This window comes from Buteo buteo, chromosome 5 (genome assembly GCF_964188355.1).
Source record: "Buteo buteo chromosome 5, bButBut1.hap1.1, whole genome shotgun sequence".
NCBI lineage: Eukaryota > Metazoa > Chordata > Aves > Accipitriformes > Accipitridae > Buteo > Buteo buteo.
In genome coordinates this window covers 37,134,584-37,206,672 of record NC_134175.1, presented here as the reverse complement: position 1 = coordinate 37,206,672, position 72,089 = coordinate 37,134,584, and the positions used below count along the sequence as shown (strand labels likewise).

Genomic DNA, 72,089 nt, shown 5'->3' with positions numbered 1-72,089 from the left:
GGAGGTTTACTTGGTCTTCCTTCTCATCTAAAAGCTGCTGCCTCTCAGCTGTGGTCCAGGAATGTCACCAGCTGATTTGGCCAAAAACTCCTACTCTCGCTCCCTAGGATTTTGGTGAAGGGTTGCCTGATTGTCTGCTCACACTTTGCTCCAGCTGCACTGAGCCACTACCTGCAGTGGGGATGCAGAGATCCCAAGTGGCTGGTGTCTCTGGAAGGAACGTGGAGAAAGTGAGCCAAGAGTGGCCACCAACTCTGCTAGCTAGCCCACCGCAGGAGGCGCTTTGGAAGGCCCAAAGGTACCTTCATGGTGGCACGTCAAAAACTGGAAGGTGAGTTGGCTCTGTACAGGATAGGCACACAAGGAAGTAAAAGATGTAACATGAGCAACAGTCACTTGTTCTCTCCCTACAAAGAAAAGGCCACCCACAGAGAAACAGAAGTCATCATTTTCATTAACCAGAGGGCTAGTTTAGTCTCTGCTGTTCAAATTGGATGACAATTTCTTCTGCATCCTAAATTACGGAGAGGATGTAACTTCTAGAGTAACTGCATTTTGATGTCCCCACCCTATTGCTCACCCCTTCCCTCCAGGCAAGGATGACAGCAACAAGCACCACCCAACTTCTGCATTAAGGGTTATCCGATACAAGCGACGTCCGTGGCTGTGTGAACGTGGTTTCTCTGGCATGAGAGAAGAGGCCCATTTAGATTCAAGCCAGAGTCAACATGACTCATTGGCTAATACGTCCTTCACTGCAGGGCTCAGGAGGTCACTGTAGGTTCAAGTCTCACACTGGGACTTGGACTGGTGCTTCACGCTGTGGGGAAGGGAGGGGAGATGCTGAGCTCCTGGAGGTGCTTCCTATTGGACAAGAGAGATTTTAATCTGAGATCCCTGCTGGCAACTCTTCCAAGAGGGAATTAATTACACCAGGGCAAATTCGTCCCTGGTAGGGACTCCCTTAGCTTCAATGGGGCTGTCATGGGGCTGATTCTGTTGTTATTTTGGAGGAGGGTTGTGTGCTATTTCTTTCTTTTTGTTGTTGGTTTTGGGTTCTTTTTTATTTTTTGGTTTTTTTGGGTGACCTGGTCTTCTGGCTCATGTCGCCTCTGGCAGCCAAACAGGTTCCAGCAGCCAAAGGTGTGTGTGTTTGTATGAGCCCTTGCAGACTTGCTGCACAAGCTTCTGGCCTGGCTAAATCACTACTTTGTTGCTTTGTAGACCTCTTTCTTTCAGCTTTCTGCTAGGACTGGGGGAGTGGGGAAAGGTGTATACAGTCCATCTCTCTCTCCATTTCCCAGCCATGCAAAGCCCTAACACAGAAGAAGTGATGGGAGAGCCGCATCTGTCCCCCCTTCCCTGCGCATCTAGCTCTTTGCTGCTTTTCCATCAGCCGCTCTGATTTTAACACTGCTCTCTCTTTGCAGAGAAATGCATGAAGCTGCGGGGGGAACTGTTCACCAACAGCTACAGGCTCAGCAGGGGACAGACCCTTCCCTCCTGTCATTTCAAAGGTCTTGTTGGAGTTTGCTTAGGTGGTCTTTTGCAGAGCAATGACAGCTGGGGAACACACAGAAAAGACAGAGTTCTTCCACAGCCAGCTTCTGATGGCTTAAGCTCCTTTTTCTTGATGAAGCAGAAGGGAGTATTCATCCCTCTGGATCAGCTCAGTTGGCAGTGAAATGTAGCCAGCTCTGGGTGAGACCCAGGACTGTGTACAAGGAAGGGAGGAGAGTCGTCATTTCTAAGCAAAAGGGGTGACAAATTTAAGGGAAGGTGGATGTCAGTGTTGTCTGAGCACAGCTGGGATACCTCTGCTCTGGGAAAGGGGCCTCTGTGGAGTTCTTTAATTCCAAAAGGTTTGCAGCACCTGGTCTTAGAGCATCATCTAAAAATGAGGGAAAAGTGGAAGCTGTCAGAATCTCTCTTTGTAGAAATATGCTGAAGTATGAAACAGTCTTCCTTACAGATGCAACATCTGGGTGTAGAGTAACCAGTAAAAAGTATCCAGCCCTCAGCTCCTGCTGCTTCTCCCTCCCAAGTGGCCCCTTTTATCTATCCCCTGTAAATGATTCCAGTGAGCTGCTTCCATGATCACTTTAAATTTTCTCCCTTAGTCTTTTCAAGCAAACAGGAATTACCATTCACTCTGTCAGTCACCCACTAATAACCTTGAATCTGTCCGCTGATCAAAATTGACAGAGAGTGAAAAGAAGTATTGTGTTCCTACTATTATTGTGAAAATAGGCAACTAGGGTAGAGGGAAGAGCAACCCTCCAAAGGGAAAAGTTACAGCAGGGAAAACACTATTTTAAAACACCAGAAAATCCAGCCAAATAACATTATGCCACAGACTCCACACTCAGTCAGTTCTGCTCTTCACAGGACTGATCATTTCTGAAGCAGGTGCACAGCAGATTTGACTGGTTGCTGCCTGACTGTCTCATTCCTCATTTTTCCTCTTAAAAAATCACTGTTGCAGAACCATGGGAACAGAAATAGTTCAAGAGAGCAATTCAAGGGACTACCACTTTGGGAGACACCTTGTGCTAACCTGGATGCCATTTCACTTAAAAGGACAATGAAGTGGATCAAAGTCATAGAATCATAGAATGGTTTGGGTTGGAAGGGACCTTAAAGATCATCTAGTTCCAACCCCCTGCCATGGGCAGGGACACCTTCCACTAGACCAGGTTACTCAAAGCCCCATCCAACCTGGCCTTGAACACTTCCACTTCCACTTCCAACCTCTCTGGGCAACCTCTTCCAGTGCCTCACCACCCTCGCAGTGAAGAATTTCTAATCTAAATCTACCCTCTTTCAGTTTAAAGCCATTACCCCTTGTCCTTTCACTACATGACCTTGTAAAAAGTCCCTCACTTGTAGGCCCCCTTTATGGGGAGAAGTAAAGATGGGTCAAGTCATTTGTTTGCATTAAGTTTGTCAGCACTCACAGATGATGCTGACTAGACATTTTAAAAGTCTCCCTTCTACATCATCAGAACTGAGGCTGGATGTGAAACCTGGTGGTGTTAGTGCAACAAGATGCATTGGCAGCTTTGGCTAGCACTGCTGTCCTGTCTGATTCGCCACAGAATGGATAAAGGAGGATCTTCAGTGAGTCTTGCTCTGAAAGAGTTAATGTATTCTACAAGGAAAGCTGCCATCCCTCAAGGTCATTTTATCTCTTAGTTACATGAACTCTAGGAAAGCAAAGATTCCTTCCAAGTAAGTTGCTGGTTTATCCAAGTGATGCTGTTACAGAAATTGTTGTATAAGATCCAGGTTTTTCCAGGGTATAGCGAGTGTGTGTGGTGTTTAGATTTAGGCTGTGTGCTGCCAAGCTACTGACTCCCTTTTTTCTTCCCTTTTTCCTCCTCCCACCCTCTCTCCCCCAAATCACAAGCCTAAGAATAATTAGTAAGAATAATAAATAAACAGATAAAAGTGGAAACCTTCCCAAAACCTGTTATCACACAAGCAGTTTCAGTCCAGACCATGCTAGTTTCACATCGAGCCTTGGAATTGTCAATTCTCATTAATTCCTAGTGTTGAGTGCGGGAGGAGAGAATTTCGATCTCCGTTTTCCAGAATCAAACCCTCTGTTTAATGCGGTGGGGAAAGTTGAGATGAAATATAGGTCTCAGGGGACTTTCCCTGTGTGAAAGCTTATTACAGCTGTAACAAAACCTTCTAATCGGAACGGATTCTGTTACATGCATGATATTCTGGTCTTGGGCGGGGCAGGGGGGAATGAGAAAAAGACAACAAAAAGCTTTAAAAGCAATTAAATGAGAACCGCATTCATTCCCCACCTCCTCCTCCTCACTGCTTGCATTTGCTGTTTACACAGAACGTTCTCTCTTCTGCATTTCGCCAGGGGTCTTGTGAGATCTGTAGGAGTTTTGCTGGGTCAGGTTGTTGAATGACATTGTGCAGCAAAGCAAAATTTACAAACTTGGATTCACCCACAGGAATGGAGAACTGTTTAGTGGTGTTTGAAATACAGAATCCATATTACCATAGTAAGAGAGCCTAATGGGCTATCTAAATGCAATATTCAGTTACAGATGAAGACAGGGAACCACTTAAAATGTGTCGTGGTGTCCAATGCAATAATAAAGTCGCAGACAGAATAAATCCAAAAGTACAGTCTCTGCCCAAATCAAAGTGTCTTTGGGCCTACGCTAGTGATGTAAATGGCTTCACTAAAGCAACTGAAAAAAAAATTAGTGCCAGCCTCTAATGTAGACACGTACAAGTTGTTTTCCTGTGGTTTAGCTTCAATGATTTATATTGGCTATAAAAGAGACACAGAGAAAATGTGAGGGGAGAAATAGAAAGGTATAAAAAGATGAAGTACGTTGCTCAGGTTCAGGGATTAAGTCACTATTCTGTGCTATGTCCACTGCACTGCACTACCTCAGTTTCTTGTTCCTTGTAATGTTCTAACAGGACGTGTCCACCTGACTGATTCCTTTGGGCGTCTTACCATGCTATGGGTGCCCTGCAGCAGGGTGGTCCACAGATCACAAATACCATCTCTTCAGTTCGGAGAGCATGGAAAGGGACTTGTTTTAAGATTTGGAGAAAATACCCACGAGACAGACCTTTGGGTTCTGTATACCTCCCTCCCAATGATTTGCTGGATCAGGCTGGGAGTACTTTTGCTTGCTAGTGGTGAAGTAACTACCCAGTGGTCACAACCCAAGATACTGGGAGTTCTGAACACCATGGGGGTACTGGGTGAATAGGGCTAGATTACAAATGTGCTTTTCAAATTCTGTTTTTACTGTGCCAATGGCTCAATGAGCCGTTTCGGCTGGTGACAAAGACATCTGAGAGAAAGATGCCTTAGTATATGAGCCAGTGTTTTATTTCCACAAACCAGTCAGTTTGTGTCCTCAAGAGAAGCTTGTCAGCATGGGATAAAGGCTGGCATAGAGTTTGTCACTGCCCTTTCGGGAGGGGGTGGCACTCAATTCTTGTACCCAAACCTTAGCAAATAGGAAACAAGCTATCAGGCTTAATACCCCTGGAGTAACAGGTTACTTGTCTTAATGTGATCTTCTTCTGAACCTCCTAGGTGATTCACCAGAGCTTTTCTGGGGCAGTTCCACCTCCTTACTCTTTCTTTGTTTAGACATTCACTTGGGAAAGAACATACTGCAATATGCAATACCAGTGATGTTAAACCCTGCTGGACTGTAGGTACATGAAGAGCAATGAAAAGATGCTTCCTGCCTCTTAAGATTTGGATTCCCACCTGACCCTACTCTTGTCTATTGTAAGCTCTTCTGGATATGGATCATGTCTTGTTTCACATAAGTCTATTGGTTGGCATGAATTTGGGGAAAGATTAGGAAGTTCCCTCTCCAAGGGCTACTGTGACACTACTAAAATAAAAGCAGCAAGTGCCCTGGTGTTCAGAAGCAATCCTGCAACGATGGTCATCCAGGGAAGAGATCAAAAGTCATCTGGTCCTCCCTGTTATTCATGTGAAACACTGTCTGCATATGGGGGTTGAAGGAAGCAATCTCTTTTTCCTTCAGCTCTCCCATGGATAGCTCTCCCTTTTCTCTCCTCTCCTTCCTCCTAAGAAATACAGGATAAGGGCAGTAAAATTATAAAGCTGCCTTTTAAAGCTGCTCCATGCTGTGAAATGAAACTCAGATAATGAACATTTCTAGCCCAGGCAGAGCACTCTCCAAGGTGTATTTTTATCTCCACAGTGCCAGAGATTAACTGTACATTTATCTTAATGGTATCACCCTTTAGTGTTAATGGAAGCTATGTGTGTAAATCCATGACCATCCAAATGAGAATACACTTTGAATGATCACAATAAATCAAAGTAAATGGAAGACCCCTGCAGGCCAAATCCATCCCCAGAGCAACTCCTGAGGCTTTTAGGAAGCTTATGCGAAGCAGGCACAGCAAGAACAAATACAGTAAATCATGTCACCTGTTTTATGATTTCAAAGTAGTCATGATGATGATACTTCCAACTGTAACAAGGTAATTTGCTCTTAAAAATTACTTGCAAAGGAAAAACATCGGGCTTGGTCATTTTGGGATCTCTACAGTACCTGGAGAAATGGACTCAGTTGTTTCTTTTTATAAAAAGGTGTATTTATTGATATGATTGTAATTTATAAATGCATGTTCTTTCTGTCTACTTTCCTCTCTAAAATGGAAATCTGGCAAGATTAGGACAATGAAGGTATCAAAAAAATGATGCCTACTGGAGAAGGGAAAATACATTTATTTTCAGCTGCTTAGATCTCTTTGGAACGATGAAATTTTGTGAAAATGTATCCATTTTAAACACAAAACCTATTAAATTCTCAGCAACAACTCCAATTCCCTTTTCCAAGAAATACAGGCAAGAGAGACATAAAAGAATGAAGAGACATAGTGTTCCTGAGTCTGTAAAGTAGAAACAAATATCATACAGTATAATATATTATATAAAGTCTTTTGTGGTTCATTTAGGCACTATGGAAGTAAAAGACAGACAAACCATTGTCTTTTTCTCACTTACAGATTTATTTATTTTTTAGGTGAGGGACAGTGTAACTTAAAGGACACTGATGAAAACAGGGATAAGTATAAGACAAGAAAGGAGTTTCTTCTTCCAAAGGAGTCTGCAACTATCCATATGTAGAAATGACCTAGAATTATATTTCAGACTTCATCAGCAACTCTGCGTTTCTTGAAAAATACATGAATTCCTATTGCCCACAGTTCCCAAGGAGAACTGCTTGAGCAGAAAAATGAGAACTGGGAAGTTAAATATTTTTGCTGGTTTTCATTGTGAAATAGAACAAAATGTAGAAGGGAAGACAGAGATCATTGTTAGCTAAAAAGTGAAAATATCAGCGGTTAGGTAGTTTGATGGGGACACAGAAAATGTCCCCTTTTGAAAAAATGGTTCTGAAGTCCTTCTTTAATCTGGCTGGTGCAGTGATCTCTCTCTCTTCCTATATCACCTGGCTTTAAGGATTGCTGTGTCTTCTAGGTGACAAAGTCAAAGCTTATCATCAGCTTCCCCCTGCTGTGCTGGATGTATCCAGCTTGGTGGCAGCATCCTTAAATAATTCCTCATTACAGCTTTTCAAGGGAGAAAGAGAAAAAGCCAGCTCTAGATGTCTCCATCCGAGGTCTTTTGGATCTCATAGATCAGATATAGAGCAGGCTAATAGGGGGTTAGGAAATCACCAGCCAAGTACCCAGTCATCTCTGACCATTTTAATGAACCCAGTGTTTCTACACTGGATAAGTCTCAGCTGGAATAATGCATTAGAAAATGAGAAGTATGTGGAAGGCAACAAAGAAAATTCAGGCTATTTTCAGTTGGCATAACCTGCTGTACAGATTTGGTTTTCCCCTCTGGATATTGATTAGAGATTTGCAGGCTGATGAAGGTGAAACCCCCCCCAGAAACATTCACATTTCTTGTAGGCATGCTCTCTTTCAAAGCCTTTTCTTTTGAGGGATGGGAAGAGGGCTTGGAAATAAATTTTCTAGTTTCAAATCTAGTTTTCTGTTCAGCTGTCCTCCAATCTAACTCTAAAATTAATTATTGTGCTACTGACTGGTCTTCAGAAAGATCGTGGCCATTTTGTACCCCTGGAGCTTCCCCATTCCTGTTTCTTCGAGAACATATATGAGCTTTGTGCCATTAAATCTCTCCTGTTTTTTTAGAATCCTTTTATGCATTTCCTTATTTACCTAGGCAACCCTGGGCCACCAAGCAGTCCACAACAACCTGATCCCAGGAGGAATGTGAAGTTGCTGTCAAGAGCAAGAGGAAATTCTTTTGCACTTTCGAACAATACTCCCTGAGTTACATCACTGCAGAAATGGAACAAGCCATTGAGTTAAGATCTACATCTAAAACACACCCACACTGCAAACTGTTCAAAACTGGCTTACTACTCTGAGTGAAATAGAAGTCCCTCCCTCCAATATCTATTTCTGGAACTCAAAACATTAGTTTGTAGTTGTTTCCGTCCTCTTTCTCCACTTCCTGAGTGCAACCAAGACTGAAAGCCCAAGAGCCAAGAGCCAAAAAGGGCAGTTCTTGGCCCAAGTGACAATCAGGAAGCACTGGATTTGTTGTGAGACTAATTAAATTTGCAACCTGTTTCTGCAGTGGTGAGAGGATCACAGAAGTCAGCTGGGAATTCGATGGGGACCTGCATCCAAACAGAAAGAGGCTGTGCTGGAAATTAAGCTAGGCAAGTGCTGTTGCTGTCCCTCCATTGACTCCAGTGGTACTGAACTTAAAAAAATGGACTTATACAAAACTCTTTTCTGAAAAAACCAAGACCCTGGGGACAAAGCTGGGGGAGTGAACAAATGGGGGTTTTTCATCCCCTCCAAGGAAGAGGGCATGCAGCTAAAGAGCAGCTCTTCCATCCTACCCTCCCTCTTTGAGCTGGCAGCCCCACCTGTTATGAGCCAGGAGTAATCAGAGAGACAAATGGCACAAGCGGTATTTTTACAGGATGAACCCACCGGGTCAGCTGGAGGCCTGCTGTAACCCAATATCGAGTTGTGACTGCAGACAGACACGATGCAAGGCTTGGTGGAGGAGGGTGGTGAAGGATGGGTGGAGGGAAAGCAGGGCAGTCCCAAAGGAGGCAGAACTTTGCTTAAGAGACTTCTGTTTCCCTTTGGTGCCCCTGAAAAAAATGAATAGTGGGGATTGTTGATGAAATGTGTGAGCCAGGGTTTGTTTAAGGGGGAGGATAAGGGAAAGCGGTGGGGCAGGGACAGGGGCAATGGGAACACCACTCGCAGGAACAAAGAGCACATGTGTACACAGGCACTGTGTGCCCAGTCCACAGGGGAAGGGGGTCACACAGAGGTATCTGTTTCATTCATTCACCTGCTTCTCTCTCCTTTTGTGCATAGTAACCAGAGACCCATACCACTTCAGAATTCCCCCTCCCCACCCCTCCTGGTCCAGCACCAGCACTGGACCAGCCTGTTTCTTCCAGGGAAGCCTATTGTCTGACCATGACAGAGTCCCCCCTATGCCTCCCATACAGACTCAGAGACTTAGTGCTGGAGGGGCTGCCTAGGGAAGAAACACCTGCAAGGAGCCACAGCTGTGGTGCAAGCTGCTCTCCTAATGCTCTGTTTAGGATTACAGCACTCCAGAGCATCACATTACCCCAGTGGCTGCACTGAAACCTGGTATTAATTCACGTCAGCAAGGATCAGATTTAGCACGTTGGGAGGGGGAGAACTGTTATTATTGTTTCTAAAACTGCTGGAGCAAACTCCTAGGACTGTTCTTTCATTAATCCTGGCAACAGCCAGAGGAGCTGCTTTGTTCCTCCACACCACTGGCCGCTCACCCTGTCTCCTCTTGCATGAATGCCCCTAAACACAGGCACTTGTTTTCATGATGGGGTTACTTGCTTATTTTTATTTTTGATATGCCTAAGTCAGTAACTTTCAAAGCAAATTTCTGGATATTGTGGAATTGCTTTGGATTGCACTGCAACAGAACAGGGTCTTCCAATACTGAGAGGACAGCTACAGTGCCATGGGGGATCACCTCTTGTCCTTGCCCATGATGGATTATCCCAAGAGCAGAAAAAGGGAAAGAGGGTCTAAGCAGTAAGAACAGTGGAACTCTGGGACAGATTTGCACAAGGAGGGTGTGGAGTCCTCATTGCCAGGTAACTTTAAGAATATCTGTTGGGTAGATCTGATTTTGTCTTTGGGCAGGGACATTCCACATGCCCTTCAAGGTCCCTTTCAGCCTGTTTTTTGATGCAGCCATTATAAGGGTGAGGTGGAGCTACTTTTCTCACCTGAAATTTCTGGTAGGGTACTTTTCTTCCCTTTCCCTACCCACCCCACCTCTTCTTTACTCAGAGGTGCTGAGGCTGTTTCTATCTGAGGAGTATATGCATTCCCCAGCCTTATGGGCTGCACCTAGAGTGGTGTGTTTAGTTGTCCCTGAAGGCCCTCATGATACCACCCTGGTGTTTTTCCAAGCAAAGGGCCATTCCACATATGTATAATTGACCCCTGATTTCAGGTGGTGCTTTTTGAATCCAAGGAAACATAACCGTCAGTACAACCACCACTGCTCAGTACACCTAGTGTTAAATATCACCTGAATGCCCTTGTAGAGCTTTGGGATGGATATGGAAAAGGAATTGAAAAAAAGTATTTGAACTGAAGCCTTCAGAGGCTGCAAGTCCCAACAATGTTTGTTAATTTTACTTACAGTTTCAGCATTACCCTGAAATGTCATTAATATCAACTGTGCTACAAAATTCGGAAACTTACCAATACTTAGCTAGAGAGGGGTGGACTAGAACAATAGGGACAGAGATGAGACATGAGGTCTCGTGCTGTATGTGGTGCCAGGGGTGAAGAATGAGGACTAGCATATCATCTACTGACTCCTGCATGACATTTTTTTGTGTAGCGGAGAGGAGAGAATACTTCTGCCATGTGTTAGAATGTCAACCTTGTGCGTAGAAATCTTCTACAGATCATCCAGATTTGTAAAGCCAGAAGAGAACATCTGAATATTAGGTTTCACCTTCTGTACCAACACAGGCCATCAAATTTCAGCTTATTACTTCTCTACTGAGCCTGAATATTTTGTTCCGGAAAAGCATCCAGGAGATGGGAAATCAAGTGCTTTGTGTGGTGCTTTATTCCACTTAAGCTGGTGAACACTGAGTCCCTTCCCCTGCCACACTAGTGTGGTCCCATGCCGTCCTGATGGGAACCGTATGCACTGCAAAGGATAGTCAATCTTCAGAGGTATTATTGGCATCTAAAGATCAAAGTACTGTAAGATTGACCATCCATCTTATCTCATACATGCCACGCTGCTGCTCTCAGCTGGCAAACATTGCAGGCAGCTTTGTCATCAGTCAGTTTGGGATCATATATAGTGAGTTACAGTGATAGACTGTCAGAGCCTGGCTCCCTCTGGAATCAGTGGAGAAAAGTAGCTGCAGCCTGTATGTCAGAGCACCTATTGTGGCCATTCTGGGTATAGCTCTCAATTTTTATTCCTCTGGTAGGTCTCCTGAGCCATAGGTAGATCTCCTGCTGATGCTGTGTTTTTAGCATTATTGCTTTCTCTTCCTTTCTGTGCTCTGACACCAAAATTTATTGATGTTCATTTTAATCCTCCTGAAAGGAAAAAAAACAAAAAAGAAAATCCTGCCTTCAATATACAGATGTGTTTTTTCTGAGGGCTCCCGGGATTACACTGTTGTGTGTGCAACCTGAAGGCAAGGCTCTGCCAAACTGATTTATCTCTTCAGTGTGTTATCACTCTCTGGACAACATGACTTCATACAGGGCAGAATTAATGGGGTCCTGATAGAGTCACAATGCAGTTTCTCAAAAGCCACTCTGTCTGGGAAACTCCAGATATCTCTGAGAAACCCTGGAAGTAATTAGGTGACTCCAGGAAAATCCAGGAAGAGAACTCTGTTGGGGTTGTCCAGGCATGTTCCTCTAACCCGGGTTTGGATATATCAAAAAATTCATATCTGCCTCTCTTCACTGCAGATCTAGGGGTTTGAGTACAATAAGTAAGTGTTTGGAGGGCAAGGAAGGACCAACAGAAGAGGCTTGGTCAATAGCGGGGACTACTTTTCTCTCGGACAACATCAGACACAAGAGGGTATTAAGCTGTCCTGCCTGTGCATCTGGATGTGTTTGCGAGAACACACACAGAAGGGGAGGTTCAGCAGAGAGCACTGAGGGAGCCTTTCTGACGAGACATAACTGCAGCTCCAGTTGCTCTTGATCATTTAAGATCACCTAGCATTTTCTGCAAGAAGAGTAGATGACCAGTGTCTGGGCAGGATTCTTGTTAGATTAGTTACTTTGCTTCTGCCATCACCATCAGCTGCAGGCACATGCCTTCTCTCCTTCGTTTCCTGAGCTTTTGTAAACATTGTGCTGTGAAACAGCTACTTCCACTCCTCTCTATATTTCATCAGGAAGCAAATATCTCCCCAATATGCCTCTTGGCTGGATTTGCTCAGAATAAAAGGTGTTGATGCACTGTCTCATACCAAGCAATACTAACAAACCAAACAAAAAGGAACTTCTCTAAAGACAGTAAGAAAATAAACAGCTGTAGAAATAGTGAGCATCATCTAAAAATGAAAACCATTCAAAATAAAGTCAATTTGTTCTTTTCATTGGGACATAGACAATCAAGTAAGTTGCCTGACTCTGTCATTACAGCATAGAAAATCCAACATCTGTATAAGTGATGAAATTTCATAACCTCCCCTGTATAACCTTGCTTGATTTTGACACTTGTGACTTATGATAGGTTTAGAGGTCAACCCTGAAGCGTGAGTATTGTTTCAATCATGCTGCTCCCTCTCATGAATTACGTTAGCAAGGGCTTGGTCACAGTTATCTGTGTAACAAAGAAATATTGTAGTAGAAGTCGTAGCAGCATGGTAGGATAGTTACTGTGGTGATGTAGTTAAAATGCCTGGGAGAGAGATTTTCATTGTTGAAAAGTCTACATAATAAAGTTTAATGTAGTCCATGGGACACATTTTTTTCTTAGGATTTACGAGTGGAGCTTGGTGAGTGATACATATTTTGGTCTGGTCACCAAAATGGAAAATCAGAAGGGAAAAAAAAGGCTCAACCGACATGATCATCTTTTGACTTTTTGGATGAAAAATAAAGGTTGATTTTGGATCTGAATGAGATGTTTCATTGGACTGAAATTGAAAGACTTTTTACACTTACTAATTACTTAGACCATTTAGAAAGTTGGGGTTTTTTTCTTTTGTTGCTTTTAAATGCAATGCCTATTCTTAATTGTGAAGTACCATTTCAAAACCTCTCTAAAAGTTTTGTTTTGAAAATGCCTGAGAGATTTTGAAAGGTGTCAACACTGATATGTTCCTTGGCCAAAAATATTCACCACACTCTGCTCAGTTTGGTGATCTCTTTAGTCCTATCATAACACCAGCTTTTGGCACATTAACTATTATTATTATTATTAATAATAATAATAACCATAATATCATCACCCAGCTGTGCTTAGAAGGCCTGGGCACCAGTCCCAGATCTGCTATGACAAATCTTTTCAACTCTCTGGGCTTCTGTTTCACCTCCCACTCTTTGGCTCTCTTATCTAGTCAGATTTAAAGTCATAGGGTCAGGAACTCTCATATACTGAGCCTCTTGTGTACACATGGATGCTTGGATTTCTGCTTCTGCTGCAGTAACATGAATGGTGGATTTCCTGCTCCATCCTCTCCTATTTACCAGCCCATTAGAGAGAATCTGGAAGTGTCTCAGCCTCCTAAGACAGGTAGTGCCACAATAGAAGGGAAAATGAGGGAGCAAAATGGAATAGCAAGTGGGTTTTGTTTGCATTCTACATGCAGAGATTGAGTTGTCGGTTTGGGGAATGGGTGAAACCAAACTGTGACTATAAGCACTGCAGCCAATCTTTGCTCAGGTGTGATTAACTTCTGTGTGAAACAATGTAGTATACACACAAAATACTGTTTGCATGGAAGACCAGCAAGGATCTGAAGAGGCTGAATGTAAAATATGAAATAAAACTGAGAGAAGGGGAATGAAAATGGGGCTTTTTTTTTTTTTTTTAACCAGGATGCCTGTTTTGAGAGGCCTTATTACATGACAGCCTACTACTGGGTAGAGGGTGGGATGACCTGCACTTTTTTTCCCTGCATCTATCACTATGTTCCTGGCTAGGGAGTAGGTTGGGGAGTCAGATATATGGGAGAGGGAACCAACAGTAAACAAGGCACAGAGCACTAAAGCCAGTTTGAAAGCCAGCACTTGCAGCCTGCAGAGGTGCTGGTAGAGAACCAACACACTTTGGAGGCAAAATGCTGTGGAGAAAGTCTCAGAAAGGACTCAAAGAACCTATCTCTCATTGTTTAATTTTCTTCTGCATCTGGGCCACCAGGACTTTATGTATGTCCTTAGTAAAGTCATTAGGATAGCATCAAAGACACCTGACTGCCTTATTTCCTCCTTCCATAGTATTTGACTACTTGGCAACATGTTTGTGGGAGGGGTTTGGACCTGCTGCGTAACACGTTCTGGAGCACGATGCCTTAGCAAGAACTTGCAAGAAGGTCACGCAGAGCAGGAAAGTCTGGGTTTGACAGCAGGCAGCAGGGCTGACCTGCCCTGTGTTTCAGGTCTTACTTTCCTGGCTGTGCTTCCCAGAAAACAGGATTAAAAAGATGTTTTTCTGATGCCAAACCACATGGAGGGTCCATTTCGATGGGTTCTGTGACTTATCCCAGCCGTCTGGAGTGACAGCTTCTCAATCCCGCTTCGCACACTGTCTCTGCAGCGCTGGACTTTTTAAATGAACAGAGCTCGTTTATGGATCTTCAGCGCTGGCTTTGCAGGGGAAGAGGGAGGGGGGCTGCCTCTCCAGAGACGGCGCTGTCCAAGAGGCTGGGAACAGAAGCAGGTTCACCATGGTGTGAACAAAAGCCTCCAGGCACACCAGCGAGCATCTGCTCGCCAGCTGATGGTCATGCACCTGCTGAACAAGTGCAGCCGTGCTGCTCCCCTCCCTACCCTGCTTTCTGCAGACCCAAGACCTGGTTATCCACGCTTCCCCGGGTGACGTTGCTGCATGCCAGTCCCAGCACACTGGAGAAACACCTTGCAGGAGGAGGAGCGGCTGCCGGGGGCTCTGCTGGCAGTGATGTGGAAACTGAGTCAGAAGCCGGTTCTAGCGTAGGGCTACATTGTCAGCTTTCAGATGTTGGCCCTGACGAAGAGGTTTTAACTGAGCCTTGGTTAAAGCTTCCACATCCGTACTGAAGCCCAGACCTAAATCCTACCATGTCAGAGGGCGACTGTTTCTTAATTGTTGCAATATTTCTTCTGGGGCTGGTCACCAGGCCTGGCATCAAAAGGGTGATTTTGAGTTGTAGAAAACTCTTTTGCGGGTTTTGTGCTAAGAGTGGCTGAAACTTGCTACCGGTTCATTTCAACTACATCCACCGAACCGTAACTCACTACTGCATACAAGTTCAGCAGGAACATTCCCAAAACCCCCGTAGAAGAAATTTACGGTTGCTCAACGCTCTGTTACTGGCGGCCACAACTGTGTGCGCTCCACATGTCTTTGTAATCACTTAATGACTCATTTCCTTAATCTCTCATTTCCTATAGCCTTATTACAAGCAATTCATAAACCCAGATCCATAGCCGTTCTCTGGCTGTAGTCAGGAAGCACTGAACTGACTCTGCATCTGGTTGGTTGGCTGAAGTACCCCTCTCTATTCGGCTCTGAAACTTTCCACTGGACCCTGTCTTTTGCTGCAGTGACACCTACTGATGAGGTAAGAGTGTATTAACTACACGTTCCCTTGTTGCCAAACCCAGCCAGCAACCACTTCCTGGCTCTAACCAGATGTTTCTGCTCTTTCACAAATTTCACACTACACCGGGAGAAGTTTTGCACGGTCTTGACTGTAATGTGTCGGTGGCCAGCAGACCTGAACAGAGATCATTGCAGAGGGAGGAAATGGCTCTTCATGTCCAGGCTTCTCATTCAGCCATCAACCAACTAATGGCCTTGGGAAAGCAAACCTTGCAAGGCAGTGTTTCCTGGCATGCTGTGTGGCATTGACTTGGGAAGCAGCTGAACAGCCAGCATGCCTTTGCTTTCCTCTGCAGGTTCTTTTTTTCTAAAGAAATTACTGCCATGAAGTCGTACCCTTGATATCTCCTCATAACACCCCATGGTGACTGGGAGATGGGGAGTGACAGCCTGAGCCCCCCTTGCTAGGTGCAGCCAGGCCAAGGATCTCTCTTTTAGTGAAGCATTTTCCTTTCAAACCCCAGTCTTTTCCCTAAGCAATTGTTTGGAAAATTTCAGCTGCAGTTAAAACACTACAAGAAATGACCTGCAGCACCTCAACAAGAGATGGGATGGGGTCAGTGCTCCAGCAGGGCAAGAGGAGAGGCAAAGAAAGGAGGAAGGAAATAAGGACACTTTCTCACTGCAGACCTTGGTTTTAACCCACTTCACCATTAAGGTTATCTGTTCTCCAATACATCTAAACATTGATTCACAAGGGAGAGAGCATGATAAAGGAATAAGAATAGGATAGGATAGGATAGGATAGGATAGGATAGGATAGGATAGGATAGGATAGGATAGGTTAAGAATTGTCAATACATTCCCCAGTTTACCCCCTGCTTTGCAATCCTATCTGACTTTCACTACAGGTTAACATCTTAAAACTGACCAGTGAGCCAGGGCCAATGGATAAGCGTTGTGAAACAGTGCTGTAAATCCATGATCTCTGAGCCTGTCTGTGAAGGAAATTGCTACAATAATCGTATAGAGGCTTTGGGATGTAACAGGTCTGTGCAAAAGAAAAGGTACTGGAGAGGATCTATTTCATACTAGAAAACCTGTCTACATTTTAGCCATTTCTTTGTAGGATCTGATGCCTGAACATTAATTCCCCTTGTCACTTTGATGCAGAAGCAGTGCATATTCACCATCCATCTTCCACCTCACCATCACCACAGCACAAATGGGGCAAATACACTAAGAAGCTAAATGACTTACCCAATGTATCAAGGACAAGCTTGCTGAGATGCAGCAAAGTAAAGCAGAATCCGCCTACAGCCCATAGTAAGGCTTTCGCCAGCAGGTCCTCTTATTAGAGAGGACCTCCGTTACTTATTATTAGCTGCTGGCTGCAGTATGTCAGGTACTGTATGTAGCACCACCTCCTTCAGGATGGATTCTGCACCTCTGCTGCCCACTTTTCATGTAAATTCAGTCTTCTGGGCACAAATCTGAATTCTCGTTGCTTTGTTACTGTGACTTCTCCTGTAGGACCCTCCAGAAAAGAGGCCGTATCTTGAAGACTTGAGCCCTTCTGAGGATGGAAGGTGCTACTAAAAGAGGAAAATGTGGATGCAGATCCTATCATGTTGGATGAAGCTCCATGTTGAGAGGCTTGGGGTCAGCAGTTTGAAAAGGTCTTCAGCTTTTTAAGAAATTCTATCATGGCTGATGGAGACATGAGCGAGGGGCACTGAACCATGGGGTTACCACAGAGGCCACAAACATAAACATCAATATCCTTCACAGATAGCAGGTTTGTCCCAAGTAAATCAGAGCTGCCAGAGTTCAGGGGAAGAGAGAGATGTCCTCAGGGTGGTGCATAGACAGACAGACAGCAGAGCAGCTTTCTAGTGTCTAATTGGTTAGAATAGTGCAACAAGACAGATCACATAAGATGAAAACCTTATCTAACTCCCCCTGTACACAACCTGACCTGGTGCTACAAAGAGGTCCAGTGTTGCCAGCTGAGAAACCACAGTGTTTGCACTGAGATCTCGCAGTCCCCCAGCGCAAGAAGCCATGGCATCTCAACAGGTTATCTGCGATTCCCAGTTTTTGCAGGCACAAGACGTCAGTGCCACAGCGCCTGCAGGGAATTTGGCTTTTCAGCTGTCTCGCTTTCCCCAGTACACTTTGACCTTTGTGCAATCTAATATCAAAGAACCAATTATTCTCAACACTCATATATTTTCCTCCATAGACTCAATGCCACATGGTTGCCGGGGGCAAGACATCATGCTAATCAAGGCAATAATTCAAGGGAAGGCAGCGGGGGGCTGTCATGATCAGGAGCCCTGGGTCCTACTTCTGCGTCTAAGCCATGAATATGGACTCAGTCATGCCTGCTCCTTCCTTCCCTCTCCCCCCAGTCTTTGCCCTGGTCCTCTGCTGATATAATTTGTATACAGAAATCAAAGGAGATACACCAGTGCACACTAGTATCTCTTGCCATACTCGTTTCCCTATCACCTATGGGTCTCCTTAATAGGAGCACTGTTGTCCAGTGCTTATTTCTCCTTCCATTCCTCGGCACCCAGAATTAGCTCCCCTCTATCCTTGTGGCTGCAGCAGCTGGAGCCATTGGAAAAGTTACACTACAAAAGTATCACTGCCTTGGTGGGATGGGGGAGAAAAGAGGAGGCTGCAGTCCCACAAGACAGATCCATCCAAGTATCCCACTGCTTACTCAGTGTTCACAGACTCCTTTGACCTCACCTGCCACCACCACATACTGTGAGCTCTCAGCATCAGGATTAATGAAAGATCAAAGGCCCATCCAGGAAAGGATCTTGCCTCCAACAGCAGGCATAAGGAGCTGCCTATAATTTTCCCACCCATAAAAGGCAGTTAATGTGCAAGAAAATGCATTAAATGTCACAAAGTACTGACAACTTGGTTAACTTGGACCACGAAAATCCTGAAGATAAGGAGCGAACATATTTCCCAGTTGTGCTGAGTATTGGCCCCACCCCAGGGAGTGTATATATATATATATATATCTCTATATACACACACCAGTGTATACCTGAGCCCAAATGGGTTAGAAATTCAGTTTCAAGTGCATGGAGACCACATTCCCAGGCTAATACGGTACTGCAACATGTCCTCAAATAGAGTAAGATGAGGAGAACCCACCTTGTCAGCCCCTAGGAGGAAGATGTTTTACAGATATTTTATATGTTTTAATAGCATTGTTGACTGTTCTGTCACTAAGTCTCAAGCGCTTTTTCAGTGGAAACTGTGGAGTGCTGAGTGAGTGTGCTAGAGATTCATTCATCCCCTGCAGAAAGGTGGGGTTAATTCTGACTAGCACAAACCTAATGGGGGGATGGGGAAAGGGGATAAATGCATGGAAGAAATAGAATTTTGAACATTTACTGCACAGTTAAACCTGACAGGTAGAATTGTGCTTCAGCATCATTTGTTTTCCTATAATTGTTCCAGATTTCTTTGTTGCAAACTAAAAACACCTACAAAGGGCCCGCAAGCTTCATTTCCCACCTGTACTGCATGGAGGCAGTGGCTGCACTTTAAAAGAACTCAGGATTATTCAGCGGCACATCCTGGGGTGCAAATCAGCTGAAATTTAACCTTAATCACTATGGATAATCAGTGGAAAGGGCTCAGTGCAGGCTACAAGAGTAAACAGATGAGGCTGAAAATACTCAGAGCTTCTTAAGGAGGAAACTATGAGGCAGGTATGGTTTTGGCTAAGACAAAACCATCATATTTCAGAAAAATGACCAAATGCTCAGCTTATAGAGCATTCAGACATGCATATGTGAGCAGTCTTCCTCTTTCATAGCGATGCAAATGCTTCCTATCTTTCTTTTTTTGCAAACAGAAGAGACAATTTCAACCTGAATAAGTTTGATTTTAAATAAACAAAAAGTCAATACTCCCCCTCCCAAAAGGAACTGGCAAAATATGAAAACAGAAAAGCAAAACACTACAACTGAAATGCCTGCTTGTCTCTTTCAACATTAGGGTACTTAGAAAGTTAGAGCTGCTCTGCACCAAAAATAAAAGGTGGAGAAATTTAGAGGCTGGGGTGTCTTTTTTTTGCAACTGGAGCCCTGAAAAGATAGAATACCTATGCTTTGCCTTCTTGGTACGTATGCATTTTTTAAAGGAAAGAAGCTAGTGGAGAAATTGAAAAGAATGACTCCTGGTACCTAAGTGGAAGATGGAAGCTAAACTCTGTCTAATCAAGACTCCATGAAATAGGTGTCGGGGGGAAAGAGGAGGGGGGAACCTTTTCTTACCAGGACACACATATCCGAGCAGCTCCTGCATGGGAGCTAATGTTCCCATGATGTAGCTGTGCTGGTGCAGGTCCTATTGGGCAATTGGATCCTCCAGCCAATAAAGGAAATGAGCTGCTGGTCCTGGGCCACAACACCTTCGTTCTCTGGGTCTATGGCCTTGCCCCTCCAAGGACTGATGGATCCCTGTGGAGCTCTGGTCATGTCTCACTAGTCTCACCATCACCGATGCTCCCCAGTCTCCAGCTTTCTGATCTAAGTTGTGCATGCATTGGGGCTCCTGTGTGTGTGAGTGTTTTAGTACATGGCTTGGAAGGTCAGGAAAGTTGGTCCCATGTGATTTATATTGAAAGCCTTCAAAGCCCACCCTTTTCTACACCTCTCCCATACTTCTTTATCTTTCATTAATTTCACTTTAATAATTGCTTTTCTTTACACTGGAGGCCTAAGGTAGAAAGAAGCAAGTAAAGCACTTCCCATGGAAGTAACAAGTGTCTCAAAGTTGCCCCATGAGATGGATCATTTATCTTTTTCCCAGATTTAGGAAGAGACAGTGAGCACATCCTGGCAGGTGCTAAGGGTGCTGCAGGGGCTGAGTCCCTCCCAGTTAATTCGCCTCCCAAGAACTTGTCTCCTGGCTGGATCAGACCTGCAGACCACGCAAGAGGGAAACTGTTGAAAGGAGGAGGTGGGTGAGGGGGATGTGTTTCTTACTTTGTTTCAGAGGCAACTCCATAAATCTCCACACATTAAGGTCTTCCATATGCTGTTTTTCAATATCAGCTTGTCGCTTCAAGCTGTCTGACATGAACTGTTGGATGGGTCTGCTGTCTTCTTCAGGACTCATTCACATCCCACCCAGCTGCCAGAAAAGGTTGAAAAGAACAGTGGAAAATGCAAAAGATGACAGTTTGGAGCATAAATGTTTTCCAGAGTTGCAACCTATTGACCCATTTTCATCAGGCTCAGTGGCATAGCCTGTATATCAGGATCAGTGAACATCACCAGAAGAAGGAAAAGGATAGTCTAAAACCAAAGCAAAACCAAACGACTCTCCTGGTGTATTTAAAGCAGCCAAATACTACCTTCCTCAGCTCCCCCAGATCTTCCTGGAGATCTAGCCTCCACCTAATACTTGAAGATTCCTGACTCATTTCACAAAAAGATGCTTTGGAGTTGAGCAGGGGGCTGACATCTATTATCAGAGCTTTTTTTTTTTTTGGGGGGGGGGTAAAAATATGAATGTATATGGGTCTATAAACCATTCTGCTCTTACTATTATATCGCTTGTTATCTGTACATGCTCAAGTGCAAGAGTTACAGCAGCAGGCAGGAACAGAGCCAGCAATGGGACAGAAGCAGCATTGCAAACCTGAAGCGGGCTGTGAGTTTCACTTAAATCCCAGTGGCATAGGCCTCAGAAAGTTTGCAAGTTCACATGTGAAGCTCAGCTTTGCAGCTGCTTCTGCTCTTTATGGGATCCAAAGAACTGCTAAATCCTGGATCCTAAAATTGAGCATTAGCTCTCCTTCTAGATGCCAGTCCACACCTTGTGTTCATCTACGCTCTTGGGGGCTGGGGGATGAGGTAGACCACTGGAGATGCAAATACCTGATTGTTTATAAGCACTGGGCATCACCAAAGCAACTTTTTAAAAAATGTTTTTTCCAATCTTCTGGGTTTCTGGAAACAGATGTTTAAAATGAATGCTGTGGGACTCATTGCCACAGGTTACTTTGGAAATCAAAGGCAGAAATGGATTAAAAACCAGATGAGTTTGGGAGAAAAAGTCCATTGGTAGTTAATACAACAGTCTAAATCCAGCCTCCAGCTTGAAATGTTCCTAAACAAGTGATTAATGAGAGGATATCATGGGGAAATATTACCCTATACGTGACCTGATTTTATGCTCTCCCTTTACACATACACTATGGGTCATATTGCTGAGAGTGTCCTGGGAGAGATGGCTCATCTTATCATATGTCTTCTTTTTTACCCTTTAAAATGTCCTCCCTGAAGAAGCTTGGTTCAAATTGGGAGCTACTCAAGTTCAAACTGGAAAGTCAGGGAAAACTCTAACTTCCTCCAAATAGCTGTATGTAGGGTTAGGGAAAAAACCCAAATAAACATGGCCTTCCACAGGGTTTTGTTGCCTTGGTACTCTCATGGGAGCATTGCTGTGATATTTGAGAACCTATAGCCCCTGCAACTAAAATCCAGCTGTGAAAGTGATGATATGCAGTAGTGACTAGGAATAGCAGGGAACCAGGCTTCAGTGACACAACTGCCTCTTCTAGTCCTCACTTCTTTGTTTTCCTACTACATTAACAGTCAGATATTTCCATTCAGCACCAATGGGATGTATTGGGGGTGGCATGGGGCTTGTACCTGGGGATAGACATACATTTTAAATCAATTTTTCTGGGGTGATACAGGTTCTTTTGCGCTCTTCTCAGCCCTTGGCTTCTGTCAACTACTATCAGTTGGGAAAAAAAAACCCAAAACAACCAAAAAAGCATTTTACTTTGCTCCAGTTGGCCTTAGCCCACAAACCCATTCCACACAGAGTCAGATCCAGCTGTCAAACAGTAATGGATTTTTTTTTTCCTTTCCCCAATCATTCCTAGCTGAAGCTGAACTGATAACCTCCGAGACTGTCTTTTCGGGCTGGCTGCAGACCAAGAATGTCATTTCACAAAGAAGTGCTGAGGTTTCAGAAACAAGGTTTCGCTGCAATGTGGAATGAAGCTGGGACATTTTAAACACTGTCAAGAGACAGCAAGTGCCCTCGCTGCCTCCTGCCCCTCGCTGAATTCCCCACCTTCCTCCTGGAGAGCAGAGCACTGATCTGCATTGTGGAAAACACAGGTTTGGATGGCACCTGAGCAGACTCCTACTCACTTTTAAAGTTTGCATGTCGGGAAATTCATTGGTCTGTGGGGCAGAATGAGTACAGGGTCTTATTTCTTGCATGCCAGGACAGATTAGTGGAGTGACCACCCAGCACAGCCTCCCTTTGGCAACAGGAGTGAGACTCCCTGGAGTACGGGCACCAGTGCGTTGTCTCCAAGGAAGTAACCAGCTGCTTTAGCTCTCTCTGGCCCCTAAAACTCATCCTTATGCCACAGACTTCTGCCTCTTCAGCTGAGTCTGCTCTTTATGTGGCGTTGTTCAGCTGAGGGGGCAGAGCCGCTTAGCACGAGCTGTCAGTGAACAGGGACCACTTCTAAGAGCACCAAGGTGAAATGACCTTGGTTTGCACCCAGAAAACCACAGCCAGAATCTGAGGCTGAACCTCCCCACTTCAAATGAGCACCTACTCCCCCCCTTTTTTGACCACATCTGCTGTTGTGGGCAAGAGACACTTTTCTTTGAAATCAACACTTTTCCACAGAAACTTTCTGGTTTAATACCAACAATCAACAATTAAACTGTCACAAGATCCCAAGCAAAATCCACTGTCGAGCATGGCAAGACGGATCCATCACTTCCATGGAATTTGCTTTAATGCTGCCAGAAAATAGCCACTCTGATGATTAGTTAGCAACAAAGCCAGCTGGGCCCCATTGCGAAGAACTAGACTGAGTGGCAACTTAGACTAACAAGACAAGTGCCGCTTATAATGTTAATATCCCTCCCAGGAACATGCAGAAAATCTCCAGCTGAATTGCTCCAAGGCTTGGATGTCCCTGTCAGCCCCACAGCACCTCCTGTTTCCTCTTGCAATGCTTGAGATGATCGGCAAAACTTGCACCTTTTTTTGGCAGGGGACAAAGTTGCAGCAAAGCATAGTCCGTGCCTCCCCATCTTCCCTCTCTGGTGTCAAAAGGCATAAGGAAAAACCCAAACATTGCAGATTACCAGCTTAATAGGAAAGACACGCTCTTGCCTCTGCTGAGGGCTTCTCTACCCTCCCAAGTATGGTGCAGCTGAAGAGGATACTGGGGCTGCTAGAAAGCCAGGTGCTAAAGGGCTTCCATATTTATCTGTATGCATAGCTGAGTGGCTTGCATATGTTCCATGCCGTTGATCTGCACTCTATTAATCTGCTTAGTGGATCTGTACAACAACAGCCAGCCTTGCGTGGTATTGCCACATTTCCAGACAAGTAAAAATGTAGCTAAAACTTTGAAGGTTTGTTTATAGCTTGAATTTTCCCTCAGTGCATTTGTTCCTTTGCTTTTGTGCATGAGAATGCGTGTCAAGGGGGAAGGGAATTGTTCCTAAAAGAAATAAAAAAGTTTGTGGAATGGTGTCTGCTGTCTTATCTGACAGTAGTTCACCAGCCCCAATGGAGAAACCCAGGTCTAGACATCATGGTCTATGTGTGGGGGGTGTGAAGGAGAGGGAGAAAAGAGAAAAAATGCAATATTGTTCTTTAAGTGGCTTATTTCCTTCCTCTCAGATACCAAACAAAATTTTAATGATGAAACCTGCTAACAGCTGGGGCTAATTTGGAGGTTATTTTTATGGCAAGAGCAACAAGACAATAAAAGGCCAGCCCCAAATGTGGCTCAGTTCAAGTATTTGTCCCAGCAGACCCTCTAAAATAGTGTGATTCGCCCTCCTCCATCCCCATTGCGTCACCTCTGCCTGGTAGCCGTGTGTCACAGGGATGCAATCACACGCTACATCTCTCCTCCAAAGGACGTGGAGGCCTCTGTAGCTTCTTGCTTAGCAAATTGCAAGGCAGGGCCAGGGCCCGCGGGGTTCATCTGGGGACTCCCTGGAAATTACATCAGTGCTTACATTTATATGTCACCAGATTTTGAAAACTTCTTCACTTTGCTGCTGGTTTGCCCCTCTCTATCCAGGGTCTTCCCCACCTACTGTGGAGGAAGACATGTTGTCCTAAGGTTGCTCAGGGCTCGTGGGAGTTTCAGAGCCATTTGTTACTGTAGGATGCCTGTCTCACACTGCGTAATGACACGAAATGCAGCTCGCTCCCGGGACTTTGAGAAAAGCTGGGCTGCACTCAGCAGCCCGTTTTGTAGGATTACCTCCACACAGACTTGAGCTTGGAGGGTTGATAGGGTTGGGTTGTTTGGGAAAGCCGATTTTCTAGCCCTGACCCTAGCTGTACCCAGCTAGGTAGAGCTAGGTTTTTTTAGCATCCATGATGGGGCATGGAGCAGAGCAGGAGTCCCACCAGCCATCGAGGGAGTCACTCACCATGGGGCCCACCTTTTACAGGGGGGGAAAGAACGTGACAGACACAAGCTTAGCCTTCTGGCGCTGCCTGGAGCTTAAATAACCACCATAGGTTGTTAAACTAAAGCCATTGGCTCCGGGGATAGAGGAGGGCACCAGCTGAAGGGCAAAGAAAGCCTCCTTTCACAGGCGAGAACCAGCGCCTCTTGCGACGCTGCCATATAAAATCACGCAGCACCTGTTAGATCTTTTCTCGCTCCGCTCTCAAGGCGCAGGAACAGCTTGGCTCTATAAAAGCCCCGATGTGTTTGTTTTCATTCTGAAGAGCTAATCCAAACCCTGCTCTTCCCAAAGGACAGGGAAGGAGGGGCTGGAGGGGGTATTTTTATTTTTTTCCTTCTGCTGAGGAAACAGGTTGGAGCTGTTAAAATAATTGGCAGCAGTAGATTCCTGCAGATTTCTTTGCCTGCGTTTTAAAATAGAGAGGTTTTCTTCTTCTCCCTCTCTCCCCTTGTTTTTTTGTCTTCTGATTTAGCTATAAAATTGCCACTTATTGCATTAGCAGTTGCAGAAAGCAGGAGTTTTCCTCATTAGAGCAGCTCTGCTCATGGGCTCTGGTAATATCATTTGGTGGGAAGGACCTTGCCAAAAGGCTATAAAACCAGCTGAGGACTCACACAGCAGTGTCAGGAGGTTGCTTGCTTGGTTACTTTGGTAACATGGCAAGCAAAGCTCTTTTCAGGACAGGGAGATGGGTTAATTTTGGACCTACCTCCACCTCCTCTGTCTTGTGAAGGAGTTTGCAAGCAAGCAACAGCAGGGGACACAGGAGGATAGGGAAAAGCCCACAGCATGTGCCAAGCCCATCTCTGAAGGCTGTGGCTTTCAGGGTAGCTCAGCTGTGTGCATCCCACCTGCCTCCTCCTGAAGTCCATCAGGGGCCAGCAGCATGCAAACCTCCACCTTTCCCAGTCCTCAGAGCTTACATGTCACATACTGGACACCCAGATGCTGCTCACCTAAGGCAGCTAGTGAGTGTCACCTCCTGGCTGGGACTAGACCCTTTCATTCAGTGGTGGGCAGTCGGCAGGGTGTATTGGCTTCACAGCCCTCGACCAGTATTGCTGGCAGCAGCAGGGAGCTCTCCCTGCCTCCTTGCAGGTGTAATCAGCCAGGCAGCTCAAAAAAAAACCAAAAAACAAACCAACCAAAAAACCCACAACTGCCTTCAGCTCACCAAATTGTACCTGCAGCCCTTTTACCCAGATTAAAGTCTCAGCAGAGACGTGATCTTCACGGGGTTTCCCCAGCAGTTTTATTGCTCTTTCTCTTTAAACAAAAGATTTGAAAGGGTGCTTCAGTCCTCAATGAAATGGAAGCTGTGTTACCAGAGCAGTTGAGATCTTGTTCTGAGTTAATCAAGTCCTACCTGCAACACCCTCAACCAATCCTACAAAATAATTCAGGAAAAAAAAGAGGGGCAAGGGAGAGTCTTGCCCAAGCACACTACCAGCCTGCTGAAACTCCTCGATGAGACAAACATGCCTTGCAAAACTCAGGGAAAAAAAACACGTCTGGAAGCTATTGTAACATTGCAACTCCTGCAAAGATGTGTCTTTATCAAAGTTGTCTGGTCAGGTGCAGATTTAGACTCTTGGGGCCACAGGGCATCACTGGCAAAGCCAGAATTACTGGCATTTCTGCCTTGCTTTTTACCCCCATGGCGTTCAACCTAGCCAGCCAGACATAGGCTGTATTGCAATTGAACAAGCCTTCCTGTGAAATGGACCTAAATTTGACTGTGGGAGAACACATCCTGCTTTGGGCCAGACGTGGGTGAAACACCATGTTCCATAGCGGGGCCCCCTCAGTGAGGCAACATGGCACGAAACCCAGGAGCTGCAGGTGGCCAGAGCTGCAAAGCCCAGAAATGCCTCTGCTTTGTTCCTTGCTGTGAAATTCTAGGAAATCCTTTGATAGGAAGGAACAGGCCTGAGAGTCCTGATTTCAAGAGCAGCTAGAAACTTGCTTGTCATTAGAGATGGGACAGCATGTTCAGTGACTGTGTTTGGAGCTGGACCGCAACAAGCAGGTGAAGGACAGACATTTGGCTGTACACCCACAAGAGTCAACCCTCTCCCAAACCGGGCAAACTCATATTGGACAGTGCAAAACTGACTGAAGCTTTCACTCCAATGCTGCATCCAGCGTGGCCATTGTAAACCTCCATTTGTTACAACCCCCTCAGGAGCACTTCTCACGCTGCCTCCAGAATATCAACCATCCAGCCAATCTTCTAAAAATCAGGCTCTCAGCACAAAGTCTCAGCAAAGGGGTCAGGAACGCTAGAGAGTCCTCTGCCCTTTCCTCTGTCAGCTCCTCCTACCCTCCCCTGAACTTTCCTCCTCTTTGGCAAGAAATTTCAAAAGTCAGTTCCATAACTTTATGGACAGATCTATATAAAACAGTGACTCAGTCTGCACTCACTTACTGGCAGAGGTGTATCAGCTGCAAGCCACTTAAAATGAAATAGAAATAGAAAAATAACAATTAAACAGAAAAAGAAAACATTCTGGGCCAAACTTTTGGGTGTAAAATCTTCCATATGTGTCAGCAGTTTCTGCCATTTAATTTTAGAGATGGACCCAAAGAGTTTCTTTATGAGTCTCTTCTCCCTCAAAGCCCAAAGATTGACTCCAGGGAGGATTTCTGTCTATTTGTCCAGAATTCATTTCTCCCTACTTTCACAGTAAAGCTCATGTTAAAATAAATAGGGGGTGGTGGGTGGTGGGGTGGTGAAGGTATAATCTACTAGTTAGATATTTCTTAGCACCAAATTCACAGCTGCAAGCAGGGTTCTTAATTTGGGATGGTCCAGAAAGGTTCCTGTTCTGAATGCGTGGAGGATATTGTTCTGCTCCTTGTCAAAAAATGCAATCATTTTTGGTCGCTTTAAGTTACAAGTCTCAGGAAAAAAAGAAAACTGGTAGTGATTTCAGATGCTTTTTTCTCCTCCCAGAAATTAAAACCAGTGCCTGGACTGGTGCCTTTGAATTTATTTATCTTTTTAAAATTAAAACAACCACTTTAAAAAAAAAAAAAAGGCAGCAGCTACTGGCTTTTACTTTAGCTAAAAGTTTCTGGCAAGTGTAATGCCAGGATCTTTTTTTTTTTTTTTTTTTGTATGGGAACTTAGGGGCAAGTTGGTGTGAGAAACTTTCCCAAAGAATCTGTGTAAACCACACCAAAACCCAACAAACTCAACCAGTCTGGAAAGGTCCAGGAGTGAGAGGAAGGCACATCTGCAGACAGGCTGGGGACATCAGCAGTTTTCAGCTGGCTGCCGGCAGCGGCAACAGCTTCTGCATCCCCTCAGGCAACAGGGGGTTGGATTTGGGGGTGCTGGAGCGGGAAGGACACCTGGTCTGCGCAGCCTCTGGCTTCTTCCTGGAGGATTTGAAGGGAGCCTGAGGAACTGAGGCACTCCTCCCTTGCGGGCAGTCTGGGCACCTGACTCCTGCGGGCTGCTGGGGAAATCCCAGCCAGCGCCTCTTAGTACTGCAGGCAGGTGTCCAAACCGTTGGGCCAGAGGGCAAGTGAATCCTTGAAACTTTACTGCGGACACAGGAGAAATCCCCATGGAGGACAGGACTAGAATTTGTCTGCAGCCACAGGTGAAGAGATCTCCAGAGGGAAGAGGACAAACCGGGACAGATCAGTACAAGCGTCTTCGGTGACGTGAACTAGGAAGGAGCAGGCGCAGGGTTGGAGAGCACAACCTCCCCGTTAAGATGTGGCTTTTTGTCAGGAGGGTTTCAGAAAAATGGGCAATTCTTATTGGAGGTCTACTTGCTGCACGCCTTTGGACAACGCACTGCCCTCTGCTCTGAACTCCTGTATCCTCATCACAGGAACAGGGGCATTTCATTCCAGCACTTGGGGAGTTATGGAAGAGCCTTCTTTCAGGCTTGGGCAGGGCACTGAGTGCTTCCACCTGCCCCTGCAGAGAGTTTTGAAGTCTAAATACATGCAACATTACCCATCACATGTCTTTTCTCCCCTGCTGCAGGCTGGAGAGGGGAGCATGGTCCTACCTGTTGACACCAACGCAAGCCCCAGTTCACCACCTTTCTCTTGGAGGTTGTGGTACCTCAACCCAAAGCCAAACCTCTTTCCTGGCTCCCACTTCTTCCTCCCCGCCTTCCGGGTTCAACTTGTTTCCTGTTCTCAGACATTTGCAGCAAATATGTGTCTCTTGCTTTGTCCTGTAAACTCCGTGTGACCATGGGAACGGTTCCTGACCCAGCTGGCAGCCCACGTGCTCTTCTCATTAAACTCTGGCTCTCGCCTCAACTGGATCTTTAGGCAATATCCAGGTGAGCACAGCTGGGAAAGCACTTTCATCCATCTTGAGGATGCATACAGCATTGCTTCCCAGCCTGCTTTTCGCTGGGGAAAAGCTTCCACCCATGTCCCTGCTAAAACACTGTCCCCCTCCCCACTCCACTGCCCCTCCTCAGATCAGTCCCATTTACACAACTGCCTCCCCAAATCCTTTTTTCAGAGCACCCAACCAGAGCAAAACCAGAGGAGGTCTGCAAAGTGGCTGGTGCAGGGAAAGCCTGTACCAAATTAGAGAAGGCCAGATTTTACAGGCAATAGTATTTTGTTGAGCCTGAGTTTCTTATTGAACCTGTCGGAGCACGTGAAATATTTTTGCCGTCAGAACCAGTGGTGCACAGAGAACTGGTTCCTGAATTTGTGCAAAAAACTTCAAAGTACTGTTACGTGGCTCGAAGGGCCACATGGATCCCACCTGTTTCTTAGTCCAGCTAGGTGATTTAGTGCTCCTCGGACATCTCCCTCACACCAGCTGGAAGCTCATAGCTTGACCAGGCAAACGGTACTGGCTGTGGTCAGCACCTGCTTCTTGTGCTCGCACCTTCTTGAGGAGGGGCTACAATCACTGGTGGGGTGTGCTGTCCCACCAGGAGAGGGATGCTTGCAAGCCAGCCCCATGCCATGGTTATACCCTGTGTTTGACAGAGATCCAGGGCAGCCTTCAACCCTTCCTGAGAGCGGGAAGCAAGGCAGGGAGCCCATCTGAGGGGACCAGCACCAGGTCACCTTGCGACCCAGCTCTGCACTCCCAAGGAACCATGGTCATCTGTGAATTTTCCCAAGCCCCTCTGTCATCCAGACCCCTGGATTCCCTGGCGGAGATGGTTCATCATGCCAAGAGGGCAGACCACTTGGGAACCGTTGCCTTCTGGCGAAAGCTTGCAAATCTTCCCTTAACCACCTGGGAGAGAAGATGGGTTATCTGCCTGGCCCTCCCAGCCTATTTAGTGCATCCAACCCAGAGCTGCAGTGAGTAAACAGGGTGGAAGATGACACAGGGAATGGTTTTGACCAAGGAAATGTGTATCTCTTGCTGCTTTCGAAGGGTGCTGGCGTTAGCCCAGAAGGAGGATCTGAAGCATGAGAGGGGCTGTGAGAGCCATTTATTAACCACCGTATGAGAGTTACTGTAAAATAAACTCTCACGGCTGTCCCCGGGGAGGACTGCGCAGCAAGCTGCTGTGTGTGTGTGCACGCGCAGGCATGAACAGAGCACACTGCAAAGTGTCGACTGCGTTTTGAAAAACGTGGTTTAAGGCCATTCTGGGGATTTCCCAGCTCTGACAAAGAATTTAATTTCCCTCCGCAGGGTGGGAAAATTCAGCAGGGGGTTGCTCAGGACACTGAACAGAGCAGCTACGACGTGGAGGCAGGGTCTCCTGCCATCAGCAGCTGCATTGGGTCCAGCCACACAAGGTATTTAAGCACACAGAGAACACTTAGGCTCTCAACTTCTGTGGGTTTCACCTCTGTGGATCTGGTCCTGACAGAGCTGGAGCCAGGCCTGTCTGCTTTATGTGCAGTAACAGCCCCCAAATCTCATGCTAAAGAAGTAGAGGGTGGCAGAAGGTCATCTCCATGGGTTAAGTTGGAAGCTCAAGAGCTTTCACTGACAGGGCAGATGGCAAGGCCAAGCTTGCCAGACCTCTACCCATTCCTAACAGAAGAGAAAATATGCTTTTCAAATCAGAAATCTTCCAGATTTACAGTGAAAAAAAGCAGAAACAGAAAATATGCAGGGAAGGGGGGGGAGAGGGAAAGAGTGTCCTGACTGTGAAAGATAATTTCCCAGAAAAAAAAAAAAAAAAGAAAAAGAAATAATATCTCAAAACATGAAAAATCCTTGGCACCAGTTCTTACAGTCCAGTTCATTGGGTGAGTTCTGAAAAGAATTTCACTTGGTTTGCAGAGTGAGGAGATAATTGGAGAGGCTTTGAAGAGAAGGGTGAGTCCCAGTTCGTGCACTTTCCTGCAGTACCCTAGGACTGGGAGATCTCCATGCAGCTCTCTGTCACCAGTGCTCTGTGTGACCTTAGGTAAGGAATTTAAATCACCTATGCCACAAGCTTTGTTGATATAATAGGTGATAACGGGATGAAAAAATGTTTTGATTTATAAGCCAAGCTTAAGAATCTACATTAAAAGTATGTAGACTGGGATTCATCTGAAATGTTTCCAGTAAAGCATCAACAACAAATGCAGTTTGTTTTATTGGGAGGTCAAATATAAATACTCCATCTAGTCCAAAATAAACCTTTTTGTTTTATTTTCATGGTTTGGAAAAAGGTGGGGAGAGAAGTATTATCTCTGTTTAAGAAAAGTTAAATATAGATACATCTGTGTAATGTTTCAAAAAAAAAAAAGGAATAATTTTTGAGACTTCAGACCAATTTACTTTTTTTTACCTAAGAAATTCAACATGAGTGATGTTAGTTGAAATTAATAAGCATTTTTGGAGGAAATTAATAAAAGAAGTATATATATTGGGAAGAATTCATCAGTGCAAAAAACCAACAGCACCTCCCAACCTTGCAGGAGTTTGGGGAAGGTAAAGTCAGACATATGAAATCCTCAGAAACTATGTGACAAGATGCCAGATAAGTGTCTCAGAAAGACAGGATTTGATTGTCAGGGGCCTGTTCTCACGGAAAATAAGAGGCTCCAGTTTCTGTACAATTATGTACAGACAAGACATGTGTTTTCACTGCATGGCACCAAGCCTGGAGTATATTTTTTGCTCCTGATTTACAAGGAAAACTTGGCACGAGGATGACCCACACAGCAAGAAGTGGGCAGATTTAATACAGATGCATGGAATAGCCTCTCAAATTCAAAAACCTTTAGTGTCAGGCATAGTTGGGTTTGTTTCGACCTATCTACACGATACCCTCCATGGGGGCCTTCTGAGCTTGGGCTGGGGTTTTTAGGTGTTACCATCATGGATTTTTAAAGGAAAACCAGTCTATCTTCATGGCCTTCTACCTATGCATGGGATTTTGCAATAGCAGGGCTTTTGCACTACCATAGTCTGCAAGAGACAGTGAGGTTAGGCTGCGAAAGGAGAGGATTGTCTGCCTGTGATTACAGCAGCTGTCGAGGTTTCTGCTTTGGGTGCTTTTTCACATGCGTTGTCTCCACTTCCTTCCTTCCTTCCTTCCTTCCTTCCTTCCTTCCTTCCAAGGCTGTAGGAGCAGGAGAGTGGAGATGCTTTTTCATCCTGGCCCTGTTCAGGACAGTGGGAATTCAGAGAGTTGGGGAGTACTTCTGCTCTCAGCAGTACTCGTGTGTCTGTGCAGTCCCTACAGCCATTCAGAGTGGTCACCAGGCTTGCAGAATGTCAGAAATGGAGGTTTTGAACTTCTCTCCACTGATCCTCTATCTCCTGCCTTTGACGCTGAGTCCCTCAGGACCATTTTCCAGCTCAGTTAGCCAGATCACAGTCGGCCCATGACCAGCAGCACCTCAAGGCCCTGATGGCTCTTCTCCATCGCAGACTGGCTTCTTCAAGACATGCTGCAGAGTGTTCGCACCACCAGCCTTCGTGTCTGTGGACCTCTGTTGGCAAGCAGCCCATTCACCATCTTTCATGAGCGGTAACATAACCAACACAGAGAATTAATGCTGCTCATTTAAAGAGGAGGTTGGCAGTTAGTACCAGGAACAGCTGTGCCCCTTTCAAGATTTAATCAAGGTCTACAAACAAGCCAGAGGAAGAGACAACAGGCTTCCAGTAACAAGCTGACTAGTCTGACTGACATTTTCCTTCTGTATTCCCAAGGAAGACCCTCCCCTCAGGGAAAGCAGAGAACACAGTTACGCAGTGCTAGAGGCATCATTTGAAACCATAAAGTGAAAAGCCTCCCTTTTCGAGCAGGTCTCCAGGTCATCTTTCCTTGTGAATGTCACACAAAACCACAACACAGAGAGATGTGTCCCCTGAGAGTTAAAAACATCAAGTCTGTCGCACTGAGGACAAAAATTCTAATTTAATTTGTGTCCCAAAACATCACTAATAGTAGCGTGGCTCTGTCCTGGCATATGAAGTTTTCAAGGACAGCATGAAAAGTTTGCTTGTGTGCATTCAGGGTGACCATGGGTGTGAGGTATTGCACACATAAGCACATATCTATGTATGTGTATATATACACATACATACATATATATATATATATACTGCAACTGTGATGGGCTGAAAAATCAGGCCCTCAATATTTATAACTTTGGCTCATATCCCAAGCAAAGCAGCCCTATTGCAGAAGCTCTATTTGTGGCAATAGGATCTACACCCTCCATTTTAGTTCTAATCCTAGGCAAGCTGGCAGACATAAGGTTTTATGGGAAGCAGAACAACTAATCCATGCTGAAGAGCAATGCAGAAAGTTTCCTAAGTATAGAGTCCCCTCAGAAATATGAGGGCTCAAATTAACCCCCTAAATCCTCTTTATCAAAGTCAGCCAAGCTTGGGGATGGTAAATTGATTACGTGATTACGTGGCCAACTCCAGCAGCGCAGGCTCTTAGAGCAGATGGAGTACTTATGGGAGAGGACTCTGAGAGAAGTGTAGAAAAAGGACCGAATTAGCAAAACTACTGACATGGAAATCTCCTGGAGCTCAAAGACTGAGCACAGTTCTGCTGAATCCACAACATTCACACCAGAATTTGGGAAGACTTGGGTCTTGCTTGGAGACTCTGATTCATCTGTGAAGAACAGAAAGGTGAGTCCCTGGCTGAAGCAGACCCTTGGGTTTTCCTTGAATATGAATAATTATGACCTCAAAATGTTGTTTGCTGCCCCTCGGCATTATTGCTCAGTGTGGGGTGTCCTCTTTGGCCCCTGATATTCCCATCCAAAACCATGGCTGTGTCCAGCTCTGCTCTAGTTCCTGGGCTGCATTAAACAATCAAAGAGGGGTTTCATTCTTCTTTGTGAGTACTGGCTTGGGGCCAACTGTAGAGAGGAGGTCTGGTTACAAACTTTCTTACAGCACAAAAGTGTGGCCAGGTCCAGGCTTTATGTTTGGACACATCTCTTCCAGTCAAGGAGAAATTTCCAGTTGTTTTGATGCTGAGTCAGCAGAAACGTTGGGAATTAGCAAAGTTTTTTTGTTTTCCTTCCCCTTCGAACCTTGAAACCGGCTCAAATTTTTTTTGCAGCTTTGGCCAGTGGTTCACATGGCCTCCCAGCTGAGATCTCTAACAGAAGATTGCCAACTGTACTGGGAGTTTTCTGTGATCCTGACAATTGGCCCAGAAAGTAGGGAGCTGACACCTATCATGCTCATTTCATGTGAGATCCTGGAGGGACTTACAACCAAAGGTCCTTCTTACCAAAGTGCAACTCACAGAGTCAAAGCAGCAAAGCGGGGAGAGGAATGCAATGAAAACATCTAATGTAGAGGAGCTCTTGGATAATATTTCTCTGCTGAACAATCAGTAGTTTGTGGGATTTTTTTTTTTTTCTTTAATGAGTAATTTTGGGAGAATTAATATTATCTAGAGGAAAATTTGCTGGTAATGAAAAACACAGACTTTGGCACACAAATTCAGCCTCATGAACCCTAAAGTAGGAACAGGTTCACCAGCTTCTCCCTTCCTAATGCCCATGGAGTAAAGAAGAAAGACTATAGAGCTGACACTTGAAAATTCAGTCTTTTTCACTACTGATGGCTGCCGCCGGAACCTCTGCTTCTATAGCTCTGATCCAAAACTGAAGGCCTGAGCCAGGGAATAGCTATGTACTGACAAATATGCCTACTTATCCCATGACTCTGCTGACTTAAATTCTCAGTGAAGACTCAGAGTAGTCCCAAACTCACCTAAGTAAGACTGGTTTCATTTGAAAGTTAGGGACAAGAAACTTCAGACAAATTAAGGGTTTGACTTGGGGGCTACAAATAAAAAAAACCCCAAACTAGCGAAGTATAGTATGTAGAAAAGTCTTCTTGCACCAATTTATCAATGATCCCAGACAAAACCCCTCATCTCCATGACCCTTACAACTGAGCACCTAAGTGTCTAGGAAGACTGGTTGTGATTTCCTCTAAACTCAGATAACCAGATGAAAAAATGGTTAAAAACATGGGTCCCTTTTACATTCTTTTTGCCCTGTTTTTTTCTTCCCTTTCATTTTTCATATGTGCGACTTTTAAAGAGAAAGTGGTGTCTCAGGCATCCTGGGAACAGAGGAGTAGCTGGGGCAAAAAACATGGTGAAGAATTTCCTGGGTCTCTGGTGGGGTGGAAGTTCTGTGAACTGCAGCCCAAACAGTTTTCATGCACCCTCAGAAACGTATAAATATTTTCAAAGAATATTTACTAGCAACCTTTTCACTAACATTTGCCAAACTCATTTGAAAAGGGGAGTGAATTTTCTGTCAGAGGAGCAATTCCTAGCAAGGGACCTACAAGCCCCTTTGAGCTGCCTTGAAAAAAAAAAAAAAAAAGAAAGAAAAAAAAAGGAAAAGGAGGAGGAGAGGGAAAAGCATCTGTAAACCATAGTCTGCAATTTTGGCTTTGGAGCTCAAGATAATAAGACCACTGACTGACAAATTCCAAGAGTATTTTCCTATTTATATTAGCTTATATTTATTTGTTCAATATGTGAGGATGTGATTCCTTGCATTAATCATTAGCTTGGTAGAGCTTTTCCTGCTTCCTTGCCAAGATAAAAAAAAAAAAAAAAAAAGAAAAGAAGTTTCCATGTAGATATAAGTAGTATTACATGAAATAAGCCCCCCCTGTCGGAAAGGGCAGGACAAGTTGGCAGGACAGTCCTGTAGTCTAGGGTTTTATTTATATCATTGTTGCTGGGAGATTTGCAAAAAGGCGTGCAGATGCTCTCCTCGTGGAAACAAACAGGCCAAGTTTGAGCCTGATTTCAGAGAAGGTCTGAATAAACCTCTGAGCCATGTCACCCTTGAACTCAGTCCTCCATGTGGAATAACCCAAATTACCACTTTGGTTTCTCCAAGGGTAGGGTGTTTGAGACCCCAGCCTTCCAACCTGCACTACAACAATGACCATCACCATGACACATGCCCTGGCTCACCTGACTTCCATACCTATAGCAGCTTCTGTAGAGATGCCCACTAGCCTAATAAGGTGCTTAGTACCATACCAGGGTCCTGAGCTCTGGAGTATATTGGGGCATGTTCCACTGTCCGTGGACGCGGATCCCATTCAGACCTCGAAGTGTCATTCTGGTACAGAAGTATAACTGAGATGTGTAATAGGAATCTGTCCCCATTTCCTGAAGAATTTGCCCTTTCTGTGTTTACTGCTGGAATTAATAAGTATGTCCACTCAGTGCAAACATGAGCAATTGTTTCCATCAGTTGCCAGCACCAGTAGGAGGAAGCAAGCAGTTGGAGAGATGCTTTCCAAGAAGCTGTTAATGAAAAGGGAGGGGGAAAGTGAAGGTCCTATACCGGATCAGTTCTCATACTGGCTGAATTACAGCAAAGCCCTCAAAGAAAAGGAGACTCTGCCTTGCACCTAGAAAAATTCACAGGCCAGGAGTAGAATCAGGCTTGGATTAAATAGTCAAGAGCAGCTATGTGAGCTAGTAACTTAAGTGTCAATGAAAAGGTAGGGTTCACCTGGGTTGGGTAAGCAAAGAAGATTCCTTTCCTGAACAACACATAAGGCAGCTGCAGGGAGAGAGAAAGCGAGAACTATAGGTGTGACTTGGTCTGCTGAATGACGGAGCTTTTGAAAATGGTTCTTGGGGTTCTTACAGGGCTATATAGGACTGTTAAAAGCTGCACCCTCGGTCTTCCCAGGCACTGAACCATCTTCCTCTCCTCCATTCCTATGTATTTTATGACTTCAAACAAACAGTCTCTTCTGCTCCATAAACATTCATCAGCTGCCAGGGTCGGAAGGAGAGAAGGTAATGTTTTCTGTATTTTTTCTGTGCTGGTGGGTAGAGGTGGCTTAACAACTGATGAGTTCTGGTATGCCTGCGGAGCAGGTGAAACTTTAGCACTATCTAAGCAATGAAGTCTTCCCATCTTAGCAGAGACACGTGTCCTGGCAAGCACCGCTCAGGCAGTTAACCCACCAACTTAAAATTCATCCTGCACTTTGAAGTGAGTCATCCAAGTGGGGAATTGAAATCTCCAAGGTACACAGGCTTCTCCCTGCCCATGTGGGATAGCTCACCGCAACAGTTCTTCAGAAACAGGGCCAGTACAGGGCTGTGTGACTCAAACAATCAGGTTTCCATCTCCTGCCTTGGGAGACTAGTCCACTCGTAGGAAAGTTTTCCTCAAGCTAATTTTTCCTTTGCTCAGCCTCAACCCACTGCTCTTAATTCTCTACATCTTGCGTTAGCCCCCCTCCACCCTGGACCTCCCTGAATGACTGATCTTTCTTCTTGGATGATCTTCAGATATTTGCACATCATTATTTCTCTCTCCTGCTAAGTGGTCTTGTAGCCCATAGTAATGCTTTTGTGTCATAATGTTTTGGGTCTTGTGTTTATCTGGAGTCATTTTCTTGTCTTCTTTTTAAGAAAAGAAGTCAAAAAATGTAAATGGAAAGCAAAATCAACCAGATTCACTCACGAGTCAGGATGCCATCTGCCAAAATGTCTTCCAGAGTGCTTTTATTTATGGCTGACTTTCAAAACTTCGCAAATGGAGCAGCATAATGGAAATGTTGGCACCACCTTATCTTTTTTCTACACTAACGTAGAGACATATGAACACACCAGGGATTTATGGGTGTGATACTTTGACCCTGTGGAAGCCCAGTTGGGAATAAACAAACATCCCTTTGTCTTAACTTTCTTTCTTAGAACTTCCTTAGGTTCATTAGTAATCATCCTCACCACTATCTTATATATCTAGAATGTCAGGCATCCCAAATGATACTTGTGTCCTGGACATAGTATCCATCTGTTTTTATACTAGGAGCAGCAAATGCTATAGCAGAGGAGCTCCGCATCCTATTTAACAAATGTCAGCTCCTTGAACAGGAAGATGCATTAACAAGAAGGTGTAAAAAATCATGACAGGGCCAATGAAGGAAACTCCAGGGAAATATTTTGGAACTGGTTAAACACGTATGTTTAGACAGGGGAATCACCTTCTAATAGTGACTTCTCTCCACTTGTTGCAAACAAGCTTGGATAACTAGCTTAGCCTACAGCATCTCCCTTGTAGACATCTAAAATCAGGGTAGGAAGAAACACTGAAGTGTGAGAATTGTACTTTAACTGTCCTCTGTAAAATGGGAAATTAAAAGCAATGCGTACTGAGAGGGGAAATATCGTACAAACATTCTGAAATGCTCAGACACTTCAGACACTGAGGCCACAGAAGTCGCTGCATAAGATGGATTGGATTGTAGTTCATTTCTTCTTTCTTTCTATGGGGCTCTTGACTTAAGTCATTCATACCCAACAGGTAGGTTGTCCCTATGGAAGCACTCCATTCCTTCCTCTGGAGTGAACCATGACGGCTATTTCACAACTAACACTGAAGCTATGCAGAAGCTCCAAAGCACAGTGCTGCAAGTACAGGTCCATGATTTCCAACCCTGGTTCTGTGGATTACTCCTAAGAGGGGCATGAATGATGACTGCAATAAAATAGCTCACCTCTGCCATAAGACAACCTTCTAATGTGATGTTTCTAACAGTCAGTGCCTTCACTGGAAGACCCATAAAATAATCCTGAAAAAAACCTGAAAGGGACATCACTACTGTAGGAGGGGTGGTGAGGTGGCAGTGACATGGAAATGGGCCAGGATCTGAGAGTTAATGATACTGACAACTTAGAATTTCAATTTTCAGGAAGAAAGTGTATCTCCATTTCTCCCCATTGGCTGCAGTGGCCATACCCATAGCATTAGGCTCCAGGCCCCAACTGCTTAGACATTATTGCTTCCTGACTTTTTTTCCTGCAACATACTGCATTCTTTCTAAACATCTGTTTGCACAGAGAGATGTGTTGAAAAGACTGTGGTTATTCATTTACTCACATTTTGACATGGCATCGCTGAGTGATTATATTAGCAAGGCTGATGAGTTTTCTTTACAAAGGGAAGCCCCATGGAACAACATGAAACAGGCATTGTTGCAATTTTGCTGGAAAGAAAGAGGGGAAAAATTCAAACCCAAAAAAAGCCCTAGCTCAGGGCATGTCTCCACCCAGCAACAGAAAGGCAAACCAGAGATCTCTGAACAAGTCCTAATTAAGGCAATAAGTTCACAGAGCAACAGGCAGTACCGGGAGACAGGCTGCCTGGTCTAAGAGTAGCACAGCCGAATTAATGTGCCTGACAGTGTAAAACTCCATTATTCCTTCGGAACAGAAGTGGCTTGGGCACAGCACTGCATGATCTCAGCTGGACTTCTGCACTCACATCAGATGGAGGGAGAGGCTGTGAGTCATGCAATGACCTGGACTTCAAGAAACCTGTGTTCTACTCCAGGTCTGGGAACTGATTTGTTATATGCAGAAAAACCCCAGCTGTGTACAGTTCCAGTATGTGTTCAGTACTTCAGTCTCCTCTCCTGTATCGAAGCAAAAAGGGTGATTTGAGGCAAACCCCTGAAGATCTTGTACTGTGAGGATCTTCCAGTCACAAGCAGTGTGAATGGCTGCCATTAACAGCTTGTTTGATTGTATAATTGGCTATTGTTTGGGGTCTGCAGCCTTTCTGTGGCCTTTAAGCTCTGCATCTCTAGGAAGCATGCTTTCAGAGTATTTTTGTACCATTACAGCCAAGGTCCAGCAGAAACCCTTCTTAAGCTAAGCCTCCTCTTTCTTTTTCTTTTTTTTTTTTTTCGTTGAAAAGTAAAGCAGATTTAGAAGAGCTTTGTTTCTGCTGCATTCACTGTGAATTTATTGCTTGTGAAAGGGACTAGGCTGATAGCTCCAACAGCTTCATTTCATTTTCCAAGGAGCAACTGCAGAGGCGGGCATTGGCCGATCCCCCGGGATTGGGCTCCAGCACTCGTGCAGAGAGTCAGCAGGTGCCCATCCTCACCACAAACTCAGCTCTCCTTCTGAGCTGGCAAGCTGGAATGGGACAGTCACGTCAATGCTACGTGCCGTGGCACAAACAGGATCATCTCTCCTGCAGTTGTCACCAGGAGGGTGGGAGCCTGCTTTATGTGTGCTGAAATCTACTTTAAATCCAGTTCCTCTGTGAAGCCAAGACTATCTTGAAAGCTTGTCCCCAGTTCAACCATAAGTCCCCAGTTCAACCATAAGTCCCCAGATTCTTTTCTGTTCTCTCCTTCAGAAGGAGAGGTAAACATGCTCTCTGAGAGCATTTCAGGCTAAAAAATATGATTTATATAGTGCCAGAAGACACACTAGATAATCTGCTGGCTTTCAGAGGGGTGAACAGCTTCCTCCCCACAGCATCCCACTGACAATCTCAGTAGAAATTAATGGTGCAGACAGATGTGCCCTCTGCCAACAGCTGTGCTGATGGGAGAAATCACTTCCCCTTGTACTTGTCACACCTCTCCTGCCAACAGCTTCTCCCATTGCATGCTCCCTTACCCGTTTCAGCCACAACGAGCTGGATTAGTTAACTACTTAAATAACGAAGTCTTTGCAAACTTGGGCCAATCAGATTGGAAACAAGTTGGGGAACTTTTACACAAGTAGTTCTACTCTTGGGTGGCTCAAAATAGAGAACATATGTCCACAACATGGACACCTTTTCTCCTCCAAGGGGCTCATGCTCAATTAGTACAATGAATACAGGTCCCTGGGAAGTGCATCAGGGGAAAGTTGCTCTGTTGCTAATTGCTTTGTTTCTTCCTGTGGCTAAAATCAGAAGACTTCACTGGACTGCAAATCCCAGTCCTCCTTCCTTTTGGAGACTGACTGAATAAAAAGCTTCCCCACTGAAAAATTTGTAATGCTAATTTGATGGCCTTTAGGAAGTGGCTTCATAGCAATCCTGGAATTTTTTAATTTTTTTTTTTTTTTTAAATTTCCAGCAACAGAAGAGCCTTCAGGAGCAAGGATCATCTGAGATCACAGATATGCAGCAGAATCTGTGTGTTGAGTTGCTTGCTTTCTTGTGTACTCCACAAGAGTACTACCCTTAGCAGGAGGGATTCTATGCACACACAAGTGTGCCCCATGCAGCTTCATGCAACAGCAGGGAAACATGTGTAAGCCAGTGGACAGTGCTCATGGCAAAAAAACCTACCAGTCTGTATTTGACGCAATGATCTGTCCTGTTCCTTTAGTCTGTCGGTCAGGCAGACCTGTGACTGGAACACTGGATACACAGAGTCCCAGACTGGGAGAGAAGCCATGTAACTGAGGGTGTGCTAGGCAGTGGGACCTTAGCTCATGGGATCTATTAAAAGAAATTTCCTTCCCTCCTTTCTTAGCAACCCAGTTCTTCCTCTGTCACGTGCCTTGACAAAATGCTGTTTCATGTGTCAAAGTGGAGCAATTATTCTACACATATATTCATCTTCAAGGACAGCTTGAGTCACTTGAGGTTTCCTCAAGGTGCTGAGGTAGCAGCTAATATCTCACAGAAGAGCTCCAGCTTGCAAACATAGCGCTGGGCAACTCAATATACTCACGCCTCTTGGAAGCATGTCAGGAGCTCACTGCTTTGTAAGGCTTGGCTAACTCTCCCAAGCTCTCTCCCAGGGAATTCATCAGTACAGATAGGATCTCTCTCCTTTGTGTGTGCAAGTTTATATTTTGCTTTGGCCCCAGCATCCATACTGATATCATATTTGATTTTCACAAATCAAGCCCCCGTAGGTGAATGGATGAATCAGAAGGAAGCTAATCGCATCGTTTACCTCCTTTTCCTCCTCAGCTGTCAATCACCTCTCTGCTTTTGTGACCCAGAGTTCAGTTGTCCCAAGGTTTATTTTCATTTTAATTTTTGTGCTAATTAAATTTGGATTCCAGGCTTAACAAAAGCAAAAATGGTATTGCTGAGGCTGGGAATCAGGAGTTATATTGCTGTTGTCTGAGTCCAGCCAGGGGGCAAGTGATACCAACTTTGCTAGAGGCTCAACAGGCCAAAAAACAAAAAGGGAGAGAAAACAAAAGATCCCTCCCAACTTGCAGTTTGCCTAACTTGTCTGTTTCATTTTTCGGAGGGGATTCTCTGTGTGCTCTGGCACTTTGCGAGGTTTATTTAAATCAGCATATGTTTCCCCACATCTGTGTGTATCTTACCCTATACAAGCCAGCATAGCAGGAGAAAAGCCATATGTTCACATCAGTGGTCTACTGTTTCTTTACGTGCCTGTGAACGTAATACTGGATGTGTGAGGCACAGAAAAGAAATGAGGGAGTATGACCATACTACTCTTTTCTGGTATACTATGGAAGCAGTTAAAGGCACTGAATAAAGTTTGAACCAGCTGTGATATGTGTTCTACGTGCACAGGATAAAGGTTAACTCCAAATGACCTCCCTGCAAAAGTGCCTGCTCACCTTTTTTTTAGCTTGTCATTATAGATTTACAGGTGGTCTTCCATTGTGTTAGATGCTGCACAAGTCATGGTAAAAGGGTGAGTCCTGTGCCAGAATTAGCATCCAGACTAAAGAGAGGGAGGGAAGAGAGAAGGTTATAGGAGCCCTGAAATCATCAGAAAGTTGGTGGCTGAACAAAAGCTCCTGGCTACATATTCTAGCTTCTTATCATACAACCTTCCTTCTGAGCATGCAGAACATGCACATGTTTTTCCATGCATACATATAGGTCTGAGCAAGGCAAGATGCCCTCCTCCAGACCTCGCTGTGCTTCGTGGAAGATGTCTGGCCCCTGTTCACTACCAACCGAAAGGATCATGAGAGCACTCCCTCATCTGCTCCAGTGCAGATTCAGCCAGCACCACTCAAGCAGCTCATCCAGGTGGTATGAGCTAATCCGGCTGACTTTTGCTTGAAGCAGAGCTGCCTGCCAGCAGAGCTGCGGGAGAGGTAATCTTCGGCTGGAGGGCTGCGCCAAGTATCTGCAAGCTGTAATGGCTTCAACCGACGCAGCCACTTGCCGGCTGAACATCTGCTCGCGTCTATTTATAAAGGATAATTGGTACATTGGCATGGTCATGTGCTTGCCTGTGCGTGACACAGGGCTCCACTTGCGATACTGCTCCCTGAAACTGGGGTTGCCTTTCCTCTCTTTTCCTTTCCCCTTCCCAGCCTTCCCAGTCAACTTTGCTGTGGGAAAACCACCGGCCAGGCTCAAGGTGGAGTGGGGTGGAGTGGAGAGAGGAGAGGATCGCACTGGGGCATTTCATTTCTCACCCTGTTCTCTTGTTCTCTCTGTGGTTCACGTGAATGCACATGGTCTCGCATGCTACCAGCTGGGGCGAGGCCATGGGCAGGGAGAGCCTCAGATGGAGTTGATCGTTGGAGCATGGTTCCACGGGAAGCTTCACGTTCAGGTGCAGGATGCTCCTCTTAGGTAATTGCTCAAGCCCAGCCAAGTCCCTATCTGCAGGGAGCTGCACTTCCAGACCATAACACCTTGGCATTATTCTGCTCTCATGAGTCAAACTGTTCAGCAAGTCAAAAGTGCAGAAACATGGAACGAATTATCTTTATAGATCAGCTTGTTCAATACCTCCAGCTTCCCCAACTTTTCCTTGTGGGATGTTTCCCTTTCAAAATGATGAAGATTATTAGGCCTGTGGGCAAGCCATGATAGCTCTCTTCAGAGAGGACTGGGAGTGATGGATGACTTTTCTCTGTCTTCTCCGTCCTCCAAATTAATAATGCTATCCCATCATTTCCTTTTCCAGATCTTTTTTCCAGTCTTTGCTTGATCTCAAGGAAATATCTTTGCACTATGAAAAAAGGCAAGCCCTTTCTGAGAAGAAGGCATCTAAAGAATAACGATAATAAAACATTATCTGTTACTGACTAGTACTTTTAAGCACAATAATGACCACTGTTGGGGTCCAAAACCTGCAGGAAGGGGTTAATCAGCACAGCATCTTGGGTCCTTGGAATATTGTGGAAGAAAATGACCATTCATGCAAGAAAGAGACCGGATGGGAGCTGGTTGTTGGATGGTAAGAACACATGGCTCACATAGCGTTAAGCTTGCATCATTCTTTCCGTTATAAATCCTGAGCCCGTCTGGGCTCCAAACTATCGGCTCAAGGATGAGCAATATTTATTTTCAAATATTGTGCAAAATACTTTGAGTCTTTTTGGAATCCTAGGGTGAGGGGGGCAGGGAGAGGGAGGCAAGGCATGCTGGATCCTTTCCTCTTTTGCAGAGTGTCCAAACTGTTTTGTTGCTGAAGTTCCAGACCAAAATGGGCTTAATTTTAAGCAAATATTTATTCTTTCTTCAGTCAGGAGGGCTGAGGCAGAAATAAAAGCATCAGTGTTTGACCTCTAGCAAGCAAGTTCAGGCTGTGCAAAAATGCATGTGGTAGATGAACCAGACTCCAGAGAGAAGCAGAGAGAGAAAGATAGGGGAGTACTCTGTGGTGCCCTGGAGCTTAAACTAACAGCAATATTATTTTGTAGGAGCTCTTAAAGGGCACCCTCAGATTGCACTTGGTCTTTATATGGGCACAGGAAGTGACAGCTCCTCTTCCAAACCGAGCATCTAATTCTCATGTTGTCTAACTGGACATAGTTCAGACAAGCCTCAGTTTCTCCAGCAGGACAAGGGGCCAGTGGAAATGGGAAGTTGACAGGCTGAGGAAAAGTGTGAAGGAAAGGAATTCCTTGCTCCTTCTGTTCTCTTTCACAAGAGCAACCATTAAGAGTAAATAATTACCCAACAGCACCCAGGTAAGGTGGCTGCTTGCAAAGCATTTCATAAAATGATTAACTGCTTGTAGTATAAATATTAAAGCTATTATTACTTCTAAAGATTCAGGCTTCCTTAGACTATCCAGTGAGGACAATCGCATTCTGGGGAAGTGGTTGCTGATGCTAACACAGACTTGGAGCTGTGTTATTCATATTACTATCCTTCCTCTTAAAATTCCCCACTGCTTTCTGATTTGAACATGCCATTTTATGCCCCTGTTTCCTGTGGAAGACCAGGAGAAAAGCTGGTCCTACACACCACAGAGAGTACAATTTCTCTTGAAGCTGTTATGATTTCCAGAAGATTTGCCATAGTTGGTAGTGTTTGCTTGCATAAGGATCAAACCTCAGGCTTATTTGAAATCTGCGGGGTGATCCCCATGTTCCTCTGAGTAACTGTTGCTTCTGATGACCATTCTGAGTAAGAGCAACAGGGAATATTTTTCCTTCCTCTTATGCAATCTCTCTGCTACCTGGTACTGTATAGCTGCTGATTACTACTACAGCTAGGTCCCCAACCTGTGGAGCCCATCGTGGACCCAAGCACCCCAAGCCTTCGTGCTAACACTAGGCACACTGCCTAGTGAGTAGCAACCTGATTTTTACCCAGACAACAGTTGAGCACCTACACTCTACACAACTGCAACAGAAAGTTGGCCAGTGCTCCAGTTTCTCCAACCAGAGGAATCACCACTAGAGTAATGCACAATTTCTTTCCAGTTCAGCAGGCTTCTCTTTGGACTCAAGGTGGGATTATGGTCATTTTCCAAAAAGCCACAAAGAACTGAAGATGTTGACCAGCTCTGTTTCCTTTTCCCAGGGGAAATGGGACAATCTGAAGGCACTGGGGTCTGGTTCAAGGTCACAAGGCTTACTCTGGGATTCTGCACTAGGTCTTCTTACAAGCAGAGGCAACATTAAGGTTTTTCAATTGAGCAAAATTCTTCACTCTCATTATGTCCTGGACCTACACAAAAAATTCTGCTGTCTAACTCCATTCACCTTTGAAAACTTTCTACAGCCTTGAAGAGATTTGGATCACATCTACAAAGCCTTCCACTGGAGCCTGATTCAAGTCCATCAGTTCAGATTTCAGTCTCAGGTAAGATATCAAACCTCAGGCAGTGACCCACACATGGACAGCAACAGATCTCCCAGTCAGCAGCTGGCCTGTGCTAATCATCAGTATCTACTGACGCAGACCTCAGTATAACTCCCTTTGCTGATCTGATCTGTTTATAATGCACTGGTGGTAGAAACAAATGTATTATCTTTTGGGGAACTACTCAATAGTTCCTGGTTTTGACTGCATGATTCATGTGATCACAGAAAGAAATGTAAATTAAGTATACCAAAAGATAAATACTATAAATAATAATATATTTTAGAGACTGTATTTATAGAGAAAGCCCCCACTACATTAAGAGAGGAAAAGGCCCTCATTCACCCCTGCTCTCTTTCCCACAGAAGTAAACTGCTTAACTTTGTTGTCCTGTCTTGCTTTCATTTACAACAAGGATTGCTGACCTCCCAAGCCCCTTACCTATCTTATCCTCTTTTTCCTTACAAACACCGCTCCTCTTTTCTGCATTAAAAACCACTGTGCAACACTAAGGCCACACAGTAGAGCTAGCAAACTTTTTTCCAGGCTTTCTGTGGCACTGCAAGTCCTTATTGCTCTGTTTGTACTACAGGAGCACTGAACAGTAGATCCGCATATTCTTTTTGTGGGAAGTGTGAGCTGGAGACAGTTACAGGAGGCAGCTGACACAGGACAGATCTGCAGAAAGGAGAAGCCACTGGAGTACTACTCCACATTGCAGCCTGGGTTTAACCTCTGATCTCCCTATAGGCTTTTGTTCTGTTGCTATCTACAGTTAGCATACTTCATTTTGGGTTTTCAATTTGGATTAAACAGTCCAAATTTAATACAACAGCTTTTTCCTGCTGGATTAGAGAAGCAAAGTGTATATGACACTTCGAAGTTTTGCCTTTTAGGAGATACTGTAGGACCAGAGAGTTAAAAAAGTCTCTGAATCTGGGATATTTATCCTGGCAAAGGAAAGATTAATTTCTCTGGTTTATAACTTAGGAACTGCTGCCTGTCTTTATAAGGCAGAGAGCTGGTGGCACACAAGTGAGCCCCAATACCACCTTCTCCTCACATAGGATGTTAGAAAGTATTTGGGGGGAGAGGGGCTGTTTTGGTTTTTAAGGGAAAGAATATTTTGGAAGAATGTAGGCTTGATTCTTTCCCTTTGAGATACCAGTAACAGAATTCCTGCCCCTTTCTGAACTGTTTCTCGTAATCCTACAGGTAAAGAGCAATGTCCTTAGTGGGAATTTTTCCCCTTACAAATTCTTCTCCTTCCGTAGATCATCTTCTCTTTCAAGCTGGGATGCCATCAGCAAAATTTTGGGGCACGTAGAGTAAAACACTCATGATTCTGGCTTCTTGTTTCTCTCCCCTGCAGGAGCTGGGAGGACAGGCTGCAACATCCAGCAATTAAAGAAAAATAAATGTGGGATCGATCTTAAGATGATCACATATTCTGTGTTACAAATGCTACTGCCAGGATCTGGAAATATTTGTGTGATCAGGCTCCACAGGGTTTAGAGCAATAAGGACTGAGTTGCTCTCCCACAACCCCCCTTTTCCCTCCCTCTCTGTTACTCCTCCACCCCTGCTGTTTCCCAGTCCTCCCAGGTTTCAGGATAAGACACACAACATTTTATTATTCAGTCAAAACACTTGGGTGACCTTGGAGGTAGAAACGTCTCGCCAAATGACATCCTAGCATTTGCTCAAGCACACCCTTCCCTATTCCACAGATCCTGTGGGTTGCAGTTATGTTTTTAATATTACTATTTTCTTTTCTCTCCCCCTCCACCCTAGAGCAATTAAGTTAATTTTTTTTCCCCTTTCAAGGTTTGTGTCAATGAACAGTCAAAGAGTGAGATGTGAACCTGCGTAGAGGAACCTCTGGCAAAACCTTTGAATGCTGTGCATCAGTGTGAGAAGAGAAATGTCAGGAGTAGTTAGCAAAAAATGAATAGCCCTGATCCAACCCTGTGATTCTTCTCCTGCCAAGTTCTCCAGTACTCACTGGATGATCCAGCAGAGCTTTGGCAAGGCTCTCTGTTAAAGCTTTCTTCCTCCTGTTTACCTGCTGTCCAGCTTAATTGGGAAACTTTTAGTTCAATAGGAAATGGTCATTAAGGCTTCAGGTCATGCTAGCAACAACAGGCTAGAGTCAAAACAAACCTAGGCCCACCACCACAACAAAGTGGTGTGGCCCCGATCCAGGAGGGACTGGAGGAGTAGGGGGGAAATCACTGCTCTGAGCTTCCTCTGAACTGCTCTTGTCCCTGTCTGTTGGATGTGGAGCTGTGCCTCTGTACAGTGAGGAGAGGACCTGGCACTCGGGAATGGTGAAAGCAGGCTCCTTTCCAGCTGTGCAATGACTGCTTTCTCATCTCCCTGCCTGGAGTTGACTATCATGTCCATGGACAGTTTCACCACTGTTCAGTCCCATTGCAGGAAACCAAGCAGCTTTGCCAATGCATAACTTGCCTCATCTGTAATGTCCCTCAGTCTTTTACTCAGCTTCTCCTGTGACCTGAGTTATGCCAGTCGTTCCCAAATGGATCCAATGCCACCTACGTACAGTTCAGCCTGCATACAGCTGCCATTTCCTTGAATTTTCTTCCACATCTGACAGTCCAACTGCTGATTTACTAATGCCACCTAAAAGATGTTTTGTTTGGGAAGAAAGGAGATATATGCATGTACACATTTTAGGTGAACTGACTTGTCCCAAGTCTTTCTCAGATGCTTGATAGTACATGCCTTTTTTTCCCCCCAAGAGGCTCATGCTGACCTACCAAGAAGGCTCTGTTTAACACTCTCCAAAAAGGGGCACATTGCTGATGTTTAGCTGGGATGGAACAATGGTAGCCAAGTCAAAGCGTAATAAGGAGTTCACACATGTAAAGAAAAGGTGCTGCTCGGTCTATGATAAACCTTGTGGTGCAGGAGAAACAGACAAAGGTCACAAAATTTCCTCCTGCCCTCCACCCCCCCTTGAATACTCCCCCTTCTTCCCTTCATCACATCTAGCCAGAGCTGCAGAGGGAGGCAGCAATAGCCAGCAAGCAGTATTTTACTAACTCCTTATTCAAAGTGCTGCTCCTACGTTAGAAAGCTTTTAGGCACTCCAGGCTTACCTTGAGACCTGACTCAGTCTTCCAAGTTACCTCAGCTCCAGGGAATAAATTCAGCTGGTGGAAACTATCCCAGCTTCTAAATTAGGTAGACAGATTGAGTCCTTAATGTGTAGTGGAGAGACAGGGCTGAGCTTAACTCCTCACTGACTGGAGATGAAGTAAAGTGCTCATGAGGTCTGGGCTCAGATATTGATTCTGGGCTGTCCTCTCCCTCATCCTAAGCCCTCCTGAGCAAGGCAGAGCAAAGCTAAGAGAAGTCAAGAACCGCAGTAAAGTGAAAGACTTATTATGCATCACTCCTTTTTTATCCATTTCCTTTGCTCATTTTCTCTCCCCTCTCCCTCCAGGTTGCAAAAACATTATGCAAGGCACAGCCCTGTCTTGTATCTTTGGAACGTGCCTAATGAGCTCCAGATCCTACAGCAACCTTAAAACACACAGTGGGAGAATAGGTTTAGTGCGGGAGAGTTTTCTGAGCTAGTCAGCAAAGGCAGGAGATCCAGTGGTTGCAAGGTGAAGTCAGAAGGTAAACTAGAAAATGAGCTGCAAGTCTCTGACTTTCAGTATGAAGATAATTAACCACTGCAAGAGATTCCCTAAACACTTCGTGAAATCAAGGCAGGGAGTTGTCTTAAAATTTGCATGCTGGTTCAACCACAAAATTACAAGCATAAAAGTGGGAATTACTGAGTGAGGCTTTCTAGCCCATGAGAGGGAACAGAACAATTAGAAGATCACTTCTTTTTTTTTTTCTTCTTCTTTTTTTTCTGGCTGTAGAATACATAAATATTCTTAGGAAATAGGAATAAAATACTTTTAAATGTAATTTTTAAAAAATCATTTTAAAGCAACAATTCTAGAATATTTCTGGCTTTCTGAAAGAGTAGGGGAGAGGTTATTGAAGGGCATCTTAGAAAACTCCCAGGTCAAACAATATGAAAATGGGGGCTGAGGTTGGGAGAGTGGATGAGAAACTTTTCTTTCTTCTTCAGCATGTGTAGAAATTGTTCACCCAGACTCATCTTTTCACTAACATCCATTTAAAAAAATAGGCTGGGCTTCTTTTCTACTCCTTGTCTCATCTCCCAGTTCAATGGTATGCATCATGCAGAGAGGAGAGGGAGAGGGAGAGGAGAGGAGAGGAAAGGAAAAAGGAAAGGAAAAAGGAAAGGAAAGGAATAATCAACAAATAGTCCTGCAAGCTCCTTTCACTGTTACACTTTTATTTTGTTTCACACAGATACACAGCAAAGGATTTCCAAAGAGTGGAAATTAAATAATCATTCTGGTCTCTTCATCACTCAGATTATGTTCCTTATGCCATTCCCCAGGAGCCATACTTTCTAGAGTTTGCTTTGGAGTTCTTTCCGAAGAGACCAAACTTAAGATCCAGTCGGCTATTCCAGCTCCTGCACGCCTGCTCTAATTTTGTGGTTTTGTACATGCGGATGCTAATGCAGCTTTCCAGGGCTCACAGCCTTTCAGGGTGCATGAGAGTCAGCATGGTCTGACCTAGGGAGAGGAATGACTTTGCGTTGATCAGATCTAAGGTAGGGATTAGATCAGCTGCACAGTGAGAATCCAATTCCCCCTAGGTTCTGGGGCAGCGATGACGGGCTGTCTTCAGGAGTGACTGTTATTACTGTCTAGTTTCTTGCCAGATAATTTGGCTGTACCTTCAGATTTCTGTAGGGGATAAGCTGAGGGTGTTCACGCTACTATACTAGGAGTATCGGCTAGATTGCACCACGATTAGCTCCAAGACCTTCCCGCAGACAAGTAATGTGGACAGACTGCATGTTTGACCTCAGGATCTCTCCTACTCCTTAGTTATAAACACAGTCACTGTGCCCTTGAAGATGTCCTTCAAGAGGGCTCTTACACAGGCTCCTCAGATCTGAGGGATCTGGTTCGCCTCAAGTTATATGTTGCGCTGTATTCGCACCATGGCAAGCACGCCGTCCTCTAGGGTTCATTGTGTTACGTAGCAAAACCCTGCGCAAGTGCTTTAACTTCTGAGCTGAAGGCTTGAACCAGTCACATCCAGGCTCCAGAGGTTCCAGGCCTCCTTGTAGAGCATCAAATGAACCCTGAGAGGGGTGTGACACAAGAACACACCACTCCCTCCTTGGACTTGCCAGAGGCCACTGGGGAGTTATTTCAGGGCAGAGATAGGAGTATGCAGGCAGCCCATAGGGAACCAGGGGAGATGCCTGTCCACAGCTGTGGCACCCCTCTCTCTTGGGACTGCCATGCAACAAAACGATCTGTGGAGAGGCTCAGTCCGTTTAACTCCATGTCAGCAAGTCCTGCAAGTTTAAAACAGATTTGTAGTTATTACAGGCAATAATTTGTAAAGAGACATTCAAGCTTTGTTTCAAGCTCAGGGCAGTTGTAGGGAGTACTGAGCTGCTCAGAAGCATAGATAATTTTTTTTTTTATGGTTACAAAATCAAGGTGTGAGACTGAAAATCAGTGTGAGATTGAAATTAATTCTCTTCAGGAGAGCAGTGAAAGCTATCAGTTTCCCCAGCAAAGAGCCGAGCTGTGCAAACAAACTAAAAAAAAAAAAACAAAGAAGAAAGAAAATGGAGATGGTATGAGAGGAAATGAACCCAGGGGATTGGATTTATAAAAGGAGGGGGCGGGGGCTGTCTGAAGGTGTGTCTGAAGTGCAGGACCAGCCAAAAATGTGTTTCCCAGAGCAAAAGAAGAGCTAAGAAAGGTGAAAATCTTTACTATCAGTATGGAGTGGTCCTGAGCAGAACCACAGCAAAGGTGAGGTGTGATAGATACCAAAAGGAGGAAAATATGCACAAGCCCTGGAGGGTGCTGTGACTATACCAGAACAGGAGCTGCAGACCCAGTTTGGTGGTGACTGAATGGAGGAACATGACTATGTGCCTGCTGTAGGTGCTGAAGTTTCTCCTTTGACTTTGTTTCAGAGCTACACAATTGGGGTCCTTTTGCAGTGGAAATGGTTACATGTGAGTCCACTGGGACACAGACGAGCTAGCGGGAAACAGGGAGTGAATGAAGCTCTTCTAGTCTATGAAGGAGTTCATGTGTCACCACCCTCCTAGGAGTGCTTGGCTTCTTACTTTTTACTGGAAGTTATCCTCACAATGCCCAGATGAAGTAGGGAAGCATTTTCTGTTTTTCCAGACAAACAAAGCACTGAGTAGATTCAGTAATTACCCTGGGGAATTTCCTTTGTCGCTACCCACACGTGTTTTCAACGTGACGTTGGTTTCTGGCTGGCCCTCGTTATACTTTGATCCACCAGACCATCTCCTTCAGCTTGCACTAACCAAGAGCTGGGGTTTTTCTTCAGTGGGTAAGTCTGCAAGTTACTGGTGCAGCAAAGGTTTTATTACTGGATGTTAGCGGTTCTTTCTGTGAAATTCTGAGTAAGGGGAAGGAAATTCCAAGTCAATTATGTAGCAGAGAAAAGGAGTAAAATTATTCAAAGAAACAAAGCCTTGTAAATTAATCACCCAACTGATGGTCTTTTTTTATTTTTTTCTCCACTCACATGGACAGGACCCTACGTGGCTAGAGGAAAAAAAATCCAATAAAAAGCTTTGGTTTTGCCTACACAGCATAGACTGATTAAAGGCCTTTTGCTGGGTTGTTATCCTTTTATTAGCATGAATCTAATAATAATAATATCACCACAAGTATATTTACTTTGCTGATGCCAGAGGGCCTCCAGGCAACTTAATAAAATGCAGCTCAAAGAGTGCTTGACCATTAATAGGACAATGTGCTGAAATAAAACTGAGAGCAAGGGTGAACTAAAAGCCAAGGATCCCTCTCCAGTGCATGTAGGCTGGTAATAAGCCAGCTAAAATGTCTGTCCTCTTTAGCAGCAGCTTCAGAGCACTGTGTATGTTGAACACAATGGATGTGTTAGCTGTTGGCATCTGCAAAATAAACAGATCCATATATCCCGGTTTTAGGCTTCTGAAAACAAGATGCTAATCCGTCTCTGCTCAGAGCTCTCTGGCTCTGGGATTTATCATGAGGACAAACCCACAAAAGGGCAGAAAGAAGACCAAATTCAAAGCCTTGGAAGGCATCAGAAAGGCTTCCAAGTTTTCAGGTGGGTTTTGGTCAGACCTAGTTTTCTCTTGCCTTTCCCTCTTACTCCAGCATGAAGAAAAACCTTTGGCATGGGATGCTTTTGAAGGCAATCCAAGTTCCTTAATGACATTGAGAGGTTTCATCTGACAGCCCTGGAGACTGAATGTGACCTTCTGTTGTTACCACATGACAGAGTGTACATTTCCAGGCTCCATATTCCCCCCTTTTCAGCCCTCACTCACTGCTGTTGGCACTTCATAACCCTTGAAATATTCCTGCTCAGACAAGGAGGAGGAGCTGCATGGACTGAATTCTCCAGCTGTGTCTAGTTGGCATCTGCCACTGGGCAAATGAAACAAATGTCTCTATCCTAATGGTCTGAGTAGTTTATGTCATTTTTCACCTATGCACCTTTTCTGCTTCCATTGAGATGTGCTCCCAGTGATCCATGTTGGTAACACAACCTGCTGTAGAAGTCTGCATCCAGAAAGAGCTCATTCAGAGGTAAAGGAGGTGGAGGAGGCAGCCTACGTTTTCAGAAATAATAGAGAAGTGGATGGGAGAGACATGCTGAAGAGGCAAACATTCATGGAGCTGAGTGGAGAGAAGGGAAAAGGAGAGATCCTGTGGAGATTTGGTTCTGTCTTAACCTCCACCTGCTGTGGACTTTCCCAGCTTGTCCTCCATTTCCCCTTGCCTCTTGGATCCCATCCTTATCCTCTGTGGGAAAGCGCTGGCAGCAGACAGCTGCTAGGGATCAGATCCAAGAAGTGGCTCCATGCTCAAAGCCAGATGTGTGGCAACAGAACGTGGATGAGGAGGCGGAGAGGAAAGGAGCTGGGAAGGATAACCTTGAACAGCTGGGAGAGAGGAATGGAGCTGTTTGTCCCATGCCCATGACACAAGCGCCGGAAGGACAAGAAGTCTCTGAAGCTGAGCTCTGATATCAGGAAGAGCCTCCATGTGCTGCTGGGTTAGATGTGATGTCTGTCCAGGAGCTGAATGCACACTTCACACAAACCTCTTGCGTTATATGTTTGAAAGGATGGGGAAGTGGGAGGTGGCATTTCTTGACTGGCATTTTTCCAAAGCAGAAGAACAACACAAATCCATAAACGTTCTCATGTGGTGCCACAGACAGAGTTGCTAACTGGATCGTGTCCCCGATCCTTAAACACTGCAGTATGTGGAGCAGGGCAGAGGGACCGCATTGCATGGTACAGTCTTGACCATACCGCAGAAGTGCTATTTAGTGAACCCACAGGCTTGCTCTGGACAGGCTGTTGGGGAATATTGCTCAAACCCAGACACATTTACCTCCACTTTGATTTTCAGAAGCCATTTTTGCAACATGTCAAGACAAAAATCACTGCCAAAACATCCTCTCTGTCCATTCAGTTAGATGTTTAGGATGATGGAGGCTTAAGAGTCTTCACTTGGCATCAGGCTAATTATTTGAGGTTGCTGCCACACACAGAGAGATCCCACCACCAGGTTCAAAAAACAATAGAATAGGGATTTTTTTCAATAAGTGAATTGATTCCTAATTAAACCAAATATAATTACAATATGGCTGGTGAGTTTTCTGTGATGAAATTCTCCTTGGTTGCATGAGTCTAAAGCTGCTAGCTCAAAAACCACAAACTGTGCATGGAAACACAGTACGTGTAATTTGATTACAAATTAAAAGAGATTTTATCAAAACATTTGTGAGAAACAAATTAAAAGTTGAAATTTGGAAAAAGTAAAAATAAATACAATTTAAAAAAATAAATCTAAATAGTAGTTGTAAAATGTTGACCATTTGGACAGTGCACAAATGCATAGTGAGGAATTGCTATATGAACTCTAGATTTAACAAGTGTGGGGCACACCATACTGGGTTATACCATACTGGGTTATGTGACAAAGATGAAGCCAGGCTCTACAGATGATGTATTTTAAGGTACAGACATGTGGTGAAAAAAGGCAGAGTTAAGGCTGAACTTTTCTGCCATCCTTCTAAATTACCTTAAGATTAGTGCTACGTAGACAATGGCTTTTTTGCACAGGATGTTTTATTTTAGCATTAATCTCAACTCTCTCCCTCCCCTTCACATCTCTGGATCTCTGGGAATGAGAGTGGTTCTCACAGGAGTGCTTTCCTGTGACCCAATTATCTAAACAAATAAAAAAACATAAAAGGGTCCCCACCTAAGTCATGTCATGCTAACTAAAACTATTTTTTATCTTCACTGAAAGGAGAAGCTAAAAATATACATTGTTTGTTTGTGACCGATGATAAATGGACCATTCCTCCTGCTCTCAGGGAGTAAGAAGCCACATCGCAAATGAACTAAATATCACTGCATATATCCCTGTCTTCAGCACTTTCAGCTGAAAATCTGGGTTTTTTTAATTAATAAGAGGTATGCTTCTCTCCCCCCAAACTCTACATGCCCTTACCTATATAAAGGTAAGGCCTCTGTGTTGCAAACAAAAGGTGTCTGAGAGGAGGCCAGTTTTAGGGAAAAGTAATCTAGGTGCTTATGGGGGATCCAGGTCCTGGCAAGGGACACTGGTATCAGTGCGTTGTACTTCATATCATTCAGTAGATGTACAGAAGGAAGGAAAGATGGTGGGGGTTTTTTTTCTGCCCAGTAAGTTATCTCCCTGCCTTTGATACATGTGAAGAGTAGCTGAACTCCTTTTACCCCTGTTTACTCTCTACCACACCCATTAGCTCTGGCTGCGATTTGCAGTCGGCATCTCAAAACCTGAGAGAACAGAACTGAAGCCACAACGTCCTCAGGGCAGGGACTTCAGCAGTTCCTGTGCCTGCGACACACAAAAGGTGCAGTAAAATGGAGTATTACTGGATCACTGCTGAAAATCTTGAGCTATGATTTGATTGTGTGTGAAATTATATATATTGCTGTTTGCCTCAGGGACAGTCTGCTATTTATGATTTGAATTTCACAGTCAATTCACAAGAAAGAGCTTGAGTGTCAGGTATTCAGGAGTCTTCTCATGTCATCTAATCCATTGTTTATTTGGAAAGTGTGATATGTCATATTTGTTATTCCATATCAGCTATTCTCTAGTTTTGAAAACCATGGCCAACCAGTCAGGTAGGGGTTGCACCATCCTGTAACTCTGGGTCCGGATTGGCAACCTAGCCAATCCACTGCCAGACACTGTCAGACATCGCCAAGTGATTATTCATCAAAATCATGGTTGAAAGGAATACGAACAGACCAACCAGAGCAATCCAGTTCCTCCCCCCCCCCCCAAGTCCCCTTTTTCCTCCCAGATCCTAACAATGTCTTTGGACAGAAGATCTTCTGAGGTTAGAGAAGGGGATTTATGGAACTGCTCTGCAGTGATCTAGAGATGAAATAAATTTGCTCATAACATCATTCATTTCCCCCATTTTAAAAAAATTCCTCCCCCTCATTTCAGAACAATTAGTCTTGTAGTTTCCCCTGGAAGCAAGCAACATCCAAACCAAGCCCTTTGTGTAACCACCGACCACTCTGAACTCCATCAGCTCCCTCACCCCACCTGCCTTTTTCATCTTCCTTGTGGGAAGACTTTCCCATTAGCCAAAAGGAAGGTTTTTTTCTTTCTTTTCATATGTCAGCATAAGGAATTGAGTGCAGCAGGGAGACTCTGCCGTGTTAAAGGTCAGTTGCATAAGTTCTCTTAAATGGCAATTAAATGATTCTATGACAAACAGGATGCACTCGGAGTGCAGACATCAGCTCCGACCTTGGGACCTGGGAGAGTCTGGGAAAGAAAAAAACGCTTTGGGAAAATAAACATAACACCCAAAACTGTAAAAGCAGATGAATCAGCAGAGGAACTCTATCATTTTCCCTGTGTCGCTAGGGAAATGCAAAATGTAGTAACACTTCAATGTCTTACTCAAAGAAACAGGCTGTCTTAAGATCAGCTGTTCATCCTACACTGTTAAAAACAACCTGTTGAATTACCCAGTGCCAGCCCTGTGAGTGATCAGGCATTTCAGCAATTTGAGGGTAGAAGAGTCATATTAAGGCCACATCTGGTAAAAGATACACAGCTCTGGTATGAGTCTGGGAAAGGAGTGATGCGTGATTACAGAGTGTTACATGAATGAGAGAAGAAAGAGCAATGCTTCCTGGGATGTTGAGGACAGGAGAAGCTGTCTCAGACCTGCTGCTCCTGGCCAGTAGCTGGACTGAAGCCTCAGAAAGGAGTGTTCAGGCACACGACAGCCCCATGAAGAGAACCAGTCCCAGACACAGCCTCTTGCAGGATACACCCATTACCCACCGTCCCATCCAATTGTCATGTATGTATCTCAGCAGGAGACTAATTAGCCTGGAGGCTTCATCTAATGCTTGACCTTTTTCCTATATAGGTTTTTGCTGGAGCCTGAGACCCTTCAGCTCTGCTGGACACCATTGAGAAGGTTAAGGTCTGCATGTGGAAAGGGCTACAGTGTGCTGCAGGGTGGATGCATAAGGACCAGATGTCCTGGATGTCTCTCATTTTCTGCCTGGGTAAAACAATGCACAAGTCAAAGCAAACAGGAGTTGGAGGGCCCCAAAGAAGGCATCAGTCAGACTAGGCATAACTTGATTAACAGCACAAATCTGGAAAGTGTCAGTAAGCCAAGTGTTTTTCTGACAAACAATGAGATTTTGACCTGCCTTGAAAAGCTCACTGGGCACAATATGATGAGGAAAGGAAGGAAGCAATAAAAAGCGCCGTGAATGAGGATGGAAAAAAAACCATGCTTGCCAGCTAGTTCCAGATCTACAAGATCTGGAGTGGATTTCAGTGAGGAGAAATGTGAGTCAAAATATAGTCTCTTGAGAGCCATTTTCCTGAGAAAGTTTGTGAGATATGTAGGCTTCCTTAGACAAAGTGACTGGCAGCAGAAAACAGGGAAATGCAATACAGTTTGGTCTAGGATGTGTCTTTGGAAGACAGTTCTGAGTTTGGGATGAGAACAGGACAGAAAGGGGAAAAGGGCAAAGTAGGTGCAGTTGAGCAAAAAAGGGGAAAAATAAAAATAAAACAAAGTGGAAGAGTTCCTTGGTCTTTCAGTGCCAAAAAAAAAAAAAAAAAAAAAAAAAAAAAGGACTATTAATTTCTTATGGAGGGCAAGGAAATTCCCCAAAACTTGAGGACAACTCAACACATTGGGCTGGGAAGTGCAAACAGCTTGGGATGTAGCACATCACAGTGCACTGACAAAATGATCTCAGGGATGAGAGGAGGAGTCTGAAATTACAGAGGGAAAGAGGCAATCTAGGCCTGGACTCTCCCCTCTGTCTCTCCTCTCCAAGTCTTTCCTTGCCAGTGAGAGGTGACTTTGGAAAATATGAAGAATGGGATGGGGAAGCAAAATTTACTTGGCAACATCCAATTTCAGGGTCTAGAAAGGAGAACTGAAGAGGATCCAGAGGCTGAGTTCCTGACCTCAAGGAGAATCCTGAGGGATATTTCAGCCACATTAATTCCAGCAGGCAGCGGGACATCCTGGCAGGAGATGCTGCGGAAAGGGAAAGACTGAAGTGAAGGGAAATGCTCTTGTCTAAACTAGGGCTGATTAATGCCTTAGGAACCAAGGGTCTGCTCTCTGGCTTCGCAGTGCACAGTTATTCACCAGTCTGTCCATGGCAACAGGTGAAAAATAGGCAGTACGCAACAGCCTGTAGGATCTTTCAAGGAAAATTAAGACCTGGCATGAATCACCAATTCCAGGAATAACTGGTGTAAAAACTCTTCTGCATTCCCTTCCCTCTGTTCTTAGTTTTTAGGTCCCAGCTTGTGAACAGAAACAGAACTGCTAGAGAAGAGCTTGTTCTTTTTGTGTTTTTCGCAAAGAGATCACATTCCTAGTTTGCTAGCAGAGCTGGGAGGCTCTGCATGCAAACCTCAGGACTGAGCAGAACCAGACTGAGCAGATGATAATGATAACGTGCTACATCAGACGACACTTTGATCTTGACACCTGGCTCTACACTTGAGCCCTTTGGCCAACTGGAGCATCCTGGCAGTAGCAAGTGTACAACTGAGGCCCCATACCCGGGGGATCTCAGTCCTCAGTCAAGATCCTGTAGCACAGGAGTTCAGGCTTTGCCTGGAATGAAAGATGTGAGGCCCTAGCAAGAACAAACACCACATTCACCTTTCTGTGGCATCGTTCATCAAAAACACCCTAGAATAAATGTAAGACTCACTTTATTTTGGCTAGGGAGAAACAACTTTTATCTATACTAGATAGAAGCTAAAGAGCTGAAGAAGAGCACAGCATCCTATTGAAACAGAAGAGAGTTTGAGTCAGAAGAGGGTAAATCAGCAGAGCTGGAATACAGCCAGGACACTGGCATTTGCACCAGAGCTGCAATGAAATGTACTAGAAAATTTCTAAAAACCAGAGCTGGTCAGGAGCTCAGATTTATATCTATCAACCCACAGCAACCTTGAATACCAGGCAAGGGTGTTGGCTGACAGTTGATTCAAGGAATGAAAATGCCACCTTTGGTTACACTGCCTATAGCAACCAGGCAATGCTCGGTAGGTCTCCCACCCAGCAGCTGTCCAGTTTTCTTTATGGGCTCTGACAGGATTCGAAGACCTGAGGATAAGGGTAAAGGTCTCCTCTAAATCATGTTGGTGAAGTGGCAGAGTTCTTGGTCCTAAACTGTGGGGAGAGATAGTGCTTTCTAACTGGAATGACCAAGCTATCTGGAAAAGAAAATTAAACAAGTTTCAGGGGTAAGGATTTCTTCAGATCTGAGAGAGATTCCACAGCCTCCAGACTACTTACAGGTCCAGAATAGGAAATGGAAATCCCTGTTTTAGTTATTTTCTCTTCAGTAGTTTTAATTAGGGGGTGTTTTGTAATGGCAAGTGTTGTCTTCCAAGCTTTAAAAGTTGTTATCATAGCCTAAGTTTCACGGTTATGGGATAGGGAGGATTTAGAGGGAGGAACTATTCGTTCTGAGACAGCTACAAGATTATCACTAACAATTTTGTGCATACCTAAATGATCTCCTTGGGTGCATTAGCTAATCATCTCTCCTTCACTAATGGATTTTTAACTGCCCAGCACCAGTGTCAGAAACAAAAACTCACTATACAGATGGGAAACTGAGGTAAGGGGCAAATTAAAGTAGTATTTTCCAGGGCTGCCTGATAAAAAGAAAATACTTGTACACATTTTGGAGAACAGCTCCTCTTCATCTTAGTAGTGTTAATGCTCTACTGTAAGATCTCACCCTCTAAGCTGTTGGAGTTTCTTCTGAGTCTATAAAATGGTGACAACGGCAGAACAAGAATTATCTCTCTGTAACAGGGAGGGAGGGTACTGTATTTACTGTATTTGCTGATACACATCAAGAGAAGAGAAGTGCAGGGTGGGAAGAAAGAGAAAGAGGCAGCTTTGTTCTTGCAGCAGTTTGCTCAACAAAGCCCAGACTGTTTCAGTGATAGTGGATGCTGCATGTTTATTCCGAAAATTTATGGTTTAATTAATTTTGGGGTGAGATAGCGAACATGGTTCAGTGCCAGATAGGTGAAATATGATCCTAGCATTTCAAGAATTCAAGCAGTTGAGGGAGTTGACTGAATGGCACCTGAAATCCAATAAAAGCCAGCACAATGGGAAGCCCTGGTATCTTAAAGGAAGATCTTTGGAGATTTTAAATATGTCAAGCAGGGTGGCAGGGGGGAGGGGAGTGGGCTAGATTCATCCAGGAGTTCAGACTACCACAGTGCTTGATGAAAACATGCTGGTTTTCCTTGCCTGCAGTTCTGCAAATGAGCTTGTGCTTCAGAGAAAATCTTTGGAGAAGCACAAACCCCACAGAGCACAAAAACCACCATAACACTGAATTGCAGGGTGAGGGGTTTAAGGAAAAAAAAAAAAAAAAATTTGAAACTCCTTTTTATTTGTTTTTCAGTTTGAGCAGTCATATTCAGTCATTGTTCGTAACTTTCTCTTTTCTGCCAGGAAGGCTGGGAACATACCTCTGGCTTTTCTTTTTAAAATATTGATATAGATTTTTAAAGGCCAGATCTCCAGTCAGGGAATACCAGAATCCTGAGATTTAAAAAACAACCCAAGTATTGAAAGACTGATTCTCACATCCCGTGTGCAAGTAACACTGTATGAATATATTTTATGTATGAACATGGCAATATTTCACAGCTGCAGTACTCCATGGTTTCCACAGCTGTATCAGAACATCTCATAGTATTTGCTCTACATCTTCTTCAGAACAAGGAAGCGGTTTTTTTCACTGTTTATGAATAAGGAACCATGTCACAGGACACAGAGGATTTGAACAGTAAAAATAAAGACTGAAGCCCATATCTTCTGCAGTGTAAGTTACTGCTCTAAATACTGCACAGCTTTTCCCCTGGGCAGAGTGGGAGGAACCTGCAGTGACAGTACTGAAGCGGGAATGATATCCCTGAGTCGGACCCCCAGCTTTTGCAGTGTGAACGTAGATGAGGCAAGAGCAGGAGTTTAAATCGCTCTCCAGAAGTGCCCAGCTCTCCAGAGGAAAGTGGGAGGAAACAAAGAACGTGGGATTACCTATAGCATCTCCCTTTACGCTGGAAGGAAATATATGGACCACTTGGGCCAGCCCCAGTGTCTCATCTCCCTCGCACATACTGCCTCCATTTTTATAAGTAACCACCCCAGCTTGTCTCTCACAGAAGCAGACACTGCACCCAGGCATCCCAGGCCTGTCCTATAGGGAATGCTGATTTCTGTAGATGCTGTGGCTCTCTGAGATGCTTCAGCTTTCACTGGCAGCCTCAGAGCAGGGATGTAAGAACTTGGTCTCTGGAGAGTGTGTTCTGTTGTCCACAGAGCTTGTCCCAGCTAATGACCCGCAGTATATGGCGGTGGCGGGGGGGGGGGGGGGGGCAAATAAAAAATATTTCCTTTCCCATCTCCTTGTGGATTTTCCCATCAGCTGGTTAAGTTACAGCTTCTGCTGCATCACACATGTACCTTTTCATTTTAGTGTCTGGTCCCGACCTTTGCTCATGGCATTCAGTCTCCCATGCACACCCTGCTTACTCTCCTTTTGTAATTTATAGCACACACTGTACACCCATTTCCTTCTGCCCTTAACTCTCCTGCGTGTGTTCTGTTATCTCAGCTGCTCGATAGATTTGCTGTATTCTAGCTAGCTTCCAAGCCTGTTTTCATAATGGCCTCTTTCTCAGACGATATTCCACTATTCATGAGGGATTCAGCCCAATCTGCGAATTCACACAGCTTGCTATGACTTCTCAGCCTGGTCTACAGCCTTCCCTCTTGAGTGAGGGAGAGTCATATCCATGCAGTACTCAGGTCTTGCTTGGTTTTTGGGGTGTATAGGATTCATCCACTTTTTGAGGCTATCAGTCGGATTTCAGTGTTGACCCTTTCCAAATCGAAAAATCAGCGCTGAACATGACTCTTCCTCAAAGGTCTGCTCCTCCACTGGAGGCAGGTGACATTTGGCTTTCTTTGATTAAAGTTTCTCCTATTATTTTGGGCTGTAAATGAGAACATTGCAGAAAATGCAGGCTCTCTTCAGCCTGTGAATCTTTAGCGAGAATTTATTCCTCCTCCATGCTGGCTTTGTAGAAAATCATCACAATGCTCCAATTATTTCTACTGAACTTCAGTTTCCCACTCTTCCAGCGGGCTCTTCTTTTGCCTCCTCAAGCCAACAAACACCTCAGACTGCTTCCGTCCTCGTGGGAGAGACAGGACATGAAGGAGAGATCTGTAAATCCCTCAGCTCCTGCTGAAGGGATGGGGAGCAGGATAAGAGGCAGCCAAGAGAGATGTGGGGACATGGGCCTGCTGTGTGAGGACAGGTAATGCAGGGTGGTCAGCCAATGACTCCAGCAGGTTAAAAGCAGCTCTTAGCTGAGCATCAGCAGGGTTGAGCTGTAGGAAGAAGGTGGATCCTGCAGTGATACCCTAGCCTTGGCTCATTTAGCAGTGGAGAAGCTGGAGAAAGTGGGAGTTCGCAGGTGGACTTCTGAGAATTCCACTTCCCCTTTTCTCTTGGTCTTGTGTCTCCTGGTCACATAACTGTGTTGGTCTGAGACCTCCATTGACCAACTTCCAGTTATAAGTCTTGTGCATGATGCAAAGGATCTGATGAAGGAAGCACAGCACTCGTTGTCTTTGCTGCTAGCCTCAGAAATCCCAGTCTGTGCTTTCTTCCCCCACGGTCTCCTATTCTCCTCTCTCTGCCCACGGACAAAGCCCTGTGTTACACATCTGCCTTTCTACAACTGGCCAAGCAGGGATAAGGATCTGCACAATGGTTGTGTAACTCTGCCCTTGTTTATCCAGATGGCTTTTCTGGGGCAGAAGTTATCTGAATGATGAATGCATTTTCCTCCTAGGAGAGGATCCATTTCCTGGGATGCATCACCTGGCTCTTTCTTCTCAGGTCATTTCTCTGAGCATCTGAGCAGCTGTCTCACATTTCTGGTGTCTTTTGGTATTTAGCCGAGGTTGACTGCAGGCTTTGAGGTGCGGGGGAGGAATGCAAGAGGAAGAGGAGGGAGATCCCAGAAGCACTTCAACCATAGGTGTAACTGGAACCTACAGAATGGTACCCAAGGTGGCTTTGATCTTACTGCCTTATGTCCCTACACGAACAAAGCTGGAGTGATGCTGGTATCAGATGATAGAGGACCAAGCATCCAAGGTGGGCTGAGGCGGAGAATGGTGAAGACCAAGCTGTTGTAGCCTTGCTGCAATGCATATATCCCCCCAGCTTCCTTCAAGCTTCTGTCTACTTTCTTTCTAATCCAGCTCAGCAGGCAATTTGCCTTATTTTGCAGTGACAGTGCACTGGTGGCACATCTTCAGCCTGGTATCCATTGTAACACCCAAGTCTTGGGGAAGGCTGCTGCTCAGCCAATTGCTTCCCAGATAGTACCAATGCATGGGGTTATTCTTCTTTATGGGTACTTCTCCTTTCTGAGTGTTGTAAAGTGTCTGTCGGTCCAGCCCTCAAATTTCTCCATTTTACCCAAAAGTTCTGTGATTTGAAATATCAACCATTCCCCCTAATTCAGTATCACCTGCAAATATGATGGGGATTCTTTCTGTGTCATCATCCAGGTCATTGATGAAAATATTGACCACAATACAGATGCCAGGGGTGCTCCTTTAGTTTGCCAACCACCATTGGTGGACACCAAGCCACTGAATGTTACTCTTTGAACTCAGTACTCCAGACAATTTTTTTACCTAACAGCTTGATCATCTAGCCCATAATTCTTCAGCTTCATAACAAGAATACGGTGGCAGACTGTCTCCAAAGCCTTAATAAATCAAGTTATATTACATCCACTGCTCTCTCCTTGCCCACATAGTCAGTCATTTCATGACAGAGGGTAATCAGATTGGCTGAGCCTGATTTGTGCTTGGTAAATCCATGCTGATTGTTCCAATTTCTTAAAACAGAATTTATTAGAACTGATACCAGCTCTAAGCTCTCCATTAACATAGTTCTTAGAGGCAGCAAATTTAATCATTTACATATCTCAAGGAGAATTTCTGGAAACCTCACCTCTCCTCTCCAAAAACAATTGGAGCATCCAGGTTTTACTTGTGTTTCTCCCTGTCCCGTGTGGTTATCAATGGAACAAATTAAGATTTTTTACCTTTCTGAGGCCTGTTCTGTTGTCTATACAGCACTTAAGTACCACTGAATGAAACCTTTCAAACTCCTTAAGAGGTTATAGATGAAGGTGTTTACTTCAATATTGTTAAAATAAGCCACTGTAAGCCCTTCAGGAATATAATTCCTTGACTTCCTAAAAATATTTAAAAGGTCATAGCGTGTAGGAGAATGGGGATTTAATGAATCTCACTAGCAGCAGCCTTTTCCAGTCCATTTCCTGGAGGCATGTGATTGTCATGATTTCATTTCAGAGCCTGACAACATCATATGGTGACTCACATGGAAGAGGCAAACTTCCTCCTTCCCCACCTCTCCCTGGCAGTAGTGATTCAGGCCCCCATGCACTGACTGCTGGAGCTCTAGTTCTCCATCCAGTGAAATCAAACTGACATCCTGACAACTGTTTCAGTGACATTAAGCACTGTGCAATTGCTGGAGAAGATTTACATTTCTTGTAAATGCTTGACAAAAATTGAAAGATATTTGAAATTCACCAATGCAGGAAGGGTTAGCTCAGGCTTATTCTCTGAAGGCAATTCAAAGTAGAGAAGAGACCATATGGCAATACTCAAAAAGAGCATCACTTCCCAGTTAGAATAACCTAGAAAGGTTATCTGTCAGCTGGGGCAACTATTGTGAGTCTTGCCTTTATTTTAATCATTATTCTTCTAAGAAATAAATAAAATCACATAGAAGCTGATAAACATCCCACCACTGTTAGGATTACTGCTTGCCTTCCATTACTCAGGGCACTGGTTTCTGTGGACTTTCAAGCTGTGAAGTAATTTGTAAAAATCTGGTTTGGTTAGCATACTAATAGTGGAATGGAATTTACTGTTGCATTCATATCTGCTGACTTGGAGAAGATTTCTTACCTTTATGCAAACGTATATTTGCCTGTATTTTCATTTGTTACGGTTAGTTTTAGTCAGGGCAGGAAAATCCAAGATGACTGACAGCACTTCCAAGTTGAAAAGCTTAGAGGAAACCACATTGAAAACGAAGCTGTGTAATCAAAAAATACCTCTTTGCAGAAGCCATAGGATGGAGCACCGAAACTTCTACTGCAAGGGTGGCCACTGCTCCCACTAAAGCCATATGGTGATAAAAAGGCCACCCCAAAAATAAGATGTTTGTTCCTCACCATAAACTCATCTTTTCTCTGGTTGGTATTTGCACAGGGAGGCGAAGAAATGGATCTTCTGCTCATATTGCTAGGCAACACGCAGTACTGTTGGGGAGCCAGGTGGGTGCACCCAGGGACTTGCTTCCAGATTAAAACCATATATATATATCAAAAATAACAGAGCCTGTACCTATGCAGCCTCTGGGAGATGTGCTCATGTTCTGGATCTGGTTTGTGGAGCCAAGTCCCTGGAACCAGTTTCATCTACACTGTCTGTATACACAGAGTACAGATGGGAACCAGCCATTCCTGCCCTGTAGCTGAGTTTTCTTGCCCGAACAGACAGCTGATGTGCTCCAGACCAGAGCCAAAGGAGCAGCCATCATGTGGGCAGTGTAGACAGTGAGTGAGTTAAGCTCTCATTTGAATTTCTAGTCTCATCCGCTCAAGAGATTACAGGCAAAGCCAAAATCCGCTGTGATATTCTTGCCAAGGGTGAAGGAAATCAATAGGCTGTAGTATAGGCTTACGCATGGAGACATACCAAGTGTGCTTGGATGCATGGTTCCCAAATTAAACAGGGGAAACAAACAGGTCTCTGTTGTAAGCCTGAGAGCTGTTTGCAACATGCTTCTCGCTGTGCTTGTCAAATTGCCCTGGCTGACTGGAACAGCAGTCCCTCAGCCTCATCCTTGCCACCTTCTTCCTCTTCTCAGGAAAGGAAGAGCTGATAAATGTGTGTCCTACTTCAGGCTGCTTGTCCCCATGCTGCAGCAAGGACAGTTCTTGCAGCCTGTCCCTAACTCCCTCAGCTGGCTAGGAATGAAAATGGTCCTCTGGGTTCAAGCAAAACTGCAGAGGTCTTCACGGTGGAGGTGAAGGGAAATTAGAGCATCCTTCTTTCTATGGAGCCATAGCGAACACAGATGTTTCCTACCACAGGAGAAACCCAGCCCATGGCATGCAGGTTAGGAGTGCAAAACCAATTAATTTTGCTATTTACAGCAGTCCCAGAACAGAGGCAGTCAGCAAATTCCTCCCAAAACTTTAAGAATTTGGGTGTGAGGAGGAAAACTGTGACAAGAATTGATTCCTGTTGGACAGTTATAGCAAAACAAAAAAACAAACAATCCCCCGCCCCCCCGCAAATTAAACCCCCCAAACAAATAAAGAGGAAGAAGAAAAAGCAGCTACTTTTTGCAGCTTCCCACTCAGAAGAGGAGCTGGCATCTTAAAACTGGCAACATTTCAGTGTCCCCTTAAAAGGCTACATTCTCCTTCCAGGCTAGGAAAAATGTAAAAGGCTATGTGTAACAGCACCCTCTGGTGAATCCTGTCATAAGAGTATCCCTGGCCCTATAGATGGAAAGAGGGATACAGCTGCAAACCATCACAGAAGGGGGCTATAAGGGTAGGTGACACTTTGGAGATAGGGGGGAACAGAGAAAAGACACCCCTGTCTAGAATGAAAGAGCACAGATCCATTTGATCCTGCCAGGAATCCCCAACTGTGATGTCCTCCTGTAACACAGCTGTTGAGGCACCTCCGATTCAAACCACTGAGTCTCCTGCCTTGGAGAGAGAGGATATGCTAATATTTCCAAAGAACTGGCTTGCTCCCCATTTCCTTCTTGGCCCTTTGCTTCCCAGCCCATGAACTGAGAGACTACCCAGGTAGAGGGGGAGCATGCAGCACAACGCATTCAGCTGGAGAATCCGTTCCACAGACCGAGGCATTGCTGGAATTACCCACAGCTAATTTAGGCTCTGGTGAATGCAAAGTGTGTGCCAGCAGGGGAAGAGCGCATGGAGTTTGCCACCCAAGGTGGATTAAACCAGCTTGGAAAGTTTCACAAGAGAAAGCATTTCTTTGAGACAGGCTGAGCGGCTGGCTGGTAATTCAACCATGAGAAGATCTGGCCTGTATGCAAGTCTGCAAATAATACATACGCTTACTCGTGCATTTCCATCACAGAGGGGAGAAGAAAGTGGAGAATGAGGGCAGCTCAGTGCAGGAACAACATTTCCAGCAGTAGAAAAATGCTCTGACTGCATAACCATATCCTGCACTTCCTAAAGGTATTTTAAGGCCACCAAAAATGTGTAGTACGGGGAAGGGAAACCAGCCCAATCCCTAATTTACAGAGCTTCTCCCAATTGCTTCTGCTGAGGCACTGCCTCCAGAAGCAGCAGGAGATTCAGCCCCCAAATGCAGGTCTGTTCTGCTGTCTCTGTATTGCTGGGTTGTCATCAAGGTTCTTGACCCTGACTCCTCCGTGCCCCTTGAAGGCTATACCAGGGGCTCTGCCCATCTCCTGCCATGCAGAACTGTAGCACGCTCAGCTTCGCTTGGACTACTCATGATGGGAGCACGTGGGCCCCCATTAGGACAACAAGCCTGAGTTTGAGCTTTCTCCTCAAGATCACTTTCTATGTTGGCCTGCACCTTCTTGTGTGCAAACAGTGTGCATGGTCAGCAAGTCCACAGGCTGAGATGTGCCCTTAATCCCTGTTGCAGACACAGCTTTAGAGCCCAGGATTTGGCACCACAGCTCTTGAAACACTTTCTTGTTGTTTCTGCCCACTGCTGCTTCTGGAATTTCTCCTCAGCACGGACAAATTCTCTCTGCATGAAGACAACCCCTTAGGCTAGCAGGACATAAAAAGATAGCACTTACCCTAGTAGATGATAATCTGCTGTCTCACAGATGTCCACAGAAACCTGGATGGCTTAGCAGTGAACAGATCAAGCTCTGGATCTGACAAGCTGGCCCTGCTGATAGATGCAAGGTGTGCAGGGAGAGGGAGATGGGTCCACAGGTGGTGGCACCAGGAGGTTCAAGAAGTGGATGTTCCCACTCACCTGCTGCCTGCTACCTCCTCCGCCAGCCTCCAGCTGGAGTGCAGCGGGCAGCTTACACCATTCTCCACGTACTCACCCGGAGCAGTGTAAGGGGTGGTCTTTCAGAGACCCCTCCTCCTCAAATGCCTTCTGCTTCTGAAACCATGTGGTTTTCCCAGGTCTGCGGCCCTTTCTTGGGAGGAAGGGCTTTTATGTTCTCCAAGGATAAGCTTAGTCTTGTCTGCACTGAGGGAGACAACAGAGACAGTGGCCAGAATAGATGCTTCAGAGGAAGACACCAGCAGCTTGTCTAGGTGATAAATTGATTTCCAGTCACAAGGAAAAGGGAGAATATGAAGATTGTCTTTTATTGGGGGGGGGGCTTTTAGAGACTACAGTGAAAATCAAAAGGTTAGTTGTGGGTACTGTACACAGAAAAGGTCCTTCCGCTGTGAGTTCCAACCAAATAGGAAACAAGTTCAGAAGGGAAAAGTCTTATGCAGACTCCTCCAGGAGGTCAGGGAAAGAAGCAGAAAAAGAAACTAGTTTCCTTGATTCTCAGTGTGATTTATCTCAAGGGTAATCTCTTCCATAATATCTCATTTTTCCCCCATGCATATTCCTAACTGTAAATGTTTCTGTTACTTGCCAAAAGATTCATGCTTTCTCAAAAGCTTGTTGTGCTTGGCAAAAAATATCTAATGGCAGAAAACTCATCACTTACTCCTGATTGCTGTAAAAGCTGCTTGTGTGTGTACATCTGTCTACAGACTCAAGGAACAAGCAGCACATTCAGTTTTCCACTTTTTTCAGTTTCTCCTCACAAGCAGATTTTCTAGATCAGATCATATTGCCATCCTCTTCCAGTCTCTGTCTTTCAAAATATTAGAGAGGGCATATAGCAACATTTTACTCGGCTTCAATGGTTTTACCTTGATTCACTGCACAGGACAGCAAGTAGAGCCACAGGAGATCACTTACCTATTTCTAGCATTTTCTTCCCTTGTACCTTCAGAAAGAGTAGGTGTGTTTGACTGAGATACCTACAACGATGCTAAGGTGGTTTGCAAAATCCTGTGGTTGACTTGATAACTGTTCTCTATTCAACTAAGTACACTGGTGAGTCATGCAGAAATGCCAAAGGGTAGATAATATGGAGACTAACTTTGTTCTTTGAAGAGCCTGACTCCATCTGCAAAGGGAGGACTAGCAAAAGCCAAACCCCTCCCATACCCAACAAAGAAAGTTCCCCACTGAGCTGTGTCTAAAAGTAGGTGGTATACACCACTAACAAAGCCTCTCTCATCTCCTGCTAACTCCAGCCAGCTGCCAGATGAGCCCTGCTGAAAAGGTAGCTTGCTGTCTACCTCTGCCTGCTTTTATAGATGCCCCAGTTGCCTAGCCTCACCTCCCTGTTCCCCTCTGGTTTTAATCAGCCTGCCATTTAATTCATCTGGGATGCAATTAACCAGGAAACTCCACTAAAGAGTTCATTACAGAGAGAAATTCCCTATCTCCGGTTTTGAGCTTACCCAATCACAACACTGAACCTCCCACCAAAATGTCCTTCCAGCTACAGAACTGCTTGTCCCAGAAAACTATGAGCCTGAGGTTTGGGTTCACCACACTTTCCCAGGTGGGAGAAACACTCTATCCTACATGAACTGAGACATGATCAATGACTACATGTTTCAACTCTCAGTGGAATAATTTACAGGCACAGAGATCCAATTCAATCTGAGAACCAAAACAAAAAGCTCCATTAAAAATCAATAGAAAGTTAACTAGCCCTCTGCATTTTGCACAGTGCAATTTCTAACTGAACACTTGAGTATTTACTATTTCAAACCAGCTACATCCTTTAAAGTTCAGAATTCCCCACAGAGGTGCAGAGCTTGTAAAAGTTTCTACCCAATTTTTATTTATGAAGGGGGAAGCTGAGGCACAAAGAGATAAGAAGTAGATCTAGGAACAGATCCCAGCCCTGCCAATACACAGGCATCCAAGTTATCAGACAACGCTGCCTCCTCTATTTGTTTTCCTTTTGGTAAAAAAAATAATATTTTTTTTGCAAGTAATCAATGGAAGAAAAAAACAAACCCCAAACCTCACAAGGCACAGCCTCAAACTCCATTGAGTTCCAATAGCTAGGATGGAACCTTACAACTAGAGAAGGGTCATGTTGAAGCTGGCATAACTCTGCTGATGATATGCAGAAGTCCTTTTCTGAGCCCTTTGCCTCCATTCAGTAAGACTGAATTGCATCAGCGTCAGTCACCCATATCCATTTCCATACTCCACATGGCAGAGTTACATGCCGTTTTCTTCCTTATGATTATGCTTTATTATTTCTATTACATCAGTGCCTGGAGGCCTTGGGATAGACCAGATCTCTATTGTATTCACTGCTGAATTTACACAATGACGTACAATCATGGCAGCAAAAAAAGTTCCTGAAGCACAGTATGCCGTGAGCTGGAAAGGCATTTGGGGTAATAAAAAAGGGAAGTTAATGATAACATGTTCTCAACCAAGGCACAGTGAAATCATTGTAAATTCCATTATGGGTAGGTGATTTAGCTTCAATGGTGCATCACTGTGGGGAACAACCTTGATGTAAGTGTCATAAAGCTTGGCACATCATCAAACCCACATGCAATAAAGCTACAGGGCCAAAGCATTTCGGCAGATCCTCTCCAAGCCCTTCCTCCTTCCAAGCTTTTTCCTCATCAACTCCCTGTTGTGTAAACGGTGCTTGAACATCATAGCTGTGCTAGAGGTGGGACACCACAGGGTTAGGACAAAGTTTGTTTTTTATTTTTTCTTCTTCTTTTCTCTTTTTCTTTTTTTTTCTTTTTTTTTTTTTTTTCCAGTCTTCTGTGTTTCCTGGCTCTTGTGGCTTGAAGTCACACCCTTGATGTAACTTCATTGCGGTTCATTTTTCTTGTGGTCTAATTAAATCCGGCTCCAGACAGAGTTGTGTGTTAGCAACAATGGGAGGAGGAGGCAGGAATCCGGAGATCTAGGAATCATCAGGAATGTCATGGCCTGAAAAGTGAAAAATCAAAGTGGAGGTAAGGTAACCCAGGGAAAATGGAAGA

The 72,089-nt window shown here is 44.7% G+C and overlaps 1 long non-coding RNA gene across 1 annotated transcript; it reads left to right on the top strand.

Annotated features, from left to right (window-relative positions):
• Positions 1-33,735: 33,735 nt before the first annotated feature.
• On the top strand, positions 33,736-47,554 carry LOC142031663 (uncharacterized). The gene is made up of 3 exons (XR_012650586.1): positions 33,736-33,940; positions 46,033-46,113; positions 47,486-47,554. It is a non-coding gene; the product is annotated as an uncharacterized LOC142031663 (long non-coding RNA).
• Positions 47,555-72,089: the final 24,535 nt, after the last annotated feature.